At 43.3% G+C, this 66,922-nt stretch overlaps 1 protein-coding gene across 1 annotated transcript; it reads left to right on the top strand.

The window, feature by feature from the left end:
• Positions 1–13,812: 13,812 nt before the first annotated feature.
• On the top strand, positions 13,813–62,989 carry LOC129666386 (prolow-density lipoprotein receptor-related protein 1-like). Its single transcript, XM_055593471.1, has 33 exons — positions 13,813–13,888; positions 16,667–16,780; positions 19,162–19,281; positions 19,861–20,100; positions 20,906–21,019; positions 22,860–22,979; positions 24,954–25,079; positions 25,628–25,831; positions 27,078–27,246; positions 27,533–27,701; positions 28,532–28,757; positions 29,908–30,033; positions 31,971–32,195; positions 37,060–37,371; positions 39,039–39,251; positions 41,002–41,184; positions 41,665–41,880; positions 43,672–43,910; positions 46,985–47,114; positions 47,281–47,465; positions 48,226–48,412; positions 49,329–49,547; positions 49,897–50,080; positions 51,356–51,557; positions 51,632–51,796; positions 52,289–52,489; positions 53,803–54,352; positions 55,140–55,265; positions 58,832–58,942; positions 59,774–60,010; positions 60,374–60,797; positions 62,207–62,306; positions 62,909–62,989. Exons 1-33 carry the CDS (start codon positions 13,813–13,815, stop codon positions 62,936–62,938), a joined length of 6,243 nt encoding a protein of 2,080 aa, XP_055449446.1. The 3' UTR covers positions 62,939–62,989.
• The last annotated feature ends 3,933 nt before the right edge of the window (positions 62,990–66,922 follow it).

Genomic DNA, 66,922 nt, shown 5'->3' with positions numbered 1-66,922 from the left:
TATCTATCTATCTATCTATCTATCTATCTATCTATCTATCTATCTATCTATTGCTTTGGGAACTAGGTCTAATGTACCCCAGGCCATCCTTGAACCCACTGTGTAGGTGAGGCTGACTTTGAACTTCCGATCTTCCTGTCACCACCTCTCTTGAGCATGTATTCCTTTCAATTCTGGTAAGATCTCATAATTTTAATTTATAGATTTTGATATAGTTAATTATAATGTTTAAATGGTATTTTAGTAATATATGTGCAATGAAAGGATTACCACAACCAACCTTTTCAGTTTCTGCCCCCCTCACCTCCCCGCATTTCCTACGGTATGAATACTGATTATCTACTCTTAGCAAATTTGCATTTGAATGCAAGACATCGACATGCACTGTAGATACGATGCGGTACGTTAGTTTTCCTGAACATATTCCTCTTATAACTAAAATTTTATAACCACTGACACAAATCTCCCCGCCCCTTTCCTGTCCCCAGCTCCTGTTAGAGCCTTCTTGCTGCCTGCTTTTGCAAATTGAACTCTTTGAGATCATGTAGCATTTGTCCTTGTCTACCTGGCTTATTCCACTTAGTATAATACTGTCTGGGTTTGCTCACATCAGTGGGGCCTCTGCTGTGAGGCTGAATAATACTCCATTGTGACTATGTCTTTCACATTTTCTTTGCCATTTTACCCACTGATGGGGGCTTCTTATCTTCTCTCCTCTGGCTACTGCTGCAATAGAAATGGATATCTCTTTGAGACATTGATTTCAATTTCTTCGGATGTACACCCAGAAGTAGGCTTTCTGGATCATACAGCGAGTTCTATTTTTAGACTTTTGAAGAGCTTTGCTACTGCTTCCCACAATGCCTCAATTTACTATTTCTACAAACTGTGTACAGTCTCCTTAGTCTACATATTCATCAAGGCTAGATTCCTCACTGCTCTTTACAGAGAACTCCGAGCTTTACCTGAAAAATGACTGATAGACCTTTGTGACTACTCAAAGGCAGGGGAAGACATGTTTCTCAAACGTGTGTGATACTCGGTGTCACTTCAAGGGAAAAAAAATCATAGTGTATTGTTGCCAGTGCTGAAGTTTAGAGCTTCAAAGGTAAAATCAAAATTTCTAAAACTTGTATCTGACATCATGAGCTTGATGTTTTCCTATCAGCTGTCACTTCCCTGATGATATTGTTAGAGATATTAACAAATGCAATTTAAAAATATTATATTAGAAAGGCATGAACATCGGGGTGTGGTGGCTCACACCTGCGATCAAAGCACTCGGGGAGGCAGAGGCAGGCAGATTGCTGTGGGTTCAAAGCCAGCCTGATCTACGAAGCAAATCCAGGACAGCCAAGGCTACACAGAGAAACCCTTTCTCAAAAAAAAACCAAAAAAAAAAAAAAACAGAACAAAACAAAACAACCCCAAAAAACAAAAGAAAGAAAGGTGTAAACAGGGCTAGAAAGATGGCTCAGAAGTTAAGAGCATTTGATGCTCTTACATGGACCAGAGTTTGGTGCCTAGTACCCATTGTGGGTAGCTCACAATCTTCTGTAGTTCCAGCTCCAGGGGATCCAGTACCCTCTTCTGGCCTCCTTGAGTACTTGTATGACTGTGGCACGCACGCGCGCATGCACACACACACACATACATTTTTAAAAAGTTGTCACTTTGTGTAATGCCTCAATATCCTAATGAACCAGTACAGCCAAAGTGACCATATCACAAAGTCAAAGCCATGAACAGATGAAAGATATATGTAAAGTGATGCAAAGTAGAAGACTATGAAGGCTGGTGAGACAGTGTGGAATGCCTGCAGCCTGACTCCACATGACAGTCAGTGCTTAGGAAATCATCACATTAAAATTTTGGCCTTACTTGTCTGTACTGATTTCCCCAAGGAACAGAATTGTCTTTCCTCACAGTTCTGGAGGCAGGAGCTGGAAACGGAGGTGTCAGCGGGACCATGTTCTTTGAATTTCTAGGGCATAGACCCCACCTGTCCTTCCACTGTGTGTGGTCCTTGGTTGGTGGCATCACAGTCCCTATCTCTGCTCATCTTTCCATGGCCTTCTCCCCATGTTTCTTCATATGCCCCCCTCCCCCCACCATGCACTTACATCCAAATCCTCCAAATCCTATAGAATTTGGGCACAGCTGCAGTCACCTCATCTGAATTGGTTAAATCTTGGATAACTGTATTGTCAAATAAGATGTGTTTGGAAATACCAGGAGCTGGAACTTCAACAGATTCTTCTGTGTGGACATCAATTAACCATCGCTATTACAGAGGCAGAGTCTACGATTTCTGGAAAGGAAGTACTTTTTTCCCCCCATGGCCAACCACCTATTTGTGTCTGACCAGATTTTATTCATAGACTAAAACCAAAATACCATTTCCTAACAGACTGAGCTAAAAAGCCCATATGAGAATTCAGCTGTCTTCTGTGAAGGGCAGTGAAGAGAGTTTTGACAAATGTAAAACAGCATGGCTGTACTCCTTGGTTTATTTCAGGAAAATGGCAATTTCTTATAAAATGTTATATTAATATGCGACAGGCTTATCATTTCATTAACTACAATTTTAACTTATGATATGGAAAATATTGATAGACACAGTCAAAATTTGATAAAGTTTCTTAGCGAGGCGAGATCTTTAATAATTTTCAAGCCTTTGCTTTAGGGACAGTAGTAATCTGGGTATTCAATAACTTCTCGGAAACTCAAACATCTTTGAACTCTGTTGAATTAGTGACTTTTCCCTGACAAACACAGCTTAATGGAGGAAATGTTTACTATGGTCCGTGCTTTGGAATGGTCCAGCCCATGATGGCAAGAAGGACGTAGTGCTGTGGGGGGTCCTTCAAGCCAGAGCAGGCCAGGAAACAGAAAGAAGGGAGCCAACGCTGCTGGGATTCTCCCTCCCCCATCATGGGATGGTGCCACACACCCTCAGGGTGAGTCTTTCCCCATTCAGTCAGTTTCTCCTGGAAATGTCCTCACAGACACACCCAGAAGTGATCCTTAAACTGAAGATGATCCAGAATCGAGTGGAGTTGGAGATGAAGACAAGCAATTGCCAACGCCAGGGATTGTCTAGCTTATGGCTTTGTTAATAGTTGTATTTTGTCTGGCTCCACAGAATCCCACCTGGGGACTGAGGTGAGCCCACAGATAAATTTTGACAACCATTTTCAGGGTGGCTTCTGCTCTCCAGCTGTCTACTCTATAAGTTCTGACTGATTCAGGCTGTCTCTTCATCTCTGTGTCCCCATCTGCTTCCAGCATTGTTAAGTAACTCTGGATAGAAAGTCTAGAGACTGCAGACTCCTCTGAGCTTTCTTCACAGGGATTAGTCCCTTGGGCTGTCTTTGCCAGATTCCTGGATACATTTGTCTCATACTGATTCCTCAGTTTTCTAGTTATATAAATTAGTACCTGTCCTGGCCTGTGTCTTGTCAACTTGACACAGGCAAGTTTCATTTGGAAAGAAGGACCTCCAAAGAGTTAATGCTCCCACCAACTTGTCCTGTAGGCTTTTTGTTTATTTTTTAAATTAATGTTTGATATAGGCATACTCAGGTCACTGTAGAAAGTTCCATGCCTTGGCTGGTGGTTTTGAGGGGTTTAAAAAAGTGGGGTGAGCAAACCATAAGGAGGGAGCCATTAAAATGCACTCCTCCATGGCCTCTGCTTTAGTTCTTGCCTCTGGGTTCCTGCCTTGAGTTCCTGCTCTGACTTCCTTTGATGATGGACTGTGAAATGCAAATGTAAGCCAAATATACCCTTTTCTCTCCAGGTTGTTGCTGCTCATGGAGTTTGTCACAGCTACAGAAACCCACTGGTCAGTCCCTCATGTCATGTGTGAAGGCACAGCTTTAAGTCACATTTCCAAACTTTGAAATTCCACCAAATTGTGCTCAGATTATACTTTTTATTGTGAACAAACATACTTACCAACAGCAAAATCAATTTACATAGAGCTTGCATTATATTGAATATGTTGGTCCAATGGGCTTTAGATCGACTTCTCAAGAACCACCTCTGTGTGCTGAATAAATTTCTCTCTCAAGAAAGTACTCACGATGCAGTAAGAATGTTAAGTGGGTGGATGGTTTCTTACTCTTAGTCTCCCTGAAGGAGACTCCGAGGTGAAGGTTTTAGTGGAAGTGGCTTATTTTGGAACATGGTTGCCAGAAAAATGGGGTGGGGGCGAGTGAGAAAATGTGACGAGAAAGCAAATGGAGTCCAAATGTTGTCTAGCTGCTACTGTGGTGAGCTGCGGGATCAGCAGAGAGCATACTCCAAAGTCATTCTACTACACAGTGTGGGAATCGGGGTACTCAGCAACCAGTTTTTGTCAGTCACTGGCTGAAGGCTGTTTCTGGGGAAGGTTAGTACCAGCATCTCACCTGAGAAGGTACAGTAGGGTGTAGAGACCAGAAAATACACATAGAAAATGGGAGTCAGCAGCTGAAAGTGTGGGCAGAAGTGGAAATGCATAAGAAGGCAGGACAGGACGACAACAGCTTTTGCTACAGACAGTGGTTTAGTTGGGGTGTGGTCTTACACCTTCACTAAGGACTCAATAGGTTATATATAGCTATATATATATGTACGCGCACACAGATACACACAGGTGCACATATAAATGTGTGTATACAACAATAATCAAAGAGAAGATTGTGAATTTGGAAGGGAGCATGGCAGGAGGTTGGGGAGGAGGTGGAGGAGTGGTAGAGATGCAATGTTCATGTATGAAGTTCTCCCCCCAAAGTTGAAAAAAAATAGAATTAATTTTTAATCTCCCTATAAACACATGAACTTGAAATTAATCAATAACATAAATGCAAAACATGTCACCAGCATTAAAGCAAAATGCAGATAAGTAAAAAGAAGGAGAAAAAGAGAAAGAGAGGGAGGAGGAGAAGCAGTGTGTCAGACACTGCTTTCTAAAAACTTGAGCTGAAAAGGCTCATGTCCCTTGCTTTGATGTCACGTAACATTTAAAGTTTAAAGCAGAATTTATTTTTTTGTTTGTTTTTCGAGACAGGGTTTCTCTGTGTAGCTCTGGGTGTCCTAGAACTAACTCTGTAGCCCAGGCTGTCCTCTAATTCAGAGAGCCACCTGCCCCTGCCTCCAAGTGCTGGGATCAAAGGCGTGCACCACCATCACCACCTGGCTCAGTATTTACCTTTAATGACAAGATATTCTTTTCCTCTGCATCACTATTTATCTTGGCGTTTAAAGAATGTTCTCCTTTATTTCTAGGCTACACATTAGAGATGTAAATGTGCTGTTGCTCCTTTCATCCTCGCCTCCTGTAGTCTTCAACACGAAAGCCAACGTGATCATTAACAATCACAACGTTCCATTTATCTCGAAACCCTTCAGAGGAAATCCAGTGTGACTGTCTGCGGTACTGGAGACATTCCTTCCCCACCTTCTCCGAGCACTTTGAAGCCATCGGGAAGCCATCAGCTGCCCATCAGTGTGGACACTGAGTGCATGTGGTTAGGGCGGACTTACTGGGTGGCACATTCCCGGTCGCTTCCCGAACACTGAGCGAAAGAAGTCTTTGCCGTGCCTGTCAATGCCTGCGCTGGTTAGAATTTTGCCAGTTTGACACAAGTCAGGGTCGTTTGGGAAGAAGGAACTTCAGTTGAGAAAATGCCTCCGGCAGATTGGCCTGTAGGCAACTCTGTGGGGCATTTTCTGGGTTAATAGCTGGTGTGGGAGGGCGAGAACCAATGAAAGTGGTGCACCCCTGGCAGATCATCCTGGGTTGTATAAGGAGGAAGGATGAGCAAGACATGGCGAGCAAGCCAGTAAGCAGCATCCCTCCATGGCCTGTTTCAGTTCTTGCCTCCAGGTTCCTGCCCCAACTTCCCCGGATGATGGACTATATACCACTAGCTGAATTAAACCCTTTCTTCTCCAAGTTCCTTTCGGTCATGGTCTTTATCACACCAATAGATGGCTGACTAAGATGCAGCCCTCTCCCCACCTCTGGCTTCACTTCCTCCCCTTGACCCTCACTCTCTCTGTATCTGCATGGTCTTGTTGCTCAGCTTTTTTGCTCCCACATGGTTCTTGCATTCTCTGCCTTCAGTGTTCTTTTCTTTAAATATCTTCATGGCTCAGTTCCCCGCTTGCTTTAATTGCAGAGTGTAGAACATTTACATCCTGTGTGCTTATTGATTGAAATCTATGCATCGCCACTTCCCATGCAGTGTTTGTTGTATATTTGTACCATCTGTCCCGCGCTTCTTTCTCGGCCCCCTGTTTTTCTCCTGCGTTTCTCTTTGCTGACACTTCCCCCTTTGATCACACTCTATCTCTGATGGCTCGTTGACCACTTTGTTTTGCATTCCCAGTGACTGGGCTTATGATAGTCATTTTAAGATGATCAGACTGTAGCTTCAGCTGACATCACCACCTCCTCCTGTCACCCTGCATACGGATTCCTCTTCCTGGCCTTTGAGTCACTGCCATCACACAGTTTTCTCCTGTGTATGTCATGCATACTAAAATTTGCCATGATTATTTCTGCTTTAAACAGCTACTTTTCAGAGAAAATACAAAATGAGATGTTTACCATTTCTCTTGTCTTTTTGCCTTACATAGATTCAAGCTTTTTTTTCAATTATTATTTTTCTTAATTGTGATTTATTTTTTGTTTTGTCTTTGACTGGAACAGATTTCTTAAACATTTCTTTCTTTTTAAAAATGATTTTATTGACTTCTACTTTATGTCTATAAAAGTTTTGCCTGCGTGTATGTATGTGTACCGTGTGGGCCTGGTGCATAGGCAGCCAAGGGAAGGCATGAGATCTCCCAGACAAGTCTGAGCTGCTGTATAAGTGCTAGGAGCTGAACCAGGCTCTCTGGAAGACCAGCCAGTGTGCTTAACCACTGAGCCATCTCCCCAGACCCATCCTTTAATACTTCTTTAAAATAATATAGGTCTGCAGTTGACACCATCACTCAGCCTCCACTTGCCTGATAAATTTTACACTTACCTTCACTCTATTTTTTCTGCTCAGTTTTTTCTTTATACGTAATTTTAGGTTGACATTTGCTCCTCATTTTTTTTTCTTTTTTTTAGCTGTTAGCATTTTAAAGATGTCAAATTGCAGTTTCCTGGCTTGTAGAGTTTCTCCTGCTCTTGCCTCTGTTTCGCTTCATATCCATCGTTTTGCTTTGTGTCCTTTTAATATTTTCTCTTCAACACTGGCTTTTCAGTTTTTGTTTTGCAGAAGAGATTTATTTTTTATTTCTGTGTGTCTCTGCGTGTGTCTCCGTGTGTGTCTGTGTACACACACGTGTGTGAGCACATGCACATAGGCGCATGTGAGTGCCTGAAAAGGCCAGAAGGTCTCAGAGTCCTTGGAGCCAGACTTACAGATGATCGTTATGTGTTTCTCAGAGCTGAACTTGGGTCCTCTGTAAGAGCACTGAGTACTCTCAATTGCTGGGCCAACTCTAACCCTCTACCATTGGCTTTTACTTATTTGTTCGTGGAGAATATTCATATAAACATTTTGTATATACTCTGCTTGAGTTATTGAGGTTCCTGGATCTGTGAGTAACATATCTAATCCATAACAGGCTCTCTTAAAGTTTTTCTACTCAGAACTCCTTTTTGACCAAAAAATTTTAAGGTAGCCATGGATAAATAAGTATACAAAAATATATACATCATATCAACTATTGATAATAATAACAACAACAAAATTTATCTTAAAATAACTCTGATACACATATAATTTTACTCTTTGTGAAAGTAAAGAAGAAAGCAAATTCATGTATTGAGATAAATTTGTTTATTTTTCTATAAAAATGAGGTCTTAGTTGAATTTTTGACACTACAGGGGATGGGACATTATCAACGTTTTTTAGAGTTGACTGATATTCTGAGTTCATAATCATCAATACTGACAAGACCACATCACATAAATGTGTAGTATGATGGTTGAAGTCCTCTCAGGGCCATTCCAGGGGTTGTTAGGAATTCTGTCCTAGTCCCAAGCCAAACTTCATTGAATGATTTTCTAACAACTCAAATCAACTTTTAAAACCAAATGTTCTAGCATCATGCAGTCAAAGCTGTAATGATTTGATATTTACACCCTGAGGCATGAAGGTAAGAAAATATAAAAGGTTTTGTTTTAATAATTAAACCATCTAAGTTCTACAGAAAAGCATACGATTGTCTCAACTCTGAACTGAGGTGTTTGGGGCAGTATTTGTTAGGGTTATGTGTCTTGATCTCCTGTGTGATGCAAAATGTACAGCGTATGTTCAGAAGCAAGGCTGAAGTGAAGTTGTACAATGTACAAGGACTGCCAGAAACATCTTGTGTATATAACATATCTGAGTTTAAATTAAGCTTTGATCATTGAACATTCAGAATCCTTTTACAGTAGCGAGTGTTTTCATGGACCCCAACATTACATGACTCCGTTGGAGGTTAAGACCCAAAACTTAAGAACTGAGACCTAGATATTTTTGTAGTTATTATTTCTTCAAGTATCTTTCTCACTCTCTATGTACATATACACATACATATGTATTTTTCCGTATCCACAAATCCCACTTGATTCTTCACTCATTGCTTTGCTATCTTCTACTTCTTGAGCGTACAGAACATCCTCATATTTTAGAATTTCTTACCTCTCAATTCTGTCATTTTTTAAAATCTTTTATTATTATTTTTTTATTAATTACACTTTATTCATGTCTGTCATTTTTATCAAGTGCTTTTTGCTTTTATTATGAATCTTCCTCCTACTTCTTTTGTGCATACTGATTTTTAGCAGATATTAGATATCTGATAATTTGTATCGTTTGGATCTCTCACTGTATTATATTCCTTTAAAGAAAACTCTTAGACTAAGTCACTTGGGAGTTACTTTTAACCTGTTGAACTTGTCTTAAGCTCCTTTGGGGAAGGTCATAGATTTTTTCCAACCTTATGACATTGTGCCATGATGTTGTCACCTACAAAATTCATACTGGAGAACTACGCAATAGGCTATTTGCAAATCACATAAACATTCAATTCTGTAATGCATTTAGTAGGTTTATGATTTTGTGTTGGACCACATTGATATTTATCTTTCCCCACAGGTTGGACACAGACAATAAAGGATCATTTATTCTGGGAAGTTTTTGGGGTCTGGGTCTTTCTTTCTTTCTTTCTTTCTTTCTTTCTTTCTTTCTTTCTTTCTTTCTTTCTTCTTGCTATGTGTCCTTGTCTGGCCAGGAACTCACTGTGTAGACCATATGGGCCTTCCTTTAACTCATGGAAGTCTGTTCCATAAGCTTCCCACAAGCTGGGATTAAAGTCGTGTACTCCCGTGCCCAGTTAGGAATATTTATTGCCTTACTTCTAAGTCTTGGACTTCTGAAGTCTCTACCAAATGCTTTTATGTTTATTGAAGTATTTTCACTCTTTCTGTAGAAGACTCAATTTATTGTAGAAAATTTTGGAGTTGCTTACAGTAAGATGAGAGAGAGGAGACAGACAGGCTGCATGGATATAAGTATACCATGTGTGTTCAGGAGACCTTGTGGTTCAAAAGAAGACACAATATCACAGTATCCCCTGAACATAACCCAGGTACTTTGCAAGAGCAGTAAGCACTCTCAACCATCGACCTATTTCTTCAGCCCCTGAAATGTATCCTTTCTCCTCTTGCTCCTGTCCTCACCTGATTTCATGGAGTTCTACACTATGTATACACAAACTGGTTCAGCGTCACCACAAAGGGTGCCGTGTACAGATTTCTAAAACTGTCTTTGATTGTAAGGGTGCCTTCATTTTGAAAGCTGCCCTCAAATTCTTGTCTTCTCAGCCTGCCTGAACTCTCGCAGCTATGCACTTAACAAGGTTGCGGAATCTGTGTGGTCTCCTTCTGGGATCCAATCCAAAAGTTCCCTCTCAGGGAATGGTAGGCCAATTGTTTCCTCGGTGGTCATTGCTGGGAACTGCCCACTGCTTCCAGTTTTCCAGTGTTCTTGTGATGTGTGATGGATGTCTCTCAGCCCTGGATTCTCCCAAGGAGAAGTTTTCCATGTGACACCTTCTCCATGAGTGTCTCATGGCAACGTTCTTGAGTACTGAAACACTTCCCTCTAGCTTCACCAGCACTCTATATTCTTCCTACTCACTTCATTTTCTCTGTAACTGTTGTCACTTTGTAATAAACTATGACATGTGCTAATTGATTTCATTTACTGCCTGCCTTTTCCTTTACCCCCTCTTGCCATCCACATTCACTAGAATGAAAGCTCTACAGATAGATATGTTGTCTCTGTGCTACTCATCTGTACAACCCCAGGGTCTAGAATGGTGCTTGGTGTATTAATCAATACTATAACCAATGATGTTCTGTGATGTTAGAGTCTGAAATGGAGTGTTCCCCCACATGCACCATTTTGAACATTTGTTCCCAGTTAGTGATGGTGCTTTGGGAGGCTGTGGAGCATCTCTGGACTGTGGCCTAACTGGCAGGCATAGGTCAATCAGGATGGGTCTTTCAGGCCCTGCTCTTGCTGGTCTTTCTGCTTTCTGGTCTGCCATATTTTCAGTAGCCCCCGCTTCATAGTCCTGTGCCATCGCCACCATGATAGGCTGAAAGCCTCTGAACCTGTGAGCTAAAATAAATCTTCCTTCCATGAAGTTGTGTCTGTCAAGGCTGATCACAGTGAGGCAGAAGTAACGAATGCAAGTAAATTCAAGGCAGGTTGACATTCCTAAGATCAACACTAGAAAGTCTGAATTAAAACATCAAGAAAAGAGAACTTTAAAAATCAAAGTAAACCGGCCAACCAACCAGACAAACAAAACCAAGAAAGTTTTGTTTGTCTGTTTGAAAGTTCAACATAGTTTTTGAACTCAAACGGTCAGTTAAAGGTCGATGAGATGGCTCAGCAAGTAAAGGCACCTGCTGCCAAGACTGGCTACTTGGGTTCAGTCTCCAGATCCTACATGGTGGAAGGAGAGAACCAACTCCTGCACGTTGTCTTTTGACCTTCATGTATATGTATGCCCCACCCCTGTTCACAAGAATAAATGAAACAAATGTAATAATTATCTTTAGATTCAGGTACGAAACCAGATTAAATTAAACTTTCTCAAAACACATCTAGTTAAGCGCAGAGCTGTGCCATGCGGGTGCCACGTGCTGAGAAGGTCTCCTCCGTGAAGGAGGTGAGCTTGGAGGACATGCTTGTGTGTTTTGAAAGAAAGGGCTGTGAGGGTTTGGAGCCAGGAAAAGTCAGGGAAAAACATTCTGAAATGCTTTCTCTCTATGGTCCCTAAGTGCCTGCAGTTCCTGATCCCGGAGCCCAAAAGCATCACTCAGGTCTGTTCTTTTGGTTGGAGAACAGACAAGCAGGACAGCCAGTGATAGATGCAGTGGAGGAATGGTGGCATTAAAATCAGTAGTGAGCTCTCTGGGGATCCACTTTAGTTTGCCAGTGCTGATACAGACTCCTATGAACATAACGGTAAAGAACATTCAGGTGTGTTATCTCACAAATCATGCGAATTGCTGGTCCCAAGCGGGTACTATGCTAGTAAGATGCTGTCAGGGTCACATTCCTTCTGGAAGCCACTAGGAAGAATCGATTTTTGCCACTTTGAGCTCCCAGGAGCTTCCTACATTTATGGCCTCATGACATCCAGCTAGCTGGTTCATCATTCTAACCTGGGTATCCGTCAGACTGCTCCCTCCCCGGTCCCCACCCCACTACCTACCCATTCTCACAAGGATTCTTGTGATTTTATTGGATCAGTCCCGGGTAATCTGCCATTTTAGGATCCTTAACTTAAGCACACGTGGAAAGTGCTTTAGCTATGTAAGCCATCGTGTGGTCTGGGTATTAAGATGTAGGCTATTTTTATAGAGTAGAAAAATATTCTGCCAACCACAGACTCATAATAAGGGGTAAAATGTCATGGGTGGGAAGGGCAGAAAAAAAAGAGGGCAACACATGTGACTAAAGAGAATGAGGTCCCAGAATAAAATGATTTAGAAATAAATGTAAATGTCATTTAAGTTATTTATGTTATTTATTTATATCACCTATATCTGTAGCTTCTCAGCTGCTAAGAGCTTTTAAGAGCCAATGCTATTTATAATAAAAGCAATAAAGCTGCTGTTTAAATGCATGTATGTTATGGACAGCATGTTTGTGTTACCTGAAGTTCGCATGGTGAAATTCTAACACAGGATGGGACAGTGTTAGGAGCTTGGGACTTTGTGAGGTAACTAGGTAACGAGGGTTGGGCCCCCATCGTGGAGTTAGTGCCCTTTTGTTCTTTTCCATGTGAGGATTTGGAGGGGGGGGAGAAGACATCTGCAGAGTAGGAAATGGGCCCTCAGCAAACCCTGAATCCGCCAGCCCTTTCATCTTGGGCTTCCAGCCTTTAGAACTATAAGAAAATAAATGTCTGTTGGTTAAGCTCTGATTCCATAAGCCAACTTTTGTAGCAGACCAAACTGGCTAAGACAACATATCATCTGACTTCATTTCTGATCCTTACCGCAGTAGCCTTGTGGGAAAGCAAGTCTATATTCCCTCAACTCTGTTGGCTCTTTTTGTCACCGGATTTATTAAAGCAATCTTTTTTCAGAACACAGACAGTTCAGAAAGAAACCAATATAATATCTTAGGAGATTTTTGTTTAAACTAGGCATTTTTTCAGAAAAAAAAAGTTGGCTTATGCAATCAGAGCATACAACACATTCAAAGAAAACGTCGGAGCATATGGCAGTGTGGTGTGCCTCCAGTTCAGTGTGATGGGGCCACAGCTAACATGAAGAGGAGGTACGAGTTAAAGCGAAGCTGTAGGACTACGGCGCTGCACATACCATCTAAGGAGGCGCTTTGCGATTCATTTTTCTGCTTCTATTTTCTTTCTAGTGCTTTATTGCTGTCTCTCATTCCCAAAGCCTATAAATGCTCCTTGCCTGTTTAGCATAATAAATTCTAATCCACTATGTTCTTTCCAAGAAGCCAGTATTCACCTCACCACGCTTGCTGGGGAGAAAGAATGTTGACTTAACTAAGGAAACCGAGGTGGGAGGTTCAAGGTGGGAGGTACCTGTGAAAATCCATCAGAGTCTTACCTTCACCGGCTGCATGATCTCCATCCTGAACAGCAGTGTGCGAGTAAGATGACCGCTAGCTAAGTACTTCCTACTCTCTTGGGTTTCTGCTTAACTCTGACCACTTTCATCTTGCCCAGTCAGTCATATGGACTGAACCAAGAGTGTTCTTCTGGACTTTAGCGGTGAATAAATGATGTCTCTAGAGCCTTCATTGAATTAGAAAGGACTAATTCTGCCTAGGCACACAGAGAGGAGGGCTGGGCCAGGAAAGGGAGAGTGACAAGGCAGGATTAACTGAGAGAGAGAGAGAGAGAGAGAGAGAGAGAGAGAGAGAGAGAGAGAAAGAGAGAGAGACCCAGACCCTTGCCCTGTCCCTACGAGCTAGCTGCCAGTGAGCCCAGCGCTGTGTTTTCAGTCCCACTGAGGATCACTGGCACAAAGTTCTCGGCCACCAGGCGAGGGGACCTTCCTGGACAGAGGCAGCTCTTGCCCGGATAGCGACAGCGCGCAGGAGCCGAGGATTCGCACCAGCATACTCTAGGCTCCCATTGTGCAGCCTGCAGGGAGGCGTGGGAACTGGCGCCTGCCTACGTCCCGCGCCCCTTGCCTCTTGCTCCTCCCTCCCGGGCTTTCCTCACTCAGGAGCCCGGCAAGAGCGAGATCCCACCGTCTGTCCCTCCCAGGCATGCTGTTCCGGATGCTCCTGCTCCTTTTCTCTTTGGCGCTGATATCTCTGGGCAGTGTCGGGCGCTCAGGGGCAGGTGAGTGAGGCCCGCGGGCGGGCAGGGGCGCCCTCGGAAGAGTCCGCAGCAGCTCGGGTTTTGCAGGGTGCAGGATGTGGGGTGCGGGGTAGCGGTAGCGTGCTAGCAGCGTGCTGCAGGGACGGATGGACAACTTCAGAAGCCTTTGCTGAGTGGCAAGTAGGGTGGAGAAGGGTGAGGCTGCGCATCCTGTAAGGACAGCCCTGAATGGTCCAGGACCTGCCAGGCTCTTTGCAAACTTGCCGGTAGGAGGAAGGGTAAGATCAAGGACAAAGATTTTCTCACATGGAGTGAAAAAGGAGCTTTTTCCACCCCCTAGTGCCTAGATCACCTTGCTTCTTGGATGCTTCCTTCCTCGAAGTCCAGACCTGGTGGGATTCTCTTTCGAGCTCTGGCTTCCCACCAGTCGCCATGGGAGTAGGGGGTTGGGCAAAGATAAGCACCAAGAGGCAACACTCTCCAAAAACTGCCCCTGGGAACGCTTTCTGCAGCACCTGTTGTGGCCACTCTCATAGACAGATCCAATGATGTCGTGATCTGGGAGAGGGAGGAGGATGTCTCCCAGGGTGGCTGAGGCGTGCGCAGTTCTCAGTGGGCGAAGCTGCTCGCTGCTGATGTCGACAGAGGTTGTAGGCATCCAGCCTTTGGGAAATACCTGCGGGAGCAGGGTTAGCACCTCCCGGCAACCAGGAATAGGACAAGTGTGAGGCCGTTTTAATCTTTACATCTTGTTTCTGTGGTTAAGCCAACTTCAATCACTTTGGAAAGAAAGGTCCTTCCAAGGCTCTAACCCTCTGGATTCGTACCTAACCTGAGTTAGAGTTCAGGCTGTGGCTGGTCTTCCCATGCTACTTCTGAAAAAGGACTTAAAGTTACTTTATTTTTTTTTGTAACTAAATAGCAATTTCACATCTTTTAGTATAAAAGTATCTTTACATGTGTTTTGGAGCAACATTTGTCAGTGTAGCTGACACCAAGTATTGAAAACCAATCTTCAAGTAATGTCTAGAATTTTTATGCATTTTTGGTTCCCAGATAATCTCTGAGATTAATCTCTTCAGTTGTGGCCCACCTAATGGTCTGCGTTTTTGAGAGCTGACAGCAACCCTGAGAGATCCTTCTGGAAGGATCTGCTGCAAGAAGTAGCAAAGGGGTTACCGGTTTATGAGCACTAATTTAGTGTCAAGGAGCTTTGTGCTCACTTAAGCCTTCAATTTCCTTCCTAGGATCACTTATTGCCTGGCCTCATTGAACACCCAAGAAAACTTAGGCTACATAATCAGTGTACAAGAGGGTGCATTGAAGAAACTGCTGGCAGGACCAGTCCATGATGTGGATAGGGTTTTTATTGTAGATGTGGTTAGAGAGAGAAAGCAGCCAGAGACATCTGGAAGAATCCAGAGCAGAGAGAGAAAGAAGTAGCCTGGACATGGCCAGCGGAATGGACATGGCCAGGGCTAGGGAAATGGGAGAGAGGGAGGGGATAGTGGTATTAGCAACATAGCAAGAGATAGAGAACAGACCATAGTGAGAGAGAATAAGAGGATAAAAGAGAGCAAATGCTGGGATAGCAGAGAATAGCCAGTTACAGAGGGTGAGCAGCTAGGGACAGAGAACTCACCAGCCAGGAAGACTGGTGTGTGTGTGTGTGGGGGGTGAAATGTATCACAGGTACTTGTGAATAGGAATTGAGGGGGCCTGGCCTGGGCTTTGATATGCAGTCACAGGCACATGTCTGTGGAGCGTATGTCCCTTCTGCCAGGGGTAAGGGAAATGACTCCTTCTGGCAGATCGGAATCATTTCTACAAGTTCCCGAAGAATACTGGCTTTTATCCAACCAACAGAACCCCCTCCCCAATAACTCCTTTCTGGTTATTTAGACAGCTTGGGACCTAACAGTCAGTCAGTAAGTAGTCCAACCAAAATGCTGAAACCCAGGTGGTCTGTCGATTGTGCCTGTTCCCATAGTAGCAGTTACCAGACACCGAATGGTCTCAACAGCTCTATTCAGGTTGCATACGATAGCCTTGATGGAATCCGAGAAGATGCCAAAGGTGGCGGCTAATCTGATAATAAACAGTACTCCTGGGGGTTCTATTTTTAGTGCTTTTCTGCAAGTTGCATTTTCTTTAAAATCAACTAAACTGCTAACACCATCTTAGAAGAAGGGAAGCAAGACTGGGATACAGCTCCCTGAGAGGAGCAGTCTGCGCATCCACTTTCAAGTGCGCTTCCATCGCTTTGCTACTCATGGAAGTAGAACTTGTTGGGTCTTCCCAGATAAGTAAATAGATGTTCATGACTTAAACTAAACAATACGAATTCAGTCGTTTGCAAATGACCAAAAGCTTCCAAATGTTTCTAGCACAGCTGTTAGAGAGGCATTTTCAAAAGGATGTTGTGTTTGACCCTAAACTCAACTCTCATTAAACATAGGTCTGGCCATGTCTACAATTAAAGGAAAATATTTAGAGCTTAGACCTCCAACTTGCTCGTGCTCCCGTTCCATGGCTTTGTGGCCAGGCTAGAGCTGGAAGTACCCCACCCATGTCCCCTGGTGCATGGGTGTGAGTCTCCCTCCATCTAACAGAGAACAGGCATACAGGCCAAGAAATTTCCTGGTGCACCCACACAGGTTGAGAGGAACTGACTTTTTTCCAACAGGGAAGACTGTCTTTCAACATGATACTCAATGGCCCCTTATCATGAAGAAGTAGTGTCTTGTGCTGTGTAATCCAGGAATCCTCACGAATCTGCTTGTTGGTTGTTGAATGCAGATGAAATGGGCTGTAACCGGACGCAGCAAGCGGCTTGTGGTGACAAGTGCATTCCCGTGGCCTGGCTCTGCAACGGGGAACAAGAGTGCCCGGATGGAACCGACGAGCAGTGTGGTAAGTACTTCACAAGAGGCTGTCATGCACTGGCCTCAGTTTCCATTCCACGTCCAGGCTGAATGCTCCTAATCTGAAAATCTCTAAAATCCAAAACATGTCAGGACACACATGATACCACAGAGGGACATTGCCTGCCTGACTTTATGTGATGGGTCTCAGCCAGAGGACAGGTTAACTGAAAATGTCACATTAAAATTACCTTCAGGAGAGTATATTTGAAACACAAGCTACTTGGGGGTGCTGAGACAGGCTGACCACGAGCCCAAAGACAGCCTAGCTATAGCCTGAGTTCAAGACCAGCCTGGAAAAACTATCAAGACCCTGTGCAAAAGAGGGAGGGGTGGTGGTGGTGGCGGCGGCAGTGGTATATAGCATGTGCAAGACCCTAGGCTGTAAAAATTCAGAATAATCTTGGGTCAGAACAATGGATTTGGGTCCCATCCTGGTGACAGCTTTTTGTGCGGCGGTTCTCAACTGTCCTCATGCTATCTATAACTCTTTAACACAGTTCCTCACGATGTGGTGGCCCCCAACCAGAAAATGATTTTTGCTGCTACTTCATAACTGTAATTTTGCTAATTTCGTGAACCATAATGTAAATGTTTGTGCTTTCTGGTGGTCGCCGGTCAACCCTGTGAAGGGGTAGTTGGACCCCCAAAGGGGTTGCAGCTTACAGCTTGAGAACTGATGTCTTAGTGTGTTTGTGTGTATCCGTACACGCAAAGTTAAAAAAAAAAATCTTTAGTCTGCAATACTTCTGAAAGTCCCCAACATTTTGGACAGAGGATATTTGATGTGTTTTTGGTTGACAGTGTCCACCCTCATGGTTTTTGCCCCTCAAGGAGATATTCAAATATGAAGAGTGTTCTGAGTGGCCGCAGGCTCCATGCATCTTCGAGTATTGGTGGCGCCACTGTAAAAGCAAAGTTTGCACCTTAAGGTTAGGTGTGAGCATTGGTAAGCATATTAGTTTAACTAGGCTAATCCAGAGGCTCCGTGTGAAGCCTTACACATCACAGTACACACAAGCTCTTTTGTATGTCAACTGACCACAGAAGAGTACAAAACTGTTAGAAGCCAAGTTCACTGTTGGGAAATAGTTCGCTGCTATAAAGCCCCAGCTGTCAGTGCCTAGAGCATCCAAAGCCTCAGGTGGGTCACCTGACCAGCGATACAGGCAGAAAGCTTCTCAAGTGATGAGTCCTATCCTTGTGACATGAGGAGAATAAGGTCCTCATGGAAAGAGAAAAAAACCGAAGTATTTGTGAGTATGGCTCTTCTTCCTCTGTCTCACTTGCTTCTTCCTGGATGCTCACTTGCTCTTTCTAACTTTACATGAAATAACCTGATATCAAACATGCTTGGGGACTCAAGGTGCAGTTCCAGGGAAGAGGGTGTGCAAAGCCCTGGGTTAAATCCTCAGAATCAGACAATAAAGCAAAAACAAAGAAACAGATGAGCAAACAGAAGCACGTGTGCGCTCACGCTTTCATGCTTGTTTTGTTGTATGGCCTGATAGGACTATCTGAAGGTAGACTGAAGCAAAATCTATTTGCTCCCAGGTCGCCTTAGATCTGGAATATAGTCTCAAACATCAAAGAAGTTCAAAGTGGTGGACCGCCCTGGCCTCCAGCCACCGATAGAGCCAAAATGTATCTGAATGGTTAAATGTGAATAGACCTCAGGTCTACTATCATGCACAACCCACCTTTCGCGTGTTCGTCAGTTGTGCATGAACTTCAGACAGAGCATGTGTAAAGTGTCCCTGCTGTCAAAAGTTTTGCTAGACAGCAGCCTTCTAAAAGATGGTGGGGAGAGCAAGCCTTGAGGGCTGTTGGGGCATTGTTTCTTGTTAAGGTACAAGCCTAAAAGGATCTAGAATTATCTGGGAGGTGCATTTCTGGGCAGGTCTGCAATGGTGTTTCCAGGGTTTAACTGAGGAGGACAGACTCACTGTCTCACCGTGAGTGTGTGGGGCACATACTCCTGCCTCCAGGCTAAATAAGAAGTGGGAGAGGGGAAGAGAGAGGAGGTGTGAGCACACATCTCTCCTGATTCCTTCCTGAGGATGCACCATAGCCTCCCACTCCAGCCACCATGACGTCTCTATGTCCTTTATTAAACCATAAATCAAAATAAGTTGTTCTTCTTCTCTCAAGATGTTTCTTTTAAGTAGTTTGTCACCGTAATGGAAGAAGTAAGTAATGTCGTAGGGTCATTGCCAGGAGTGTGGAGGGGTCTGGCAAGTTCCGGGTTGTGACTAGTGTCGAACGGAGAAGTAATTATTTAAAATACATGGCATGAAATCCAGCAAACGGACGTGCTCTGACAAACTCATCTTCCTCCACGCCTGCTCTCGAATCCCACCCGGCCTTCAGAGGAAACGTGCCTGGGACACCTGCAGGCCTGGCAGTGCGATGACGGGAAGTGTATTCCTGCCCGCTGGCGTTGTGATGGCTCCAGGGACTGCTTAGACGGCTCCGATGAGGTGAACTGTGGTAGGTGCAGCTGACGCTTACAACTACACCTATTTATTTATGGGAGGGTACGTGTGTGTCTGGGGCTTCATGCATCATCGCGTGTGTGTAGAGGTCAGAGGAAACCTGGGTAGTCAGTTCTCTCCTACCACATGGGTCCTGGTGACTGAACTCATGTCAACAGGCTTAGGGGCAAGGGCCAATTGCCTACTGGGCCATTTCACAGGTTTGTACCACCTATTTTCCACAGCCTATCATCTCTCTGCTCACCCACAGCTTGTTATCACCATCAGCAGTGCTAACTGAAAGTAAGCCCTGGAGTAGCCTTAGGCTGTGTGCCCTAAGCCAGATGCTATTATTGTCTTTGGTGTTATAAGAGACTCTCAGACCTATTTCTCTCTTTTTCCTTTTTACATTATTAACTTTATTGACTTTTTGAAAACTTCTCTGGAGAGAAACTTCAGTGCAGAAAGCCACAGCATCTCTCAGTGAGTGGTTCCATAGATCCAGTCTATGACATAGCCGTAGTACTTACCAAGATACCCATGTCCCATCACCCTCCAGTAGTTCTGTCCCACGCACCCAACTCCTGCTTTTCAGAGGGTTTGGCAGCATGTCGGGACCACAAAATCCAGTGTTCAGGGAAGGCTCCGTGTCTGGATGCTCAGGAACGCTGCGGTGTCCAGCAGGACTGTGAAGATGGGTCCATGGAGGCACGCTGTTCCCGTAGCCACTGCTTGGCTGGTCAGTGGCAGTGCCAAAACAGGGCGTGTATCGTGGACAGCTGGAGGTGTGACGGCATCGATCAGTGTGGTGATGCCTCGGACGAGGAGGACTGTGGTAAGTCTGGCTTCCCCATTTCCCTCTCAAGGGCAGCGTGTAGGAGTACGTAGGCTCCTTTGTGCAGGTGGCATTTAATCACCATGGCAGAGGATGGTATCCTTTATCTAAAAACAGGGTGCTCCCTAGCAAAATCCAAGGTGTAGTTATCCACGGTAACACAAGGGCTGCTTAAATAAAACCCCTGTAATGTATATGCTGAATAAGCATTGCCCAGAATGTTCTCAGAGAATTAGAATAGTCTATGGAAGGACTGAGCACTGGTCTAGGAAGGAAGCCTAACAGCAGATGAGTCCCATTCTCACACAGTGATGAGGAAAATCTTCCACTGAAAAGGGCAAGCCCCATCCCGCAGGTGTGACAAGCACCACATTTGTCTTCCAGAAAACCCCCCAGCCCCAGGATTGTGGTGCCTCTGATTTCTTGGTGAACCAAAACCCTGCTCAGTCTTTTCGGGAGTTAGGGCTGCACATTTTAACACTCTCAGCAAAGGAAGACTCATTTTGGGTCAAGTGGCTGACTCTAGTACCATTTTAATTCCAACTATTTAAAGCTAGATCAGTCAAGTTTAGCACACTTTCAATCAAGTGCCCAGATGTCTTGCTATTTTTGCGATGGAGTCTAAAGCCCTAATTCCCTGGGGGGGGGGGGAAGTAACCAGTTCTAAATGATAAACTTTACTTTCCAACCTTGAATCGCTACCGGCTATGGAAACAACGCCACAGAACATATTGAAAGAATTGTCTCTTATGAAACTCCTCCCCTAAAAGTAGTAATGAAAAAGAATGATCAGCTTCCTCCACAGCCTCCTGCCCAGAAGGCGCTGTGAGCTGTGATGGAGGGAACTGCATCCCAGAGTCTCTGATGTGTGATGGGGAAGCCGACTGTGCAGATGGCACTGATGAACCCATTACATGTGGTAAGAAACTGCCAGCTCAGCATAAGGCGGGGGCTGGGAAAGCGGGATGAAATACATTAATGCTTTAGTTACTCTATTGATCACTTTTCGCTTTGCTGTGACAAAACACCTCACCGCAGCATGAAGCAGGGAGGGATTTATTCTGGCTGGCCGTGGCAGGCCGTGGCAGGCCGTGGCTAAGGCATGCTGTGGTCCCAGGCAGAAGGCGGTTGCTGCTTTTCTCATCTCTGAGGAACGGGAAGCAGAGAAGTCAAGTTGGAAATGGGGCTGGTGCTGTAACTGTAAAAGACCTGTCCCCAGTGACCCACTTTCGCTAGCTAGTTCCCATGGTCCAAAGGTCCCATGCTTCCTAAAATAGCACCATTATCTGGGGAGCACACGTTCAAACACGGGACTCTGTGGTTGCCATTTCGGATTCCAACCCTAACAGTTATCATCAGGGCGAACTCCTCGAGGAAATGCTTGAAATGAAATGCACACATAGGCTGCCTTTGCCTCTTATATTAATTACAATGCATTTTTATTTATTACATTTCAGCTCTGGGCTTTGGTCTTGTGAGTCGGAGCAAAATCCCCTCACTTGCAAAACTTCAAGGATTAGTCTGCGTCTTCAGCTTTAAGGAGATTGGTTAGCAAAAAAACAAAAACAAAAACCTAAACACTATACTGCTTCTGAATTCTGCAAGAGAGCCAGAAGGGCACCATCTAATGTTGGTAGCATCCATGTCACATGTCACAACAAGGGCCACACCCTCAGCTAAGGCTTAACTAGAACAATGCATTCAGACTTCACCAATCTCCTCCATAGAGAACCTTTGCTGAGCCCAGTGCACACAACTGCTTTTGTTCAAGCTTTTGGCATACTGTTTTTATATGACCCAACACAACTTTTCAGATCCAGTACACAAAACCTACAAAATCAATTAAAGCAGTAGAAACCATTTGGCAAATGTCTGGGGGAGAAATGAATCAATTTGTTTAAGAAAAAAAAAAAAAACAAAACAGAATTCTTCAAGGATTTAATTGAGAAAGACTTCAGAAAGCATGTTTCCTGGTGAGGGGGGAGGTTGTTGAAAAGTAACTCTTGTTTCTCTGTATATCTCTGGCTATCCCAGAACTTGCTCTGCAGACCAGGCTGGCCTCAAATTCAGAGATCCGCCTGCCTTTGCCTCCCGAGTGCTGGGATTAAAGGCCTGTGCCATCACCGCCCCGCTGTAACTCTGGGTTGATTTTCACTAGAAGAATCATTGTTGGATCTGGTAGAGAAGAGAGAGTGGGCATCTCACCTCAATTGGTCTATGCCTCCTATCCTTCTTGCCTCTAAAGACCTTTCTAAAGGCTTCTAAAGTCTCTGCCTCAAGGCCTCTAAAGACTTCCCCTAAAGGATTCTGAGGAAACTTACAGGAGCACAAGTGAGAGCTGTTAAAAGCACTAACCGACTAGACCAAGTTCAGGTTTTGTGCCTGAGGTGGATAACTCATTATATTCATAAATACAACATACAGGCCCAAGCCTCCTCACTGCCTATGCACCCCATGGGAAACACATAAGAAAGTCTTGGCCTCTCCATAGAAGGAAAAAAAAAAACCAAACCACCAACAACAAAAACTACACCAGCACTTAAGATTGTCCACATATTAGCTTGGAAAGAGAATCTTCTTTCCACAGCCCCATACTCTGAGAAGAGAGGGCAGGGTCAAAGGTTGTTTCTGTCATCTCTGTGTCATCTGTTCCTCACCTAGGATACAAGGTACAAAACAAAAACAAAAACACATTGTGCCTTGTAAGGCACCAACCTCCACTGAGTTCCGTAGTTTTGACAGCTGCCTTGTATCTACAGGTAAGAACTGCTCCCTGCTGAATGGTGGCTGTGAGGGGCCATGCAATGACACCCACTGGGGTGCCCGTTGTTCCTGCCCACCAGGGTGGCAGTTGCAGCCTGACGGATGGAGCTGCGGAGGTCAGAACCCACGGCTTTTAGAAAAATTCTTATTGTGGTCACATGTACGCAACTTGAATTTTACCATTTTAAGTGTACTGTTGTTGTTGGTGTGAACGTTTATAATGTACAATCATCACCACCGTGGTTTTCTTCTCATCATTCCGAACAGGAATTCTCTGTCTCCGTCACAGTGGCTCCCTGTGCCCCGTAGCCCTTAGCTTCTGGCAACCTCCCCTGACATTCTGTTTCCATGAATTTGTATATTCTATGTACCGCCGCCAGATGAGTGGGGCCACACAGTGTCTGGCCTTTGGTGTGCCTCACGTCTCTACGGTTTGTCTGTGTGTCAGTATTCCCGTCCTTTTATAGGCCGGATGGAATCCTGTCTTATGTTCGTACTGCGTTTTACTTATTGCGCTGTGGATGGTGCACTCAGGTCGTCTCTGCTTCTCTGTGATTGGGAACCACACTTGCGTGGCTGCTGCAGGACTCTCAGTTTGAATCTTTGTTTGCAGTGACCTGGCTTCATTCTAGACGTGGAGTGTTTGGAGCACACGTATTTCTACCAGGAATGCAATCTTAATTTCTCCATGTCCTTGTCAATTCTATTATTGTTCTAGTTTGTGGGAATTGCAAGTCAATTATTGACCAGCGCCAAAGTACTAAATTGAGTGCTCTACTCTATGGAGCTTAAAGAGTTTCTGTCATTGAACAAATATCCTTTTCACCTCACAGCCATTGCCCAGGTTTCAGTAGCCAAGACTAGACAGATTCTAGACTTATAGTATATTGCATTTTTGTCCTTGCTTGCTCCTTTAAACTGGCATCCTCTGAGACACTCAATCCTCATGTCTCACTCCTCTTTTTTGCAATATGGAATTATGAAACCGGAACGGCTAAAATAAAATCTTCATTATAAGCACGACCGGTAAACTACAGCACTTATCTATGACAATTCAGGATGATAGCTCAGGTTGAAATGTAGTGCAAGACTGAAGGATCTGCTCTGTTGAATGTGTTCACCCAAATGACAGCCTGAGCTCTGCTGTGAGCCTCAACTGTGTTTCTGAGGGACCTGCAGCCTACCCACCTTGCAAGGCTATCCAGGAACTTAAATGTTATGTTCTGCAATTGTTTTTATATTAAGACTTCATCAAGAGATGTTATGAGCCTATAATTAAGTTTTAATAAATCTTAGTAATTAAATTTAATTCATTTTATTGTTAAATTAAATGAATACTTTATGTTATTAATTTATTAATTCTTCATTAGAAGTTGGTCATGACCCTCAGAAGGGTCCAGGTAGTGATGTAGTTTATTTTGTGGGCTCTGACTCATGGCAGGGCTTAGCTGGCCAAGAGCTTGACTATAGCCGTACATAGGATTATTTTCCTAAGACAGAAGAGTATTGCTGTATTCTAGGACTGTGTTGTTCAGGAGAAATAACACTTTCCAAGAAATGTCCCCAAAGATCCATTTTTCTTCCTATGCCCTATTTGCGTGTGTTGTTGTTGTTGTTTTTCTTGTTTGAAGCAAGGACTCGTGTAGTGCAGGGTGGAAGTAAACTGAATATGTAGCTGAGGATGAACTTGAACTCCTGATTTTCCTATTTCCACCTCTCCAGTACTAGGTTTAATGGGTTTGTGTCATCAAGCCTACTTTGTGACCCTTGTACCTTAACTCAATTCTGTGTTGTACCTGTGAACATGACCTTTTCTGTCTTCTTAGCTGAGGTGTTCTGTTGCACAAATAGTAAACTCTGGGCTCTAATGCTTGTCAATCTGAAATAGACTCTGGCGTGACTGGCAAATGGTCCACCTCAAGAATGTTGCTAGATTAACCCAGATTGTATTTTACACCAGCCAAACAGCAGGGCCCCCTGTACTGAAACTTCTTCTAAGTCATAGTCACACGACTGAGTAACTTTTATGCACAGAAATACTGAAGCTATAATTGCTGAGTCCTCTCTGACTTATGACTCTCTGTCATCAGATGTAGATGAGTGCTCTCAGCCATATGGTCCTTGTGGCCAGCTCTGTCATAACACACCAGGCTCTTATTCCTGTGGCTGTATCCAAGGTCACCAGCTCTATAATGGCACAGACTGTCGAGTTACAGGTAAGTTCTATAGTCAAAGCAAGCCGGGTTTCTGCTCTAGTCTTAAAGTAACTGTAAAGAAGTGAGAAAATGATTATTTAACCTCTAGACTTAGACACAATGCTTTTCTTTCCAAAGAAGATGCTACTGTGACAGGCATTGCCTAACCAGAGTTCCAGTTGCATTGAGGGTCTTTAAAGTGACATTGTTACTGTGTAGGCTATAGAATTAGGTGCTCCAGAGACTCAATCAATAGCATTTTAATTTGGCCTGTGCTTCTTTGCCTCGGGGTCTCTCAAATGCGTGTGCTATGTGACAATCACAGACTGGAGTTCTGTGTAGATGAGAGCAGCCAAATCTGAAATCAAATAAGGCAATAATGTTCCAAAGATTAGCTTTAAAGGGCTGGAATTGGGGGATGGGGAGAGGAGGAACTAAGATGGCTTACTAGGTCTCCTTGGAATATGCTTTAGGGATAAGTAGATTTGCATATAAGAATAGCATCTTTAGTTAAAGGGCAAGGCATAAAAGTGTCATAGTAATATGTTACTAATTTCCTTCCACTGCAGACGATGATGTTAAAATTCTTATAGCAGCAGATAAAGAGCTTGGTATCCTGGACCGAAGAACAGGCATCTATGAGATGCTGGTCCCTGTAAAGTCCAGGCCCAGGTCTGTTGCTTATGACCTGAACAGAAACATGTACTTCTGGGTGGATAAAATCTTGAATGTGTTTGTCCTTGGGAAGCCAAACTTCATTACCCTCTACCCAGGTATTTTTTTTTTTTGTATTAAAATTTAACTCTTTAAGGCTTCTTATGTAACTGATATGAAAAAATTCCTGAGATTGCCAACCTCAAACAAAAGGAAAGGCTTTGTGGAGCTTTAATTTTTGGAGGGGTCAATTATCAACAATATTGTGGCAGAAGAGAAGTCTGAGGGAGAAAGCTGCTCACTCCATTAGAAAGAAAGAAAGAAAGAAAGAAAGAAAGAAAGAAAGAAAGAAAGAAAGAAAGAAAGAAAGAGAAAGGAAGGAAGGAAGGAAGGAAGGAAGGAAGGAAGGAAGGAAGGAAGGAAGGAAGGAAGGACAAGATTGCCACCCTACATTGTCTTTCAAGGGGATACCCAGGTGACTAGACCCCTCACTTAAAGGCTTTTACTACCCACCAATAATAATGCCACAGGGTATAGACAAAGCCTTTAATCTACTGGCTTTTTGTGACACACCCCACATTTAGCTTATAGGACCACTTAAGCATACTGTAAGAAGTCTCTCTCTCTCTCTCTCTCTCTCTCTCTCTCTCTCTCTATCATTTATCTGTCTATCATCTATCCTTCTATAATCTACCTATCATCTATCTACTCCGTCTAAATCTCTATCTATATTTGTATCTGTATCTAGATGGGCAAGCTTTTATGACTTCCTGTTATGAAGCATGAACATATATAAAATCCCAATGTGAGACATGCATGTGGTAGGCTGTCTCAATAAGAGCATCAATGAACATTGCATGTTATATGAAAGTGTTTTTAAGAAGGCTATAAATCTTGGGGTGTAGCATTAAGCCACAGTGAGCTTTCTCCATCACTAGGTATTTGAACTTGTGTCCTCAGTCTTTGGACTTGCCTCTCTAAGATGAGGGCCTTAGCCAAAGTTTGTCTCACCAGGTAAGGGTGGGGATCAACCAGACAACATAGTGAAAAAGGGCACAGAGTAGTAAGCACAGTGACAGACAGAGCTCATCAAAATTCCCAGAGACCTCTGTGGTGACCAGTGTTTGAGCTGACGCTACACGCTCTCATACTCTTTGGCTGTGCTTCTCCTTAGGTCCTCCTCATTTCCATACATCCCTACATGTTGGAGACTCTATGGAACACCTCTAGCCATTATTCCTTGAGTCCTATCTGCCTCATGGTATAGATCGAAGTCAGTTGTTAGAGAGTCTTGTCAAATATGATTTCCAAGATAAACACAGGCATGAAAGACTGTAGGTGTAACTCTGTCCCTTGTGTCACCAGAACTCCCACCTGTGAGCAGTATTTCTCTGGACTGGTTCACGGGACAGTTGTACTGGGCTAGCAGCTTGGCAAGGGTCATCTGTGCTGGCTTAAGTGACGGCAGAGGCTATGTCAAAATCTTGGAAAAAGATCTTGTGCCTGAGGAGCTAGTGGTGTTTCCTGAAAAGAGGTAAATAGATTTTTCTTGGAAATGTATCTAAAAATCTCTTGGCATTTTCGATACTGAAGAAAAGAGCCTACCAGCCTTTACATTCCATTTGCTCCACAAAATTTGTATTTGTGCACCTTAGATTGAATTTCATGTAGCTAAACCTTTCCATGCCCAATGAATATGGGAGCTGAGCTCTCCACAGCTTTGGTAGCAGCACAGAGACAAAGCCCACATAGAAAGATCTAATAATGTGTGTAAGAGAGTGAAGGCAGTTTTTAAAACCATGTGCTCCGGCTGTTTGCAGGTATCTGTACTGGGTAAACCGAGGTGAGAATGGGGTAAAGACTATTGAAACTGCAGGAATGGATGGCTCCGACAGGAAGATCCTAGCAGTTGTGACCACGGAGGAGCCTTTAGGACTGACACTTGATCATGTGACTGGCAGACTCTACTGGATCAGTGGCTATAAAGAGGTACTATAGATAGGCCCAGAGGAGATGGGAACTCTCTTTTGTTGGGAGCCTGGAGTGGGTCTACAGGTATCTACACTCTTCTCCTATGTCTACCTCCATGAGGTAACTTGCATAGCAAAACAAGAACAGCAAGGTTTAATTGCATAACATCTTCGAGTAGAGCAGACTGTACCAACAGCTTGGGAGACTTGGTCGCTTTTTTTGTTTTTTGTTTTTAAAACATACTGTATAGTCCAATGGTGCTAATTTTTTGCAAGAATAAAGATAATGATTTGTGTTGTACCCACGAAACAAGATGTTTTTAAGATTTCTGGGAGCTCCATGGAAGCATATAGTTACTTAGGCACTTTAGAGTCCCATGCTTAGATTTGCAAGTCCAAATGATGCAGTTTATAATATCCCAATTTGGGAAAGGACAAACTGAAAGATCATTAAGACACAGTGACTAAAAGCAGAAGCTCCCAGACTGATGAGTTACATTTCAAGTCTCCCTAGCTGTGGTTTAGGCTGATGGGGTGCTTCTGTGAGAGGATTAGACTCAGATATGAGAGCTCCCTGCCCCCTCTGAGAATACATAAAGCACCTATCTTCTAAGGCAATTATAGAACAGAGTGTACAGCATTGGTGCCCAGTCTGGACCCAGAGCACATGCTATAGTCACCAAAATCTGAGCAAGGACTGCTCGGTGGCCTCCACCATCTGAGGCGAGTTCCTTCCCATCGACCTGATGTCACAGTGATATTTAGTCAGTCTCCAGAAATCTCTGGTGACTGTAGCGTCAGTAGAGCCTGCTGGTGCTACCTCTGTCTCATGAGACTCTATTCCTTCAGTCCATAGAGACGGTGAAAGTGGACGGCAGTGGGAGGTACGCCTTTCCTGGGATATTGTTTGAAGGTGAAGACCCCGTTAGCCTGGATGTATTTGAGAACGCTTTCTTCTGGGCCAACCAAACTCAACTGATTCGTACCTCACCCCAAAGCCCGAAGGAGAGAGAGGTGTTGCTCCACACCTCCGTGTCAGCTTTCTCAGTCCTCCACAAGTCGCGGCAGCCCACGGGTAAGGGGGCTTCGGAGATAGAAATGGCCCAAGATGCGACCTCAAGGCTGTGGTTGAAACCTGCTGTTTTGAGGCAGGGATGTGTTCTAGTCGCTTCTCCTTCCAACCATTCATAGGACTTCTAAGAACCGTGAACAGATCAAAACCGTCATGGCAAAGCTGTTTCCAAGTCCTGTGCCCTGTTCTTAGTTGAAACATCAGCTGGGTTTTTAGGGTCTGGTGTATTGAAATTATAAGCTCCAGGCTGGAGAGTTGGTTCATCAGTTGAGAGCACTAACTGCTCTTTCAGAGAACCCAGATTCAATCCTCGTCACCCCATCTGTGGCTCACAACTCTCTGTAACTCCAATCCCAGGGGACCCAATGCCCTGTTCTGACTTTCTCAGGAACCAGGCAAGTACTCGGTGTACATACATACATGCAGACAAAACACTCACTTATACACAAGAAGTAATAAAATAAGTGAATCTATAAAAATAAAGAAGAAAAAGCAAACAATATGTCCACAGAGGGTTGGGATCATGAAGTGTAGACTAATAAGTTAAAATGGAACAGAGCTCAGAATCCCACTTTTGGATGGAAACGAAAGTGCACCAGGGAGGAATTAAAAGCATTTGTTAACACAAACTACACATCAGATTCAACTCATGTGCTTCTGCTTCATGTATTTTTTATCTTTAGCTTATTGTTTTTGAGATAGGGTCTCTCTGTGTAGTCCTGGAACTCGATATGTAGACCAGGCTGGCTATGAACTCACAGAGGTCCTCTTACCTCTGCCTCCAGGGCACTGGGATCAAAGTCATGCATCACCGTGCCAGGCTAAGTGTGTCTTAGAAGCTAACTGTGGTGGAGAATACAGAGCCCTTAAAGGGAGTCTCCCGGTAAACCAATGGGATATTCATTTTGCATCAACTCTGAGGGTGAAGGTGCAGTTGTTTGAGGTTTGTTGGCCTGAGCATAGGACAGAGGGACACTTCTCTGACAGCCAGTCAGGAGACCAGCAGGGAACAAAGGTCAGTACACCCACTGGAGCATGACAAGTATTTTTGGATTTCTCTTGAGGCAGACCATCTCACCTCTTCTTTAGTGCTGAGTTTGGAATGGATTTGGACAGGGAACTCAAAGCTATGTCTATGTTTTTGTTTAAACAGATAGAAACTCAGCATGCATTCCAGGTTCCTGCAGCCACCTATGCCTCCTGTCCCCCATCCATCCCAAGGGCTACAAGTGTGTCTGTCCAGAGGGGCTGTTTCTTTCACCTTCTGGCACATGCAGTGGTAAGTTCCTTGGTAAAATGGGTGCAATCCAAGAAGGCTTGCTCCAGGTTGGCCTGGAGACAAGGCAAATTCCATTTCGGCATCAATCCTTTCTGTTCCAACCAGCCCCAATCAAAAACAATTTGATTCCATTTTTGTCTGTTTGTTTTTAGATAGGATCTTACTGTGTGGCTCTGGATGGGAAGGAACTCACTATGTAGATCAGGCTGAACTCAAAATCACTGGATTCTTCCTGCCTCTGCCTCCCGGGTACCGGGATCAAAGGTGTGTGCCACCATGCCTGGTCCCCTTGATTTAGTTTTGTAATAGTGGTAGAATGTACCTAACAAGAACTTAACATTTAGCCATTAAAAATCATATGGTGACATGAGATGCACTCATGTTTTTGTGCAACCATCATCTAGAGCCATCTCCAGAGCCTTTTCATCTTCCCAAATGATGCTCTTTACATTGTAGGCATTGATACTACATTCTTTCCCCTGTTCTTCTTGTCACCCATCATTCTATTTTCTGTCTGTGTGGACTTGGCCTATTTTAGATACCATATTTGATGAAACTGTAGGTTGTTTGGCCCTGTTGTATTTCACTTAGAATAATATCTTTGATGTTATATTTCTGTGTTCTAGCATCTGATAGAATCTCTCTGTCTCTGTTTCTGTCTTTCTCTCTTTCACACACACCATTTTGATTTATTTTTAATTTTTTTTTTCCTTTTGGTTTTTTGAAACTTTTTGACTTTTGTCTTCACATACAATCTGGACTGGCTCTAAGATTATGTGGCCCATGTTGGCCCCCAAACTCACATTTTTGTGCCTCAGCATCCCAAGTACTGTGATCACCAGTGTGGAGTGGGCCACAACTCCTGAGTTCATCCTTGGTTTATTTTTCGGTTTTGTTTATGAAAGCTGTGAGGAGGGATATGTGTCTGCCACTGTGGGCATGTGTCCATCAGAGGACAGCTTTGTGGTGTTGGTCCTGTCATCCAGGGATGGAAGTCAGGCTCTCAGGCTAGCATTCCAGGCACTTTTACCTTCAGAGTCATTTCACTCTTTATTTTTCCTCAAAGCTAAATAATATTCTACTCTACACGTAGAGTTCTTCTCTTACTAGACAACTAGATTTTATTTTTTAAAGCATAAATGGCATATATGATTCAGGCTTATATGAAAGTCTTACAGGTAAATTAATAGAAGAAGTGTCTTCTATGATCCCTGTGGCATATCCTGATTTACTCTTTAAGTGAAGTCTCTGCTTGAACACTGTTTTAGTCCAGTATTGTTAACACAAATCCCCCCATGCTGCTGCTTTTATCTCCAAAATATCAAAGTCTGTGCAATCTATTGAATATCTCTACCCAACCTATCTGGCTTTTAAAACTAAAATGTTTTAAAAATTCTTCTAAGTTTTTCATAGTTTTAAGTTCTTCTTGTAACTATGAAACTTTTAAGAAGAAGAATAAATCATGTAAATTTGTTTGTGCTCCACATTATTTTTAAAAACCACAGTTCACGGGTGCAGCTTTGAATAAAACCATGGTGGAATAAGCTGTTGTTGCCAAGTAATCTGCTCAGATTTAATTTTGGGCATTATGTATAGCGTGCAGTTAAACCCACATACTCAATTGTTCTTTAAATAAGAGAAAGCAATCAAACAAACTTTTCTAGTAGCAAAGACAATAAATCAAGGAGCACAGCATCCCAGTGATTCAGCCTTACCCTTCCATAAAAACCCAGAAATACCCAGTGCCTTGGGAAAGCTGAGTATCACTGGCATTTGGACAACAACCCCTGTCTTTAGAGGCTATGGTACTCATGTGTGTGTGCTGCAGAGCAAGAGATAGATGAGTGGGTGCATGAGCTTAAGATAAGACTCAGAAGGGAAGCTGGGACTCATCTGATACATGGACCAAATAGCAAATCTCTCCCTTCCCTTTGTAGAGTTGAAAGTTGTGTTTTCTTCTGGCAAACGCCTATACTTGTTGAAAGTCAGCTCTATGGGAACTGCTATAGAGAGAACTCTAGTTGAGGAGCATGCTGGGAACCTCTATTTACTGGATATTGATTGGAAAAGGAACATCATCTATTGGTCAAATGTCCAGGGACATCTTGTTTATTCAGCTGGATATTCAGGACAAAAGCAAGAGATCTGGACCCAGCATACAGGTAAGCGGTGGTGGCCATCTTGTTTTCTTCCTTTATTTTCTGGTTCTGAAAGGTATAGGGCCAAAAAAGCGTATCCCTTCCGAATCTAAATGCATCTTCATGCCAAAGTCTAGGTGTGACTAATTGGATGTGATCTCTCTTATTGACCCAATGTTCTTAGGCATGACCACTGCCATGAGGCTAACTAGAGGTATAAGGCTTTAAAATTTTTGCTTTTCTGGCTTTAAGTCAGGAAAGAATAGAAAAAAAAATAGGGTGGGTGCTTTTCAATTCTTCACTTTTGCATTGCAGATTTTTCATACCCTAATTTAAAAGTCATTTGCAATGCAGATTTCAGAGAGAAAAAGCAAGATATTTTCTTAATATGGCAATATATACTTTCCCTTCCCACACTCGTAAATGCTGCACCTCACCCCCAAGTTCCCCTTATTCTGCCTAAATGCAGCAAACATCAAGACAGAGACTTGAGTTCCACAGTAATTAGATTTTTAAACATGTACCCGAGCGCTCTGCTGAATGCTAAGGCTATGCCTTGATATGAGAAGTGCCTTTGACATTTCTCTCAGGGATGGACAGGGTACCCCGAGGGCTGCAGGTAGGTACGATGATCAGTGTACAGCAACTTCTAATGGCCCAGTCAGAAAACACTCAGGATAAACTAACCATGACAGCATCTAATAGCTACCTGGGGGATGGCTGACTGCAAACGTCTTCCCACTTAATGAAAATGCCACCTTCTCCCCCACTGGATAGTCACACTAATTGGCTTCTGTGTTACAGTTATCATGTCAAGGACCGCCAGTTTCATCTGAGATGGCTCTATTGTGGAGCAGTGATAGCTTTCCATATCTATAAGGAATGCCTGAGGTGATCAACATGTAAAGAGAAAACCCCTGAAACTGAACAGATAATGCATAAATAAGTGAAGGGAAAAGTTAGTTTTGGCTCTTAGTCCATTCAGATTGACTTGCTGCTTTTAGACCTCTGGTGGTGACACTGGATGGCAATGGTGGGAAGTGAATTGTGGACCCTAACTATTCACCTCATGGTCAAAGAGCAACACAAACAAAACAAAGGAGAAAAAGAAAGGAAGGAACAAAGGAAGGGAAGAAGAAAGAGAGAAAAAAGAGAGAGAGAAAGAAAGAGGAAAGGGCTGGTTACCCACAGACCCTTTGAAGGCGCATATTCCCAATTACCTAATTATCGCCCACTGGTCCTCATTCATTAAAAGTTCCACAGCTCCCCAATAGCACCACAGGCTGGGCATCAAGGTACTAACACATGAACTTTAGGAGGTTATTCAGGATCCAAACAATCTGTAGCAGAGGTTAGACATGACAAAGGCAATGGTGTCATTCCTGCTACCTAGACCTCTGGCCTCTTTCTTACAACCCATTAACACATTTAAGGATGCTGATGTCACTGGTTTCTCTTGGGTGCCATATTCTTATGCTAAAGTTGAAAACTATGGCCCAAAAAAATCCAGTTAAAATTTTGAGTTGAAAAATGAGAGGGTGTCATAGTACATCTCTTTAAGAATGAATGTGACATGGTCCAAAGAACATTCTAGGAACCTGGCAAGCAGGCTCTCAACCTTGAATCTGGAAAGGGCCAAAATTAACCCACAATTCAATATAAGAATGAATGTTCTTTGAAAATTGCAGAGCCTGACAAAGGAGAACGAGCACTGAGCTTTGGCAAGAATAACTTCATGGATATGGGGAGAATTCTGAAGTATTATCTTGTGGAAGTTCCTCCCACGAGAGGCTGTGATGTAGTAAAGAAATGTTCCCACCCTCAAGGAAGAAGAATAAGTAGCCCATTAAGCCCTGTGTGTACTGGCTTTCCCACGATGCATCCTCCCCCTCCCATCCTGTGTAATTATTTATGTGTTTGTCTACGCCCTTGGTAGTTAACCTTGAGCTCTCACTATCATGCACAGTGGATGTGCTACAAAATGGCTCTCTGCATATTACACTTTGGATGGGAAAAGAACCCCACCCTTGGCCCAGTCATATGTTGAATGAGGACTTGGCTTTCGGGTAGCATTGTTGAGATTTAATCGTTAAGATGCTAATTTCATTGAAAACCAGTGAGACATTCAGAAATGAATGGGCTGTGAGAAGGCAGAGCCTGGCTGGGGGAAGCAGGCTGAGGATATGCCTGTCTTCACCCTCCAACTTCCTGCCCATTGTGAGGTAAACCGCTTTGTTCCATTATAATCACTCCATAAGGTTATCCTGCCTTACCACATAGAGGCCTAGAAACCTTGGAGGCAAAGCCGTGGGCCAGAATAAATCCTTCTTTCTCTACTTTTTATCCCACCTCAGATATCAGGTTGCAAAGATTAGAAAACAAAACAAAAAAACATGACTAACATAATAGGAGAAAGAAATGCGTGTATATATTCTTCGACATATGTTATAATAAAACCTACTACTACAAGAAGGATGAATAATACTGAATCTATGACTATTTTTTAAAAGCTAAGATCGACTCCCTCAGGTTGAGTTGTAGAGTAAGTGTAACTTCGACTTGAAGACTGTTTCATGCTCTGAAATACCATATAAGCTAGTGGAAAAAGTGATGAAGACACCAATGGCACTAGTTCATCAGCACTATAAAAGAGGCCCTTGATGACCTCAATAATGCATTAGAAGGACTAGAAGATGATTCCTGAATTAGTTGGCTGTTTAGAATTTAATTAATTTCACATGTACATGCAAGTGATACTATTACCTTTCTGCTTTCTTTGCATTTATTTTATTTTGTGACAAACATGACATGCATGTTTGTCCACGCTCATGTGCAGATGTGACACTTGTGTAAGTCGTTCAGAGGATAACTTTCAGGGGTCAGTTCTCTCTCTCCACCAGGTGGGTTTGAGGACACAGACTCAGGTTATCAGACCTGGTGGCAAGCATCTCTACCCACTAAGCCTTCTCTCTTTTCTTAAGCAAAGTCTAAAGGTTCACAAAACTTTGTACGAAAGGTCAAATAGTCACCACCGTGATCGGTGAATTCTTGTCATTGTATCATGAAAACAGCCTTATACAGTGTATGGATTAATGGCTATATTCCAGGAGAAGTTATCTGTAGAAAAAGGCAGTGGACCAAAGTTGGTCCAAGGGCAATTATTTATCTACTCTAGTGAACAAAACACAACAAACAAGCAACCCCAAAACATGAGCTGTGCTGACAATTTTCATGGTGTGGGTACTCCCACAGTGCCAGCTTCCAAGCCACCACGTGACATGGTTAAAATGGATCTGAGGAATGTGTGTGGAAGCAAACATTACACAGTATGCCCACCGTTCAGGAGGGACTGACTATAAAAATGAGAGCATGGTACAATTTGGGCAGTGCCAATTTGAAACTCTAAAGTCCAGAATGCCACCAAATCTCAATGTTCTTGAACACCTAGACGATGCAATAGGTGGGAAATTCCATACCTGTCCTCATCTGGTCAGGTTCAGGCAGTGTTTTATAAAGCTACTTTGAGGCCATATGTAGAAGGTCTACAGGAAACAAAAACATATACCATGTTTAGGCTGGCAGCCTTTTCCCAAGGTAATTTGCAAAAACACAGAAAGAATTCCAAATCCAGAACTACATGCAGGTCCACAATAAGGAATTCTATGTCAGTAATAGTAAATTGTAATAAATAGTGAAGAATATATTGGTTGAATATTACTTTTAGTAAATCAATATAATTAATGTAATTACTTAAACCGCCATCTTGCAGGCTTCCTAACAGTTGGCTCTCATGAGCTTGTGTATCTTACCACAAAACAGCAGATACTATTCTAAGATTTTTGCCTGTTTTGTCTAATCTCGCAACAACCTCATGAGAGAAGCATTCTTATGCATTTGATGACACTAAGGCATAGAAATTGCTATTGCTCTGAATCTTATTGATAGACTACATCCAACACTAGCTGAATCCTAGCTTAGTTCCAGCTGTAGATGAGCTATACTGAGCATGAGTAGGAAATGAATGTTTGAAGTTAGTGCATAACCCAATTTTTGCACCTGAAAAAGAATACCTATCTTAGTCAGGGTTTCTATAGCTTGAAGAGACACCATGACCACAGCCAACTCTTGTAATTGTTTAATTGGGCCTGGCTTAGAGTGCACAGATTTAATCCACTGGCATCATGGTAGGAAGCAGGGTGGCACACAGGTGGACATGGTGCTAGAGAGGTGGCTGAGAGTTCTACATCCTGACCTACAGGCAACAGGAAGAGAGAGTAACACTAGGCCTGGCTTGAAGCTCTGAAACCTCAAAGCCCACCCCCAGTGACACACTTCGTCCAACAAGAGCACACTTACTTCAACAAAGCCTCCCCTCCTAATAGTTTCCCCTTCCTATGAGTCTATGGGAGCCATTTTCATTCAAACCATGACAATACCCATGATTTTTATGTACTTGGTCCTTATTATACATACCTGTGCCTTCTCACTGTCTTTGTTCTCTTGGTGATCTTCCATCCTATCTGAAGTAATGTTCCTTGTTCTAGTCTGTTTCCCTAAATCAATTTCAGCTCTAGCCCTTTGATGTATAATTGATTGATTTGCATATTGATCTGTGAGAAGATGAAATGTGACTCTCAATTTACGGCCTGTGTCTAAATGCAGGCCACTTGGACATCTCCTTCAAGATGTAGTGGCTCTTTCCAGGTGGCTGTGACGAACAACAGAGCTCCAGTGAGAAACAGCTGTATCCAGAGTAGACAGCATGGGGCTTATGATGCAAAGTAGTGTCTGCTCAAGGGGCGTTCTCCCTTCTCTCCTTGACACACTTGAGCCAGTGCAGGAATATACCTAAAAGCCTTTTCTAATGTGGCCTCTGTTCCTCCTGCAGTTTGCTCAGCAAATGTGGACATAGCCACTGGGAACCTGTTCTGGCTACCCTGTGACCGAGGCACTATTCAGAAGACCAGAATGCCTGGTGCTGAGTCGCACACTCTCTACAGCACTCGAAACATCATACTGCAGTTGCTTCTTGATTGGCCCAGAAGAATGCTGTACTGGGTGGAGAGTGGGAAGCCCCTGCAAAGCATGACCCTGGATGGCAAAAACAGACAGGAAGTTTGGAGAGGCACCTGGGCAGCAGACACTCGGATGGCCTTGGATCTAGGGTCCGTTAGTATCCTCTGGACCACCAAAGGGTTGGGTAAGTACTGTACAGCCGTGCAGTGGGTAGAGACTGAGGACATATGCAAAGCTTCTGTTTAGCATCAGGCTTCTAGTTGTTTCTTTTAAATTTACATTTATTTTGTGGTTTTAGGCCATGGTGAAAATTTTTGTTTAAAATTTTTAACTGACACATAATAGTTGCACATAGATAAGGGGTAACTTATAATGTCTTGACACCTGTATATGATGTATATCAATCAAATCATAGTAATTAGTACATTTATCACCTCAAGCATGAGCTCTTACTTTGTGCAGAGAATGTTCTAAACCTTTTTTTTCTAGCTGTCCTACTTATTTTGAGTACTGCTTAGACAAAGCCTTTGGCTTGAAATTTGACAGTTAAGGCGAAGCACTTACTTCAAGCCTATATCTCATCTCATAGTCTGGTTTCAGAATTTAAAAACAAAAAGTTAGAACACTTCAGAAATAATAGACTTGAGAGCTTCAAAATATATACATAGTTGTTTTTTTCAAAAAATTTGTTCCTGTTTTTTTTTTTTTTTTTCCTTCCACATCTAGAAGTAACAGGAGCAAACTTCCTTTGCAAAGGAGTTACCAGGGCTGTGGTTAGACCTTAGTAACGGTGTAAGCTATAATTGTGCAGTGATTTTTTATCTTTTTACCTAAAAGCTGCTTTAGGGCCTGATGGCAACATACTGATAGCCTTCTTTTAAGTACATGCTGCTTTTCTATTATGACCAAAAGCAATTTGGAGAGGAAAAGGTTTACCCAGCCCTCCAAATTATGATCTGCAATGAAGGAAGGGAAGTCAGGGCAGGAACTCACATTCCTGGAGGCAGGACCTACATCAGAAACCATGAAGGAGTGCTACTTACTGGCTAGCTCCTCCTGGCTATTCCCTTCCTTCCTTCCTTCCTTCCTTCCTTCCTTCCTTCCTTCCTTCCTTCCTTCCTTCCTTCCTCTCTCTCTCTCTATTTCTTTCTTTCTTTCTCTTTCTTTCCTTCCTTCCTTCCTTCCTTCCTTCCTTCCTTCCTTCCTTCCTTCTTTCTTTCTTTCTTTCTTTCTTTCTTTCCTTCTTTCTTTCCTTTTGAGACAGAGTTTCTCTGTAGCCTTTGCTGTCCTGGACTGGCTTTGCAGACCAGGCTGGTCTTGAACTCATAGCTATTCACCTGCCTCTGCCTCCCGAGTCCTGGGATTACAGGCATGAGCCACCATGCCCAGCTTCCTCCTGGCTTTCTAAGTTTGTTTTCTTATATAACACAGGACCATCTGCCTAAGGATGGTACCACCCACAGTGGGCTCAGACCTCCCACATCAGTCATTATCAAGAAAATACCTCCACAGACTTGCCTATGGCCCAACCTAATGGAGGCAGTTTTCATTTAAAGTTCCTTCTTCCCAGATGACCCTTACTTGTTTCAGGTTGACAAAAAACTAGCCAACACAACACGCATTTCGACAGTGAAGCCTTGATGGTGTCCCTGCCTGTCAGACCTAAGATTCCTCCACTGTCCCACAGCTTAAGACATTCATTAGTTATTTTTAACCTATAAAACTAAAACCTGTGAAACTTACAAGGAGGGGAATGCCCTTTGCAGTTTGGGGTTTTTGGACCTCCCTCACATAGCACCTAACCCCCCCCCCCTTGCTCTAGGTCTCAGATTAATCTTGGTTCTTCCCTAGGGTTGCACAGTTTTAGCCTATTGAAGAACCGAACATGCTCATTGAACACATCCTGGAGCGATGTGGTTATGGTGGCCCATGAGCCCTACCTGGTAACCGCAGACAAGGCAGCTCTTGTGCTGTGGAACAGGAAGACTCTGGAGCCCTTCTCCACACTGAAGGAGCCACACATAAAGAAAATGATCATCTTGGCGGACAACCAGAAAGTTCCAGGCGAGTCTTTTCTTTGTGGGGCCCTCCCCCATGCTTTTTAGGAGAAAATCCCAGGTGTCTTGTTTATATTGAAACATCACCTCCTCAGTCCAGTCACCCCTATCCCTAGCTTGTTCGTATGCCAGGAGTTTAAGAACTGAACACATATTTCAAAATCACTAAGAGATTTAGCCAGTTAACTATATGTCTTAGAGTTCCCAGAGGTGTCTACCCGCTGTAGTGCTTTAGGGAAAGCCTCTTTCATGTTAGTGTATTCAAGGCTCTCAGCCTCGGTACGAACACAGTCAGCTCTAAACTACTCCCCAACGGATTTGCCAAAGCCACATTCTTTCATGAGACACAAGGCAGTGACACTGTACTGGGGACCCTCTGTGACAAACTCCCAAGACTGTGGATGCAGGCTGAACATCCTTCACCCAAAATATTTAGAATCCAGAGTATTTCCAGTTTTGGACCTCTCTTTTAGGCTATGGAGTCTTTCAGATGCGTAATGAAATAGCTTATGGATGAAACCCAAGTGTCACACTAAATTCACTTTTAATTCGTACAGACATGCACACAAGCCTAAGATCACTTCCTATAATTGTCCCAGTGTCCCCTGCCTTTTGAGTGGGACATGCGACATGAAGTCAGGTGCAGAGCTTTTCTTTGTGACATCACGTTGGATTCAGAAAGTTTTACGTTTTGGATTTCACATTTTTGGACTGGAAAGAGTGTTCACCACCTTCCAGGAAAAGCAGAATTCTTCTCTTTGCTGACTGGTGTCAAGGTGAAGCCGGCTTACATATCGTCTCACGTAATCCTCAGGCAGAGTCAAACACATCCAGTCCTATGTCATGTCATGAAGCAGGAAAGGAATTCCTACCCCAGGTCTCAGAGCCTTCCTTCACAGAAACAGGCAGGGATCGAGGGAATGGACCCATTTTTTCTCTGTAGCCAGTCCCATAACCTCCCATCATCCTTGTCTCTGTGACCCACGTAACTGACTCCTGGGTTGCTTTATCTTGAGCTCAGGAGTGAGAAGGCACCAGGTCTGAAGTTATATTCCTGAGGTGGTAATGTGCCAACGAAATTAGTCTCCCTGCTTTTGATCCTACTCCGATTTCTAATACACCCATCTGCTTGCTGTAGTAGTTGCTGACTGATACTAACTAGTAACTCGTGGCGGAGTAATTTGTGCACCTTAACGATTGAGCACCTGAATGAGCTCATGCTGGCTCTCATCCTATCCCAGGGAACCAGAAGAGCTGTAGTGCATTATGTGAGGTGAGGGACATGTTCTGAGAAGCACGTTACTAGGCGGTATCATAGCTGCGTCACTGTCATAGATTACACTCATACAAACCCAGATGTGGAGGACGCCAAACGTACACCCCCTCCAAGTAAGAGCTACAACAAGTAACAACTGTGGGACCAGAGGTTTCCGTCTCCGTTATGCTTTTGTGTTGCACCCTGTCAGTCAGTGACTGACAGAACATGATGGGATACACAGTTACACTCTGCTTTTCCTCTGTCTGATAGCTCGGGAAGGAGAAAGGTACTTGCCCAAATCCAAAGCCCGCAGATAAGGGTCTATGCAGCTCACTTATCTAAACGCACTTACATCGGGTGCTTTCACTGGTCCCTGTAAGGTAGAGCCATAAGGCTACTTTGCCTTGGAGTGGCTTTCTAAGGTGAGGGGACAGTGGGAGCATGCCCCATTGCTGGACCCTCCTGGACTGATTTGGTGAAGCGACATGGTTTGCTCTAGATCCTGGGCTGAAGGAGGCAGTGCCCACTGCCCCTCCTCCTCCTCCTGTTCTCTGTGCCCGGTCCTCTGTTCCCTGCCAGGATGGGAAGGGATGCATTCCCAGGGAGTCCCTCTGTGACGGTGAGCACGACTGTCAGGATGGCTCAGACGAAGAGAACTGCTCCCGGGTCTGCCATCAACCAGGTTGGTCACCCTGTCCTCGGTCCTTTGTGCCAGGGTCATCTTCAGGCACATGATAGGAATTGCCACTATATCCCTAATCATGACCTCCCAACTTCCCTTGGACAAGTTTGCATGCCATTGTCTATTGGAATACCGATTTCCTATGGGCCAACTTCATCCATTTGTCTGTGTTTGTTGCCTGGTGCTTCCTTAAATTTGCTAATTTGCCAGTTAATAGGCTGGTCCACTTAAATGATCCACTTCTAAGAGTTGGTCATCATTTAACAAGTTGTCAAAGCAATTATTCAAATGGTTTTGCTCAGGTCAGTGGCATAATTGACTGGAGCACATTGCTAAGCTTGCTTATGCATCAGCTAGACATCAGTACTCAGATCAAATGGGGTGCAAATGTTTAATCTTTAGACTCCGGGACAAATTGAGTTCGTTTAATTTTAAATCTTCCTTCTGACCAATGTGAGCCTTAGGCTTTTTCCATGCTAGGGGTCTTCCAGTGTCTGGATGGAAGCGGATGCATTCAAGAGAAATATCACTGTGATGGGGCTCGGCAGTGCTCCGACGGGTCTGATGAGCTGGGCTGCTGGAGGCCTGCTGAAGAATGTCAGCTGCACTGTGACAACGGGACTCGCTGCATCCCTAAGAGTTGGCGATGCGATGGGAAGCCAGACTGTTCGGACAGAAGAGATGAGCAAGGGTGTGGTAAGTTCTGTGAGCTTCCCAAGTTGGTGTGTGTGTGTGTGTGTGTGTGTGTGTGTGTATGTGCGTGCATGTGTGTGAAAACAGGGGTGCTGAGTCTCACTGTATATGTATAGTCCTGGCTGACCTGGAATTCACAGAGGTCTGCCTGCCTCTGCTTCTGGGATGTACCACCATGCCGGCTACTCCAGGATGTCTGGCTTCCAGGAGCACTTCCAACCGTTTTACAGCTGATTCATTTTCTTTTCGAAAGTTATGTTCTATAAGTTACTGTGAATGATAAGCTAAACATTACCATTGAGCAAGTACTGGACCATTGCTTCGGAGAACAAAAAAGTCTAAGGCTGGATCACTTCAAACCCTGTTCACAGCCACCTCTATCCTTCAACCAATGTACCACTGCATTGTTTTTGTAGCATTATTTAAAGATGCCTCTATACTGTTGACTTATTACCAATCACATCTAATATGATCATTTGCTACCTAAGCTACCACAGCCTTTTTGGGTGTGGGTTTGTTTGGGTGGGTTTGTTTCTGTTTCTGAGACAAATTTTCACTATGTAGCCCTGGCTGGTCTAGAACTTGAAACACCAGGTGCCCTTGCACTCACATAGATCCTCATGCCTTGGCCACAAAGGGCCCAGATGAAAGGGTGTGGATCAAAGGTGTATGCCACCATGCCTGCCACAGTGTCTTCTTGTTCTGAGAACAAATGATAGCACTTTCATCTCTCTGAGGTTACTGGAACAGTAAAGTCACTGGAGTATGAAAATGTAAAAAGTATAGTTGTAAGTAGACTGCACTAAGGATGCTAGACTACAGAGTGAGAGTTGACACAAAAGGCATAATGTCACCTGTTCAAACCAGCTGGGAGCACGTGCGTGCACACACACACACACACACACACATGCACGCACACACACACTGGGTGTTGTACTTATAATAGACGTTTGATAGTAAAGGGTTCGAGCTAGAAGCTTCTTGAGTGCTCTGCCATACACTCCTCTTTCCATCTCAGGAATAGTCCCATTAGGGGAAAACTGGTCCAGGTTCCAAAATTATTTTTTTGTTAAGTTAAAGATCTACTTCCCTGAAAATTTTGCATTTGGTGCCAGGTCTTCTAACCTGCCGGGCCATCTCACTTGCTACTTTTCTTTCATTGTTATGGGCTGCAGAGTTGTTATTATATATATTTTTTTCTTAACGGTTAAAAGAGCCCCATCACTTTGTGAGATTAGGGTAGAGGAGAAGAAACTTGAAGAATTAAAGTGGGAAGAGCATGTTTGGTTGTGTGTTGGACCACTTAGCTGGGGCTGTGATTGTGCCTGGGACCATGAAACCATCAGGAGGAATGAGATACAGAGGAAGCGGAGCTCTTCGATGGGACATACCTTTGATACGTATTTATGTTCTTTTCTGGGACTAAATCAAACAATTTCTGTTTGTAGGCACTGAGTCCAACAAGACAAAATTATAGAACATTTTGGGTGTTGTGAGAGAATTCCTCATATTGCTGATGAATAAAGCTTCAGAGGAGGGCCCTCTCTCTGCCTACTCAGATATGTGTATAGATCCTCCCATCCCAGTCCCTCAGCCCTTATTTTCCAGGCTAAGAGAGGACTGGGGTAGTAGTAGGCCTTTCCTAGTGTAATTTTTAACTTGAGTTTTTCTCCTGCCTGATGGAACTGGCTTCCAGGGTGACAGCAGAATTCAGGAAAGTCCTTAAAGTCTTTTTCTTATCGCCGATTGCGTCAGAGTTGCCTGAGCTCTTACCCGAAGCATCTCCTTTCCCAGCTCATGAAAAATGCAGCTCCTCTGAATTTCAGTGTGAGAATGGTCAATGTGTATCTTCTTCTCTGCATTGTGATGGGAACCGAGACTGCCTGGACCACTCGGATGAGGAAGGCTGCCCTGTTGCCTGGTCCATACGGTGCCCAGAAGGGGAGATGAAGTGCCCGAAGAGTGGAGAATGTGTGTTGGCAGAGTGGATATGTGACCATGATATAGACTGCAAAGATGGAACAGACGAGAAGGTAGCATATTCCTCCTTCAGAAACATGCAGAGGTACCATTGCCCCAGGTAGCCAAGGGGGGTCAGTTCTTGAATATCTTCCCAGGATGTCAGAATCTGTGGATACTCAAGTCTTTCCTAGGGCATGGCATAGTATTTGCTTATAATGGACCCACATTACCTCATGCATTAAATCCTCTTAGGTTCCTCATAACAACCAATGCAGTGTTTATGCTGAGTAAATCATTGCCACACAGTTTTGTTTAGGAAGCAGTGAGAGAAAGAAATCTGTACCTGTGTGGTAGAGAGGCAATTTTCAAAAGACATTTTTGATTCTCCATGCAGAATCTAGCGATGAACCAGATTGCTGAGTGTTGCTCTTGGTCACTGCTCTCCGTGGGGAAATTCAGGAAAGCGCGGAGGCAGAGGAGTCACCCAGAGCCGCATCAGCGTGGTGCCAGGAGACTGTAGAAAGCCAACCTTTTAAGAGGCATTTGTGGCGTAGGAGGGCCCCAAGGATTAGAACATGATCACCATGGTTTGAGCAGTCACCCTAAAGCTGAGCTCTGAGCCTGGACAGACTCATTCGTAGCTCCCTTTTTAATTATCACCAAAAGAGGCTTACTGAAGCTCAAGACTGTCCACGATGCTTCCCAGATGCCAAGAGCTTGTACATGACCTTAGCTCTCAGCAGCTGGGACTGTGTTGAAAGGCTCTGGGGAGGAACAGGTGTGCAGATGTCCCCTCCCCTCTAAATACTCAAGTCAGATTAGATGTGAAAGATGCTTCCAATTTTAATTCACTCGAGCATGTTTCCATTGTGGCAGAAACAGTTCTAGGTTCATTTCTAGATTAGATTCCTTTGCGTCTGTTATTTAGATGAAATGAAGATTTCCCAATTGGTCATTCCCTCGTACTTTATCTATTTATTTTTCTGGTTATTCACAGAACAGTTTATTTGCCTACCTCACCTGGCAGGCCACTCCTTGTGAGCTGGGGTACCCATAATTGTACTCTGCTTAGACTCAGCTTGTGTCCACAGGAGGGGACACTGATCAGGGCAGCCCTAAAGGCAAGAACCTGACCCATTGCTTCAGAGAACAAAAAAAGTCTAAGGCTGGATCACTTCAAACCCTTGTTCACAGCCACCTCTATCCTTCAACCAATGTACCACTACATTGTTTTTGTAGCATTATTTAAAGATGCCTCTATACTGTTGACTTATTACCAATCACATCTAATATGATCATTTGCTACATAACCTACCACAGCCTTTTTGGGGTGGGTTTGTTTCTGTTTCTGAGACAGATTTTCACTATGTAGCCCTGAGGCTCTTGTCCTCCTCAGTCATGGTTTGTGTGTGAGTAACAAGGCCAGTGCCAGCGGTCTTGCTGCCATCCCTCAAGGTGAAATGCTGGCCTTTCTCTAAGATCATCATCTGCAGGAAGACGAGGCTAAGCCTCACTCAGGTCCTCTTCAGGCATGGCAGGCTCCTTTCCTGGAGGCAAGATGACACCAAAAGCCATGTCCCAAGTCAGAGAGAAGATGTCAGGCAGGAAAGGAGACACAAGGAGCTTATGGCAGCAGCCTTTTTCCTTGATGAGGACATACACCAGAGAGCCTCAACCTTCTGGTGGGGCTGAGTTGACTGTAACCATGCCTTAGATCCTCATGATTCAAGTCTCAGACCAGAGCCCCCAGATGTCCCCTGCTTCAGGCTCTTGTAGAACCTCTCAATGCTTGTCACCATAGTATGGATGTTCTCCTTATATCCCTGCAACTCACATTCATCTCCCTTCTTCAACATGTCACATCCTGGTGTACCTGTTAACCACTGCGCCATGGCTAGGATAGCGCAACCTCAGTCTGTGGACAGCAGCAAAGGCCTCTCTGGGTGTGGGGTGTCCACGTCATCCAGCAGCCTCTGCACTGACTTCATACCTAGTTCAGTGTCCTGATGCTCTGGAGCGGAAAGGGCAATGCCCATGATGACCGGAATCTCCTCTCCTTGATAGCCCAATTCAGCAAGCAGCTTCCGTATCTTCAACTCTACTAGTTTAACCATCTCCCCATCCTGGACAGTGTCTGCCTTGTTCACACACACCACAATATGCTCTACCCCAATCTGTTTAGCCAGTAATATGTGCTCTCCAGTCTGGGACATGAGGCTGCCATTAGCTGCCACCATCAGGATGTAGCCAGCCAGAGGGGGCAAGCTCTGTGATCTTATCCTTCATGTAACTGCATGACCAGGGCTGTCAGTCTCGGGCACAGTGGTTGGCAGAAGTGCATCAGCACAGAAGCTGTGTTGATGGTAACACCCCGAGCTTGCTTCTTTGGGTCATTGTCTATCTCCCTCTGCTTCTTGAACTAGGCCACCTCTCTCTGCTGTAATCTTCAGGCTGTCAAGGTAGTCTCACAGTGGGTCACATGGTGAGAAGTACTTTCATGCACATGGAGCTTGCCAACGCATGTGGGTTTGTTTGACCTCCACTCTCACGAACTAGGACAAGAAAGGTGATGCTGGGAGCTTCAGCACCACAGCTCACCTTACGGCAAGAGGGTCAAGCTGGTGCTGAAGCCAGGCATCATTTGCAATCAGGTGGCAGTTGTGATTGTGTTAGCACTCAGGGACCCAGACCGAGTCCCAGGCATGGGGAGCCTGCATGCCTCCCTCACACTTTCTGTACACACCAATGAAATAAGGCGTTCTAAGGACAACAGGGCAGAAGCACACATGAACTCACAGAGACACGGAGGCAGCATGCACAGGGCCTGCATGGGTGTGCACCGTGTGGGATCTTAGAGCTGAAAGGAGAAGTGGACACAAATCTCCATCCCCAGGCCAGAAGCTAGTTGCATTTGATAGCCACTTACAAATGAAAATTTAGCCTTTTTCAAGAGTCTCACTCGGGAATCAAACTACTCTTAAGGCTAGACCACAGGTCCAGCTGCTGAAAGAGACTCGTAATGTGTGTCCCTCTGACACCCTTACAGAGAGAACTTGAGACTAGTTCCCCAGCCTGAGCCCTGTCTAACTCTGCAAACTCCTCCCTGAGGTGGATCAGGCGCAGCTGACTGTCACTGTCTCCTCAGGACTGCGAGCGCGAAGCGCTCCTGTGTGGCCCCTGGCAGTGGGCTTGCGGCAGTGGAGAGCAGTGTGTGCCTGACTTCTGGCGCTGTGATGGACAACGCGACTGCAGAGACGGCAGTGACGAGGCTGGGTGTAAGTTCAAGACATCCCCTCTGCGTCAGGAGGCAGGGGCTTTCACGGGAGTCCACCCTCTTCTGCCTTTGGATGGCTCTTGGTTGCCTACGAGGAGCCATGCGGGGGAGGGACGCTGGGGGCTGGATTGTAAAACTCTAGTGGAAGGCAATCCCCTGCCGAATAGGTACTCCGCCGAAGTGCCGGGACTCCGAGTTCGAGTGTGCTACTGGTGCCTGCCTCAGCTTCAGCGTGGTGTGCGATGGGCGAGAGGACTGTGTGGATGGTTCCGATGAGGGTGGAGAGTGTTCCTCGTCAGGATGCGACCCAGGGCGATGCCACCACTCCTGCTTCCAGTCCCCATCTGGGCCGGTGAGTTGCCCAAGCGACTGTTTGTTTTCTAGCAGTCACGTCTGTGCTCCGAGAAAAGCTGACAGTGCACTGGTTCGGGTGGTCCCAAAGGCACCTCCATCTCATAGCAGAACTGTTCTGGTTACCTATCCAGGTACCTGAACCTTCCTGGCTCCTCCTGATCCTGTCTACCTCCCTCCCATTTATTGTGTCTCTTGCTACGCCAACATGAAAATTGTTCCTGTGGCTCTTCCCATCTCTGCAGTGAGCTGTGGGAGAAATGTTGCATGGCACCAAGATCCAAATATCTCGGCAGGTCAGGAAAATGACAGCATGAAAGTTTCTTCGTGTAGATATTTGGAACTTGCCCTGCTCTTCAGTTGAGAACCGGCTGCGTTAAGGCAGTATTAGTCAGCTTCATGCAGTCACCTCTGTTCTCACAGTCAAGTAAAAGAAAGTGTCCTGATAGTTAGTCTCGCCAGCTCACCACTGGCAGATGACCAATTCAGTTACCTTCATGGGCTTCTTCTCTTATGGACCCAGCAGAGGCGCTGGTGTCCTCTTCTGAACCTAGCCTTTGTTACTCTTGTCCTGTGACGGGTAGAAGGGTGTAAGGCGTCCAGTAAGGTTGATGGGGCGAAGAGAAGTGACCATTCAAAGTAAAGCTGATTTAGTTGTCAAAATGAATGTGTTGCCATGTGAATTTCATATGAAGATCAAAACCCTTTCGTCAATGCTGTTCTGTCTCCAAAATGTGCTGATGGTTTCTCATCTCTTTCAGGTGTGTGTCTGTGACCCAGGCTTTGAGCTGGACAGCCGTGGTCAAATCTGTCAGGATGTAAATGAGTGCCAGCAGCCAGTCGGCCGGCCCTGCAGTCAGAGCTGCATCAACACCGAGGGCTCGTTTATCTGTGCCTGTCACCCTGGCTACTTGCTGGGCCCCGATGGCCACACTTGTAAGGCAACAGGTAACCTGGAGCTGAGACTATCTTCTAAGTCCTGGATCATGAGCTTTGAATCCCCAACTCAGTAACTATGGGTCAAACATTTCTTTCCTGCCCATCTGCTCTGATATGTCATTCACAGCCAGCCTAATGTTTGTTAACAAATGTGTGAATAAAGAAAATGTGATGTATATACACAATGGAATTTATTTAGCAAAAAAAAAAAAAAAAAAAAAAAAAGAAAAGAAAAGAAAAGAAAAAAAAAAAAAGAAATCATTACACTTGAAGGAAAGTGAGTGGAGCTGGAGATCATGTTAAGTGAAATAAGCCAGACTCAAGAAGACAAATATTGCAGTTTTTCTTTTCTGTGTGGAAGCTAGATTTAATTATGAATGATGCATGGCATGAAAGTAAAAGTAGGGCTGTGGGTGGGGATAAAAAGAAAGGGAGGGAGGAGAATAAGAGAGGGTAACAGAAAGGAGAAAGATAAACTATCCCATATTTTCTTTTATATATAAAATTTGTACATGTGCCGGTGTGACATGAAAGCAGAATTGGGAGTGTTTGAAGGAAGGAAGTGGACTGACATTGTGGGGAGTGGTAGTGGAGGGAGAGAGTGGATATGAACAAGGTACAATGGTGTGTATGATGCAAATGTCATAATGAAATTCCTGATTTGGTCCACTAAAGAAGAAAAGAGAAAAGATGTTACTTTTTATTTAAGCCAATAATTGCTGTATCGTATATACGCTTAAGTTGTGGTTATTATTGTAACCATTGTGTCATGAAATTTTTCATTTGAGCTAATTGACAGCCCAGCCTTGGCAACAGTAAGCCAAAGGCTGTGTACTCTGTCATGTTCTTTCATTCATAAGCCCATGCTGATAGTCTCTGTACAAAATCCTTTATGATCCCGTTGAAAGCCATTTCTTTTTGGCAGGTGCTGAGCCAATTCTGCTTGCTTCTATTGAGTTTAACCTTTTCCTTTCTGGACTGAGAAGCTTAAAAGAAGATATCCTGGCAACTACAGACAAGAACCTGGCTATTTATTCTGTGGACTATGATTTATTGGATCAGAAAATCTTCTGGGCAGATCCCAAAGCAGAAAGTATAAGGTGGATAAGCATGACCACAAAGAAGGATGGGATGGTGGTGAGAGGTAAGTCCATCTGGAAAGCTCTTATCAAGTGCTTAGAACAGCAACAGCAACAATGAGGGACAGTTAATGAAAACATGGGTTGGGTTCAATCTCTTCCATTGAAAGAGACCATGGCTTTGCTGGTTAGTGAGAAATAGAAAGACTCATCCATTGTCATCTCAGTGGACTTGGGTTCTACCAAGCTGCAAGCCATCATCCACTGCTTTAATGATGTATTTTGGGACATATTAATAATTTTCTCGGTTGGATATGTATACAGCAGTTGGAAATGAATGCCTGCAGCATGCAAGTCTAGAACGTACTGAAGTTACAATTTAGCATAAGCACACCTGTCAAATGGTCTCTTTAGGGATAAAGCCAGACTGTATAGGGGTTGACTGGATTGGAAGAAATCTCTACTGGACTGATGGGAGAGCTGGCCAGATTTTGGCAATTCAGCTAACTGCTGTTGGTAGAGAAAAATCTGAGTACACAGTTGTCGTGGATGATGATGTGATTCAGCCCCAGGCTTTGGCTTTGGATCCCCTGAATGGGTGAGTCAGGTGTCAAGACACCTGGTCAAGAGCCTTAAGCTCATTATTCCTCCCTGGTTCTACTTTGATGCTTGCGTTAGCTCAGTCCAGAATGAGTGAGTTGAAAATGAGTCAGGGTTTTAGATTTAATGCTGAATGGCATCAACCCAATGGGTGGCTATTAAACATTTCAAAACTTTGGGGAAAGTTCCAAGTGCAATTCATGCTGTGGTCAACCAGCAGTTTCTAAGACAAACAAAAGGACTCTTGGAACACAGTTATGGTTTTGAAATTGCAGATGAGGAGAGAAGGGAACTCGTAAAAATGGTTAATTTATGATGGTTTAGATTTGACTTAAGCTTGAGTGATTCCAGTTACAGTATTTTCTTTCTGAAAAAGCATGTAATTTTATAATTTAAAAATTTAGTGTGTGTGTTCCAGTGCCATGGTACATGTGTAGAAGTTACCGGACAACTTGTAGAAGTTGATTCTACCTTCCCATCATTTGGTTTCCAAGAATTGAACTCATGTGTTCAGACTTCAAGGCAAGAACTTTCGTCATTAATCCTTTTCTCCAGCCCAAAGGCACACAAGTTAACACTCCCATTTTATCATTGGGATGACTATATGTGTATCAAACATAAGAGAAAGATACAGAAAATCTAGAGTCCAATGATAACCCACTTTTGATATCCGTTTTCTTATCTTTTTAACACATCTTATCAGGAATTGTCAGCATGCTTCTAGCAATAGTTTCTAGTCCACATAGCCAATACTGAGGTCTCACCTAGACATCCACCCATGACAATTTGTAAAACTACTTACAGCCTAATTTTTATTTTTTTCTGGTTTTCTTTCTTTCTCTTTCGTTCTCTCTCTCTCTCTCTCTCTCTCTCTCTCTCTCTCTTTCTTCCTATCTTCTAGTTAAGAAAAAAACTGGTAAGTTTTCTGGAAAGTTTCCAGGGTATGGACTATTGTACTCCAAAGATTATTGTAATAATTAATGACAATTAAACAATCACCATAACATTTCAAGAAAAAAACTTCCTTTTAACATTTCACAATTAAACTTAAGAAACTGAACTAATTAAAAGTTGAGGGGAGAATTAATTGAACCATAAGTCAGTATTTTTCCTTTTTTTAATGATGACATTAAATTCTAAGGCACTATTTTTTTTTTTTTTAGTTCCATTTGGAATCTTTTTATTCTTTGTAAGTCAGCATTTCAAGATGTTCATTGATAAATGTTTTCTCCAAGGGAATATACTACTTTACTGCTGGCTTTTATTCACACAGATTGATGTACTGGTCTGAAGTCGGAGAAGAACCTCAGATAGAACAAGCTGGAATGGATGGTAGCAGCAGAAAGATACTTGTCAATCAAGGCCTTGGTCGGCCAACTAGCATAGCTCTTGACCGATTAAGTTGGAAGATATTCTGGTCTGATGAGAAACTTCACTGCATTGGTTCTGTCAACCTCGATGGTAGTGGCATTAGTGTAAGTGTCCTTTTGACATTAGGCTCAGTTGAAATACCATGTGTCCTGTATAAAACTCACCTTCACCATTGTAGATGATGCAGCTAACTCGAATCAAGAGCCCCTTTTCAGTCGCTGTGTTTGAAGACGAAGTCTTCTGGTCTGACCCAAAGACAAGAACAATACAGAGTGTGGAGAAGGTAACAGGCAAGGGCAGAGCTGTCCTCATCAAGCGTTCTGAACAGCCCTTTGGACTCAAGGTATGTAGAGTACTCTTTAAAACACCTCCCTTATCTGCTTTGAAAAGGCTTTGTCTATGAGCTACCCAATCACCAAGTGTAGTGGCACCCATCCACACTGATTGAGGGCATTATTGGGACTGTGGCTGTACCTCCGAGGTAGAGTGGTACATGCTAAGCAGGCATAAGGCCCTGAGTTTAATCCTCAGGAAACGGACAAAGGTAGAAGGGAAAGAAGGTACAAAGTAGGGAGAAAGGGAAGGAGTGAAGGGAGAGGGGAAAGAAAGGGAGGAGAGGAGAAAAGAATTGGTTGACTTTCTGCTTGAAAGTATTTACCATGTAGCAGCATCAAAATGTCCTTCTTCCTTCCTTCCTTCCTTCCTTCCTTCCTTCCTTCCTTCCTTCCTTCCTTCCTTCCTTCCTTCCTTCCTTCCTTCTTTCTTTCTTTCTTTCTTTCTTTCTTTCTTTCTTTCTTTCTTTCTTTCTTTCTTTCTTTCTTTCTTTCTTTTTCAGATAATGCATGAAGTCCTTCAGCCCAGGTCTTCTAGTCCTTGTCTGGATGTACAATGCTCTCACTTGTGCCTTCTGAGCCCACGAGCCAAGGGAAGTTGTCACTGCCCGGTTGGCCTCCTGCTGGCAGAAGATGGGATCACCTGTGTCTCCCCACAAGAGTCTGAGTTTCTTTTCCTGGTGTTGCCCAGTGTTCTCACCCAGGTACTGGTCTAGAGCTTTCCTGGCATGCCTACGTTTGGTTTGTGTTCTGTTTCTGTCTTCCAGTGTTAGACTTTCCCACCTCCAGTTATAAATGGTGGAGGCCCTTTCACTTGGAAAATTCTTAAAACACAACTTATGTCTTAGTAGTCACTGTGCACCGGATATCCTTGTCATGTAAAACATCTCGATCTGAAAAGGGATAGGGTGACCAAAGTAAGGTTTCTTGAAATGCTTAAATGAAAATGATGTGCATTTTAAATTTAAATTCCTTTAAGATCTACTTAGTATGTGGGACACAGTGAGATTAGGAAGCAGAGAGCACGTGTGCTCCTTTTTAATTACCTAAATGTTTATGGGGATTCTGATCAGTTCTAAATTCAAGCAGCTCCCTGGGCTACAGCCTGGGGAGGAAGCATGTTTTGTGAAGAATCATGTCTTAAATTAATAGAGGCTAAAATTACAAACAAGCAGGCCGCTCCCCAGCGGATATGTCAGTGCTTGGTATTGTAAAACAATGGTACAGATGTTGGGGTTGAAGAACAGCTCCAGTGTCAGTGTGATATTAATTAATAAGTGTCATTTAAAGAGAAACACCTTTAAGAGAGATCATGTCTTCAATTGATTAAAAAAATGCCTTGTAAGATCCAGCTATAGGGCATTTTCTTAATTCATGGTTGACATGGGTGGGCCCAGCCCATTATGGTTGTGCCATCCTTGGGCTGGCTGCCTTGGGTTCTATAAGAAAGCCGGATGGGCAAGCCAGGAAGCAACACTCATCCGTGGCCTCAGCATCAGCTCCTGCCTTCAGGTTTCTTCCTTCTTTGAGTTCCTGTCTTGACACTTTTTGATGATGAACTATGATGTGAAAGCATAAGCCAAATAAACCCTTTTCTCCCCAACTTGCTTTTGGTCATGGTTTTCATTAAAGCAATATGATGACTAAGACACATGGATTTCAGGAATTCTCAATGGTAGAGGCTCCAGGAAAGGAACAAATCAATTGCTTTCTGTTTTCTGAAGATAGAATGCCTGAAAATACTAATTTTAGAAACCTAGCACCTGAGAGGCCTCCCTTTTTTGTGCCTTTTCTGAGGAAAAGGGGAGGATAGAAGGATGGCAGGGGGTGGGAGGAAAGGAGTGAGGGGATGCTGCAATTGGGATGTAAAGTAAATAAAATTTTAAGATGTATATATACATAATTTTTAAAAAATAAATTAATATTATACTAAAAAAAACCCTACCACTAATGCCATATTGAGATTAAACAGTTCGAGTAGACTTGATTAATGTTCTCCACCTAATTTTCCCAACAGATCTATTTGAAAAATCTCAAGACTACCTCACAACAAACAACCGTACCAGAACACAGAACACTTCCCTTCACCAGTGTCAATCAGCTTGCATCCATGGATTATCTCGTCCAGGAAAAGGCCCTCTACCTGTCAGAACTCAATACCAGTGACATCAGGCTACTGAGGCTGAAAGAACCAGGGATACTCTCCTGGCAGAGGGTCATCTCTGTGAAGGGGACAGTGATAGACTTTGCTCTGGACTGGCTGAGTGGAAACATATATTGGATTGACAGTGGGAATCCCTCCATCAATGTTGCTTCCTCTACCGGCCAGTATCCCACTGTTTTGCTCAGGGAAAACCTTCATCACCCAGCCTCTATTGTCCTCCACCCACCTACTGCTGTCATGTGCTTGGCAGACCTGGGTTTGCAGGATGATGGGAGAGATGGCTCCAGCATTGAATGTGCCTCTATGGATGGCAGCAGGAGAAAGGTGCTATGGCTGAAATCCCAGGTGCCTGTGGGCCTGGCCTTTTCGGATGCAGGGACCCGAGTGTACTGGGCTGATACTGGTAAGCAATGAATATCTGCACCCTAAATATGAACCTCACAGACCTGCACTGAATATAGAAGTTCTGGTCAATGACCTTCAGCTATAACCTCAAAGAACTTTCAGATCTCCCGAATCTGCCAACACAGTAGAGACAAACAGATCTATTCCTAAGCAGCACAGAGCCATGCAGCTGCTCCTTTGTAAAAGAAAAGACTGAGAACTCAAAATACGTGAATGATAATGGGGGGATGGTTCAGTGGGGAAAGCACCTGCCTTGCAAACTTGAGGACCTGAGTTTAGATGCCAAGAATCCATGTAAATCTGGGCATAGTAGCACATCTTGGTAATCCCAGTTGTCCTGATAATGGAGGTGGCAGCTTATTTGCCAGCTAGCCTGGTTTATGAGGTAGCAAACAATAAAGAGCCCCTCCCTCAAACAAGATAGAAAGTAAAGCTAGAAGCCTGGCTTTGTTCACTGACTTTAATATGTATACTGAGACAAAAATATCCCTGCACTCACATATAAGCGCATGACTTACATACCTACTCATCATGTACAAACACATCACATCATATCATATCATATCATATCATATCATATCATATCATATCATATCATATCATATCATATGTGTGTGTATAAATAAACCATTGTGAATCACTGTTATGGAGAGGCAAATAAGAGAGACCATTTCGGAGCTTGGATGCAAACAGTGTCATCCTGAAGCTGGGACAAGATATAGCAGGCTTCCGGAGATAGTAGAGCTATTAACACTAAATGAAATTAACTGACCATCTCTTCGCAGGGCAGGGACTTATACAAAGTATTCAAGTAGATGGCTCAAGATACAGAGTGGACCATCAAGGACTTAAGGGTCTTCACCTCTTTGCATGTGGTCAAGACACGATGTTATGGACAACAGTTGGTGATGGTAAGTCTCAGTAGGTCTCTCTGCAATCCAAAGAGTATCAGTCTCTGCTTCACATCTGTCCCTAGCAGTGTCTTTCTTTTAGTGGATGTCTGACCTTCCTAGATTACAGAAGGATGTGTAGCAGTGCATCTGTGACTTGGAGGACCTTTCACTTATTATTATACAGACTGGTTATTCTCTGTGTCGGTGGTTTTCAACCTTCCTAATGCGGCTGCCCTCTAATACAGTTCTTCATGTTGCGGTGACCCCCCAACCATAAAATTATTCTTGTTGCTGCTTCATAAGTGTAATTTTGCTACTGGTACTAAATGTAATGTGAATATCGGGTAGGCAGGATATCTGATATGTGGCCTCCAAAAGGTCGCTATTCATTGGTTGAGAACTACTTCTCTATATGAATAAGCTTAGGTCCTGAGATTTCTCTATTTCATATGATTTTTACTGTTATGTTATCAATCTGTCACTTGACAAAAGACCCATGACAACCAACTTTATGAGGAAAAAGTTGAATTTGGATGAGTAGTTCCATGGGCTTCAGTCCCCTTGTCCCTGCATTTGGATCTTTGATGAGGAAGAATATCATGATGGATCATGTGGTGAAGAAACCCGTTCCTCCATGGAGGCAAAAAGCAATGAGTGTTGTAGTAAATAAAAGTGGTGTTGGGCTATATAGTGTTTATTTTTCTTAGCCCTATAATTATTACGATGCTATTATTTAACTTGCTATCACAATTAACAGACACCTGTTAAATTTTATAGTTGCCTTATTTACCTTCAGTTGGGCAGATATTTCACCTACACTGTCTCAAATAACCTCACCATCCAGCTCCCTGTCCTCATCCAATGCCATTTACCTTAACCATTCCTATTTGGGCTACCTTCCCAAATTATTGATACTTGCTTATATATTTTTTTTTATCTTGGTGTGTGTTTTCTCCATCCATGCCATCCTTGGAGTCCTTCCTCTCAGACCATGTTGTTTCTTCTCCACACTAACCCATTGTGGCATCCTCCTTCTTCCTCTCTTCCCGACTTTCTGTCAGTTTCCCATGATTCTCCTGTTCTCAAAGCCCTGAACCTTAGCTACACCTACCCCATTCTGCCCTGCCCAGGTTTAGGCTTTTTAATCAATTGATGAGATAGAATATCTTAGGCAGGTTTACACAACAAGGACAGGTGTATCCAGGAAGTAACCAGATCTTGAGGGCCAGTAATTAGCATCAAAATACAAGCACCAGACCAATCCCTAACAATTCCCCTTTACTGTATAAATAAAAAGGCTGTTTTATACAGTAAGAATAATTATGAAACAATTATAAAAAACAATACATAAGATTACATATATATATATAAGAATTCATATATATGTAATCTTACCTATATATATAATATATATAATCTTACCTGTATATATATATACATATATATGTATATATATATGATGTCTAGTCTAAATGTATTTGGCAATCTTGAAGAAAATATCTATTTTATCTATGAGGGTCTAAGGCTTTGTACCTAAGTTACTTTTTATTATAGTTTCTATCTATCAACCTAAAAACTTCTATCTAGATCTGAAACATCTCTTTAATTCCTAAGCAACTAAGCTAATTATAAACCTATGACTCTCTGGTCTTCAACTCCATCAGAGACTTGAGAAGGAATAAAATTAATTATCTAAGTAAGTAGGAAGTACATTTTATTAGCTTCCAAAACAAAACAAAACAAACAAACAGAGACAATTTGCTGCCTGGATAGCTACCCAAAACTCGATAATATTGGAGCACCATCTTCAGCCTTTTAGCCCAGTACCTTTGACAGACATATATGTGAAACAGGAACTATTTAGGACTTGCTTACCGTGTCTTGGCAGAGCTAGGCAGTCAACCTGTCCTGCATTTAAGCTTGCCCATTTTATGTAGGATTCTGTATGTCCTAGAAACAAGGGCATTTCCTTTGCCTAAATGGCTGGTTTGTCACATTTGCAGCTATCTCTATATGGAGGTCCTTTGATGTTCATCATCTTCTTTGAGGTAGACTGGATGCTGCCAGATGCCTCATTGTCAATGAATCCTTAAAATAATAAAAACATTTTTAAATGCCATATTCTGTAGGTCTCTGAGGTTTTTGAAGACTGATCTATTTTTATATAATCTATCTATAGAATCATATCTATCTGTTAAACCTAGGATGTATATTACTGTTATAAATTAGATTAGTGTCTGACATGACCATGAGTTGATTAACAATTAACCTACCTAGTTTACTGTATTAATATACCAAAATTTATACCAATGCATTAAAAATACTTATTTTTACATCAATATACAAAGGAGAGAGAAAGAGGAAGACCAGCGACCTAGGATTCCTACCTAGGGCAAACCATTAATAATCTAACTTTCTTTGCCTTAACCCCAAGCTGGAGACCAAGTCTTCAACACATGGACCTTTGGTCAATCCTAGTTCAGAGAGAACAGGCAGGGCCAGGAGTTGGATCTAGGTGGCATGCCCACCCTCAGTTACTAGTTGTTTCAGCTTACCAATCAAATGACAATACATGTCTTAGTTGACAAAGTAAACCTGAGATACTAGATGGATTATACAACATTCTTTCTATTTTCATTTTAAATTACCTTTTCTAATCTGTATGCCCTTTTGTATGTACTTTTTCTACTTGTATGCTCATGTAAAAAAAAAATGGGTTTCATTGTGACATTTTCATACATGTTTACTATTTATAGTTTATTCTTATTCAAACCCTACAGTCTTTCACAAAGCCCTGTTCCCTATCTATTGATTTCCTTCTTCCACTTTCTCCTGCTTCTGCTTTTCTGACACACAGAGCTTTATCTGGGCATTTCTAAGATTTCCACGGTGTTGTCCAAAATCACAGTGTTCTAGTATGTTGCTGTGTCTATGATAGATCCCTGTGAATATCCTTCTAATAAGTATCTAGACTTGATAAAAGTGTAGAAAAGATTTAAAATAAACCTGTTCCCTTAAATTTCCAAGTGCCTATCAGCCACAGCAAAACTAGTTTTCAGATCGTTTCCCAGAGGATCTGAGGGATGTGATGAGCCCCTTCCCATCTACTTTAGGATCCCTCACAACTCCTACAAATGAGCCATCTCTGGAGGTGTGTTATAATGAATTTTGAGATACTTTTCCTTAATCACATAGACTGTATTTAAGTGTCAGACATTCTAATTATCTAGTCTAATATCTATTGATGTTCTAATGACATGCAACTTTGAATGTTTATGTTTGTGTGCTTACTTTTTGAGACAGTGTAGCCCAAGTTGGCCCCAAAATCACAGACCTTCTGTCTCAGCCTCCTGAGTGCTGGGATTATAAGAGTGTGCTACCACAAATGCTTAACACTCAACTTTGCTGGGGTTGGAAGTTTGTAGTTTTCAAAAGTTCTCTCAGAATTTTTTTTTCTCAAAATGAAACTCAAAAAAATACGTCTTCTGAAAAGTTCTTTTTGTCTCATGAATAAGTTAAAATACTTCTGCTGCACATTTCTTTGCCTAGGAAACGGTTCTGCCATGGATTTTATTTTGTTTCAGGCCAGATCACCAAAGTTTGGTACAACAAAGCACGGATCTCAGAAAACCAGTGGTTCCAAGTAGACCAGAAGATTGTAGACTTAAAAGTGTACAGTGTACTTAGTCAACAGGGTAAGTACACATCTGGTGATTATGAAGACATTGCAGTCTCCTCAGTTTCCACGGAGGGGACAGTCCATCCTCCCATCTCCTTGGAATGTCTTTGTGTTTCCCATTGTGTTAAAATACTCCTTACTAGAAGTCTTTCTGGTCTATGCAATGCTCTCACCCATATGCAGTTCTCTAGAGTCTGGGTTATGTATACCGTTGGCACCATTGTCTCAAACACAGCTATGGTAAATCCACTGGGCTGAAAGTTGGTAGACATGACGCGTTAGCTTTCCATAGCTGTTACTATAACACATACGGAGACAGCTGACTTCTACAGAGGGGAAGGTTTTTCTGACTTGTTGTTTTCCAGGTTTCAGTCTGAAAATGGTCTGCCGCCTTGCTATGGGGTCTATGGCAAAGCAACATTTTATAACAGGAGCATGTGGCAGAGAAAATCTGTTCTTTTCGTGTCTGAAAAGCAAAAGAGGAAGAGACTAGAGTCCTATAGTATTCTTTAGAGGTGTCCTTCCACTGTTTCATTTTTTAGGCCTTTCTGGCCTTGTCACTGGATGAGTTTGAGCGATGCATGCCAACAACGTAGTCGTGAATGATTAAGTTATCCCCTCAATTCTCAAGGTGGTACCTTGTTAAGCATTTAACCCACATTGATCTATGAAGAATTATCAGTTACACAGAGCCTTTTTAACTAAAAGGAATCAAACTGAAAGGCTTTCTAATTTGTTGGAAACATCTGCTAGTAATGTATTGGTAAAGAGCTTGTGGACAACTTCGTCAGAGCCTAATCTCACTTACTATATTTTGGGGTTGGGAATTGGGGGTGGGCATACACAGGTAACAACAGCTGTTCAAAAGACAATGGAGGATGCAGTCACATCTGCTTGCCAAATCCTGAGGGCAAGACTTGCAGGTGTCCCAGTGGCTACTGCTTGGTTGATGGCCACACATGTGTAGAAGCTGTCCAGTGCGCTCTGCTGTCACAATGCTGTAAGGACGGCCAGAGGTGCATTTCCAAGGAGCAAGTTTGCAATGGGCATGTTGACTGTCTGGACGGATCTGATGAACTGGACTGTGAGTACCCCTGACCCAGCACTGACCCTGCGTCGGTGTTCATGGCTTTTGGAAATATCCAATTTATTACTGTTCCTCATCCTACAGTTCACTGCCATATTAACACTGATTTTTGTTACCGGAGAACTTGAAGTCTCTACTTGTGAGAAACAGGATATAAATTGCTGTACATTCTTCTGGAAAGCTAATATGCCTTTGGTTGTTAGGAGAGAGGGCATGAGAGTGAGCTACAAGAGGCTGGGCAGCTTTATATTGTTTGAAGGGGCTTTGATTTCACCAATTTAAATAGAATGACTGAGTAACTAACCATAATCTAGGGAAAGAACGTTGTGCAAGTGATTCCATCAGTCTTGGTCTTTGTAGGTATGAACCCAAGTAGACCCCATTCAACATCAATGCTTAAGAAGCCAGAAGCTTGGAAAAGGTTGACACCCGAAGCTTTTGAACTTTCCCAGGCTGCTGAGTCTACCACGGATGTACATCTAGGACAAGAAGGAATGAGACACCCTGTCAGAAAAACAGTGGAAACTGTCCAGTCTAAGGATCTACAGAAGGCAACATATATGCCCTGTAGCCAAGACTTTTGCAATGGGAGAGGGATCTGCACTGTGGAAGGAAAGCTGAGGAGATGCCGCTGCCTGATGGAGTATGGTGGAGAGTTCTGCCAAGAAGTAGCCCGGGGCCCTGCCTTGGGCTATGTAGCTCTGGGTGTAGTCATTGCTTTATCAGCTGTTCTGGCAGTGCTGGGGCTGTCTCTACATCTCAGAAGAAAGCGTAAATTCAAGAGGCAAGTGACTAGTAAAATGAGTGGGTTTGAAGACTTAAGTCCACTCCAGGAGTTCGTTTTCTGGGGAAGGGTTTAGATGATGAGGCACCTGTTAAGTAACCTGGGAAAATAGTAATTGGGTCCATGTCCTTGAGTGAGACCTGAAGTGTATGATGCAGGGTAGGCAAGGGTAAAATCGGCTTTAACGGCCCTGGCAGTGAAGCTGCAGGAATGAAAGCGAGGAGGCTGTCCATCTATGGCACAGTTGGCTAGAACCAGATATTGCAGGGATGTTTGGTTGGAGGTTGTTAATTTGCCAGGATGCCAGGCTGGGTATCACAGAGAGCATGGACACACGTTTTCAGGAAGTCAAGGCACATTGCTTGGTTTTGTTGTTTTTTCTTCTTGGCTGATAGACGTTGGTAGCTCCCTTTCCCCTTCACAATGTCTTCCCCTCTCTGTGTGTCTGCCTCTTAGGGAGACACAGTCATGTTGTGGTGGGGTTCATCCTTCCGGCCTCATTTAACACAATTGTCCCGTTAAAGACTCTACTATCTACATCTCATGGATTTGGGGGCATTGGTGGGGTACAATTTAGCTTATGCCTAGAGGTGAAATTCAGGAATACTGTAAAGAATGTATAGTAAGTTTTATCCAAGGGCAAAAAAGTCATTAAAGAAGCAAACAACAGCAAAATGGTACTTGTAACATAAGACAGAGAGTAGGAAGGTTTGTTTGAAAAAAGTGATTGGACATTCTGAGAAGGAACATTAGGCAGCCAGCACATGAAGAATTATAATGGGGCCTAATGCTTTAGAAGCTGCTGTGATGTTCTGCCTCTTATTCACAGACTGAAGAAAAGGCAGGAGAATGAACATGCCCTACCAAACGCTAGTTAATGTGTTACTGGTTCACTCTTGGTCCTTCTGCTCTGTTTACCTGCTTTCCTATTTTACTTGTGTCCCACTGCCCCGTACCTGTCCTTGAAGTCATTTCTCACTGCGTTTCCTTCAGGGGAGAATCAATGCTGTATTTGCCTAGTAGGAAATAATAATTGACCCAAGTATCATCCATTTTCTTTATTTAAGAGAAAATTAAGATGAAACATAATTTGTATGTAATTCACCCTGACAGTGGATAAGTAATTATATATTTTTAGATTTATTTCTTTTTATGTTGTATGCATGAGTATTTGCTTGGGCGAATGCATGTCTATTATGTATGTACAGTGCTTTCAAAGGCCAGAAGAGACTGGTGGATCCTTGGAACTGGAGTTCCAGACAGTTTTGAGATTTCATCTGGCTATTAGAAACTGAATTCAGGTCCTCTGCAAGAGCAAGAAAAGTTCTTAGGAACTGAGACATCTCTTCCCCCATCTCTTCTTGGTTTCTTTGAAAACTATTCTTTTGACATGGTTTCTTTGATTGTAGAACATCATCAAGAAATTTGGACTATGATAAAGAAAATAATCAAGAAGAGGAAAATCTAATGAATAGTGAGACTTTTGTCAATGAAGTCTACAATGAGCAGGTATGCTGAGGGAATCTGGGGAATCTCTCTGAGGAATAATAGGGTTGGTGAGACATCCTTAAAGAATGCCATTATGAAAGGTCCACGCTGAGTTAATGTGGCTGTTCTTTATGCTAAACTTCTGCTTACTAAGTCTTTGGTCCTCAGCTCTGCTCTGGAGAATTAAAACAAAGCATGCATGAAATAGCAGCTCAGGCATCTCAGCAGAGTGCACCTGGGACTAATGATTTTTGGAGTGAGATGGGATGCTATTAGGTTTTAGAGTTACACACACCCCCCAACTTAGGTATCCCATCCCTGTGGTCTCTGCTAATATCTCTTGAAGATTTATTTATTTATTCTGTATACAATGATCTGCCTACATGTGTGCCTGCATGCCAGAAGAGGGCACCAGATCTCATTATAGATGGTTGGGAGCCACCATGTGGTTGCTGGGAATTGGAATTGAACTCAGGAGGTCTGGAAGAGCAGACAGTGCTCTTAACCTCTGAGTCATTTCTCCAGGCCCTTTCTGCTAATATCTCGAAGTCTCAACAACTCTATTCTCTTGTTTTCTACAAATGCAGCAGGTGTTCTCTAACTTCAATTCTTTCCCCCCACAGGAATCTTTAACCTCTTTACAAGCTGAATGACCTCATCAAAACAACAACAACAAAAAGAGCTGAAATGTTTCCATAAATAAATATTGCTTATCCAGTTTCTTGTATGCTGTCTTAACTTCCTCGACAGTTTGTGGTAAATACTGATTACTTCTTCAGGTGATTCCTTCTGAAATTAGAGACGGTCATCTGGTTTTGCTCATGGGTTTTAGAGAACTGTAGCCTCTTAGATACAGTGAGGGTTCAATGTAGTTTGCCCTATGACCCAGCTGCAAGTACTGTTTCGTGCCAGTCAGCTGACCCAGTGCCGGCCTGAACTTCTTGATTTAAACCTTGACTCTAAAGCTGACTTTGAGATAGTCAGTCTTCTGAACTACTTTCTTAGTCTACCAAAGAGAGTGATGTTCTTGTCATTCCAGTGAAAGCCGAGTTTCTGTAGAGTGGCAAATGTTCACGCATTTGCTGTCCAGTGTCCCCACCCCAGATAAATTTCACTCCTAGGTTGTCACTCATTTATAAAAACTGTTTCCTTTATGACAATTGCAATCAATTCTGAAACTAATGGAACAGATAAATACACTTTGTAGAAACAGAATCTTAGACACAGAGAATGCCTCATGCTATTTAAAATAATGTCAGTGGATACTGTAGTCATCAACATAGAATTTAGGCTGCACCAGAATTAATCCTAACTAGCTCTTTTCTGCTGAGGACCACACAAGTACTTGGCCTGCTAATACATCCACTGGTTTTGCTAAGTTATTACTGCTTCATGGGGAATGAAAGGAACTCAATTTGTGATGTCCATAGGGTCACAATGATAGTATAGTCTAAAATTTGGTAGGAGCAAGCTTGGGCAAATCACATTGTCCTGTACAATGCCTATTCATGGCTTAGCATGGTACCTGAGTCCAGTCACATGAATCTAAAGTGTAATAAACCCAATATCATTTAGAAGAGTTTCCTTGCTTGGAATCCTTTCTAGACCTTTGCATTTTGTCTTACAGATGAGTTTGTGTAAGCTACTAAGCCTAACGAGAATGCCCTGGGCTCATTACTCATTACTCATGGAATATAAAATATTCCATGCTCTTCAGTGAGGTATGAAATCTAAGTAAAGATCAACTTGATCTGAAGAACAAATGCCAGGGAAGCCTCCCTTCCTGATGACGCTGTGCTGGGTCTTTCTGGCTAGAAGACAGGACAAGCATCATTAAGTTGTACAGAAGCTCAGCTGTACCAGAGAAAACTCATCTCCACCTTCCAGTACCCTGTATCCCTATGGCCACAAAAAGAATTTGTTTTTCCTACCCTTTCAAAGCTTACATTACTGATCATTCTGCCCTCGACAAGTCTCTGTCTTCACTTGTCCATACATGCATGAAAATGCCATGAAAAAAAATCATGCTCCAAAGCAGCTGATGTACATCATGATTAGTGTCACTTTGGACAGAATGGATGTGCTGCCTGGGTTCCCCCTGGACCTTTGGCCTTCTTCCTCGGGCCTTGTGATGTGGCTTGGTCAGTCAGCTTCTGTATGCAGGCTCAGCACTTGAATGTGACTGTCAGTTACGCCTCAGACCCAGATTCCAGTGCAGACCCCAGGAGTTCCTGCCATTTTCTTTGCTTGCTGGGGAAGAAGCTTACTAACCATGGTCATCAGCTCCCTGCATGCTGTGCCACCCCTCTCAACCCGTGCCTGGGCCTATTTATTCTTTCCTATGAGTATATGCCAAACTATCTCTGTCTGAATCCATTTTAACATATCCCTTAATGCTTCTCCCCTCTTGAGAATTTATAATACACACTGACTGTCCTTTTCATCAGAAGAATATGATTTTAGGATGGAGTCTCAAGACTATATCAAACCATTCCTAACCATCCCTGCCTCCTGAAGTGATTTGTCAACTTGACAGTCTTATCTACTGGTAGAAACGATGAATTTTAAAGTATAAGAGCCTTCTAGTGTGACAGTGTCTATTTTAAGTGTTAATTTATCAGTTTCTTTACACCCAATGTTATCAGAAACTCAAGTTTAAGCTTAGTTAGTGTTACTGTTGCTAAGATGAAACACCATGACCAAGAGCAACTTGAAAAGGAAAGGGTTTATTTGATTTATATAGCCTAAATCACAGCCAAGTGAGCCCTCAGAAGGCATGAACTTGGAGGCAGGAGCTGATGTAGAGGCCATGGAGGGGTGCCGCGTAAGAGCTTGCTCAGCCTGCTTTCTTATAGAACTCAGGACCAGCTGTCCACAGGGGGCCACACCTACAGTGGACTGGTAGTGGACTGAGCAACTCCCACACCAATCACCAATTTAAAAAAAAATGTCCTACAGGCTTGCTTACAGCCCAATCTTACGGAGCCATGGTCTCGGTTGAGATTCTCTGATCTCAGATGACTCTAGCTTGTGTCAAATTGACATAAAACTAGCCAGCACAATAACATGGTTTGGCCAAATTGTAAATAAATGCATTCCTTTTACTCAAGTCTGTTTCCTAAAGTTTTGTTGTTTTTTTATTTTTATTTTTTACATGGAAATTAAGGTGGCAGGTTTTGGAGCGCTTGTTTTTATATCATGAATAAAGAGAGCAGTCTACTTATGGTAGAAGTGAAATCTCCAAGTTTTCTTCTGAAAAATGGGGGTCTGTAGAAATGTTGATGAGCCTATGCATTAGTCTCAAAGACATCCCACAGACATGAACTGGTGCGTCCGCTAGCATTAAAAATTAAATCAGGCACTTTATACTTCTCATAGAAAACAACCAGGCAGAGGCGACTTCTGACTTCTATTTCAGCTCCCGGAAGGCTTCAGGAATTCAGAGAAACTGAGAACTCAGAATACTGAGGTCGTGGCTCTCAGTTAAACCTCTAGCATTTAGGCCAATCAGCTTTCTGAGCCTGTCCCATCCAAACTGTATTTGTGCACTCTCAGCAGAGCAATTAACTGTTACGTTCAGAGTGCTAAAGAGAAGGATGCCCTCTGGTAATAGCTAGCAGTCTTTCCAGCTAGAGGAGATGACGCTGACAAAGGCAAAGCTCCCACCATCTGCAGAGGCCACACATAAGCTAGGACAGTTGTCTACAGTGGTTAGCCCCTGGCAGCCCAGTGACAAGAGGAATCCATTTTGGAGCCCCATGGCATAAACGACTATCAAGGTATGGGGAGGGGCCTGGCAGGGGCATTAGCCATGCAAGTGGCCAAAGTGCCGGATACTTGTGAAATGATGTTACGACTCTTTCAGGCCCTCTCTCCACCAGTCACACTGCTTTCCAAGTGGGATGGCTGGCTCACCCTCTGGTCAGCCTGGATAATGTGTAAAGCAAGGCTTTTGCTTTATTCTTCGCTTTATTGTCTGACCCTGATTCTTGCTATGTCACCCAGTCTGGCCTTGGACTCCCAATACTCCTACCTCAGCCTCCCAAGTGCTGGGAATATAGATAAGAGCCCACACTGAGGGCAGTCCTTCACATTCCCCCACTGGCCAGCATTGTCCCTGTGCTGAGCTTTATCTGTGTTTTCCTCGATTCAAACAAGTTAACCTTTGTTTTCGAGGTCTTCTTTCTCATCATGGGAGGACAAGGGGAGGAGGCTATTTTACTGTTTGCAGCACAGTGAGGACACAGAATAGCATGGGAGGGGTGGGTGGCAAGATAGCATGAGCGTTCTAAACCTTTTTTTTTTTTTAAATTTGAAGCAATAGATAATTGAGTCCTTGTTTTCATTCTTCCCATGTGGGGAGAAGGAGCTCATTGGTAGCGACACCCACCCCCTGGGAATTGGAAACAGTGGCCATGGATACATATAACTTTCTATATGCATGAAAAGTTATTTATGAGGAGAGGGAAAGGCTGTGTGTGTGTGTGTGTGTGTGTGTGTGTGTGTGTGTGTGTGTGTAGGGACCAAGTGTCACTCTATCCCTAGGCTGGCTTCAAAGTCACTATATTGCCTTGTATGACCTTGAACCTCGAACCCTCCTCTTTCTACTTTTCAAATTCTGAGATTACAGGCATGTA

Source organism: Psammomys obesus, unplaced genomic scaffold, assembly GCF_907164565.1.
Source record: "Psammomys obesus unplaced genomic scaffold, mPsaObe1.curated_primary_1811, whole genome shotgun sequence".
NCBI lineage: Eukaryota > Metazoa > Chordata > Mammalia > Rodentia > Muridae > Psammomys > Psammomys obesus.
Note: the sequence above shows the minus strand (reverse complement) of the source record. Positions and strands in the feature narration are given on the sequence as shown.

Excerpts from the sequence above, each read along its gene's own strand:
- LOC129666386 (XM_055593471.1), top strand. The coding sequence starts at position 13,813 with ATGCTGTTCCGGATGCTCCTGCTCCTTTTCTCTTTGGCGCTGATATCT. Across the intron at positions 27,247-27,532 it reads GTGGTGTTTCCTGAAAAGAG|GTATCTGTACTGGGTAAACC; the intron begins GTAAATAGATTT and ends GGCTGTTTGCAG. Across the intron at positions 32,196-37,059 it reads GATCTGGACCCAGCATACAG|TTTGCTCAGCAAATGTGGAC; the intron begins GTAAGCGGTGGT and ends TTCCTCCTGCAG.